General features: G+C 38.3%; 3 protein-coding genes across 14 annotated transcripts in view; 1 reads left to right on the top strand and 2 right to left on the bottom strand.

The window, feature by feature from the left end:
* The window catches only part of LOC143879791 (coatomer subunit zeta-1-like), a 7,554-nt gene extending 294 nt beyond the window's left edge, over positions 1–7,260 (bottom strand). Inside the window, exons 1-7 of one of the 5 annotated variants that reach the window (XM_077382373.1) lie at positions 7,139–7,260; positions 7,004–7,024; positions 5,358–5,517; positions 4,825–4,972; positions 4,634–4,711; positions 166–250; positions 1–77 (exon numbers count right to left, since the gene is read on the bottom strand). The exon at positions 1–77 is cut by the window's left edge and continues 294 nt beyond it. In XM_077382373.1, coding sequence (XP_077238488.1) covers positions 18–77; positions 166–250; positions 4,634–4,711; positions 4,825–4,972; positions 5,358–5,517; positions 7,004–7,006 — 534 coding nt within the window. In that variant the 5' untranslated portion in view covers positions 7,007–7,024; positions 7,139–7,260 and the 3' untranslated portion in view covers positions 1–17. Of the gene's footprint in view, positions 78–165; positions 251–4,633; positions 4,712–4,824; positions 4,973–5,357; positions 5,557–7,003; positions 7,051–7,128 lie in introns of those variants that run through there. The other 4 variants (XM_077382376.1, XM_077382374.1, XM_077382377.1 and 1 more) reach the window with 4 other exon arrangements.
* Positions 7,261–8,497: 1,237 nt separating this feature from the next.
* PRHA (pathogenesis related homeodomain protein A) lies at positions 8,498–22,374 on the top strand. 2 transcript variants are annotated; one of them, XM_077382370.1, is made up of 12 exons: positions 8,498–8,654; positions 10,103–10,742; positions 13,599–13,764; positions 14,050–14,173; positions 14,427–14,539; positions 14,690–15,019; positions 15,783–16,001; positions 19,688–19,777; positions 20,241–20,291; positions 21,107–21,343; positions 21,719–21,808; positions 21,929–22,374. In XM_077382370.1, exons 2-12 carry the CDS (start codon positions 10,222–10,224, stop codon positions 22,229–22,231), a joined length of 2,244 nt encoding a protein of 747 aa, XP_077238485.1. In that variant the 5' UTR covers positions 8,498–8,654; positions 10,103–10,221; the 3' UTR covers positions 22,232–22,374. The 2 variants fall into 2 exon arrangements, with proteins under 2 accessions (XP_077238485.1, XP_077238486.1); XM_077382371.1 differs by lacking the exon at positions 15,783–16,001.
* A 3,068-nt stretch (positions 22,375–25,442) lies between these two features.
* LOC143879789 (RING/FYVE/PHD zinc finger superfamily protein) lies at positions 25,443–55,471 on the bottom strand. 7 transcript variants are annotated; one of them, XM_077382368.1, is made up of 10 exons: positions 55,267–55,471; positions 51,289–51,394; positions 44,947–45,098; positions 43,650–44,777; positions 38,519–38,579; positions 38,296–38,405; positions 34,158–34,248; positions 27,254–27,301; positions 25,955–26,083; positions 25,443–25,774 (listed from the first exon to the last, which is right to left on the bottom strand). In XM_077382368.1, exons 3-9 carry the CDS (start codon positions 45,015–45,017, stop codon positions 26,003–26,005), a joined length of 1,590 nt encoding a protein of 529 aa, XP_077238483.1. In that variant the 5' UTR covers positions 45,018–45,098; positions 51,289–51,394; positions 55,267–55,471; the 3' UTR covers positions 25,443–25,774; positions 25,955–26,002. The 7 variants fall into 7 exon arrangements, with proteins under 7 accessions (XP_077238483.1, XP_077238482.1, XP_077238479.1 ...); XM_077382367.1 differs by lacking the exon at positions 51,289–51,394 and having other exon boundaries at positions 55,227–55,471; XM_077382364.1 differs by having other exon boundaries at positions 43,650–45,098.
* Positions 55,472–57,787: the final 2,316 nt, after the last annotated feature.

Below are 57,787 nucleotides of genomic sequence, written 5' to 3'. Positions count from 1 at the left end.
CACCTTCACTTGATACATCATTTGAGAAGAGATCTTGCTAAATGATCTCGTGCCATTGCTAGCGCCTGAGTAAGCGTCTGCAATCATGGAAGCATATAAATATGTTTTCTTGATTTATCAAATTAAAAGAAGGCTACAAATCTGGTCAGAAAAAGGATATATCACCTGCTCAGACAAGGGTGCTGCACCATCTACCCCATGGGCTGCAACTTTTCTGGTGATAACACTTGCATCAGTTTCAAGAATAATCCTGTGGAACGCAGAAAGCATGAATTCCAATTAATTTCTTCTGAATGAAACTAAAAAGGTACCATTATATTATTCATCTCTCTTTTTGTTTTGAATGATAGTATATTATTCATCTTTTTTTTGAAAGGTAACTGATAACTTTATTGGATAATCGAAAAAGGGAACAAGATGTCCCACTACATACAACCCGTATTAGTTGGCCCATGGCCCCAATAAGCAAAATTTAAAAAAAAAAAAAAAATCATTCAGACACCAGAGGGGTATGGAGAATAACTCAGGGCTCTACTAGTTGGCCGCCCTCTTTAGCGAAAGCATCTGCGGTTGAATTAGCAGATCTGCATCTATGAAATAACTGGAGATGCAATAATCGAATGGGGTCTCTAATCGCATCAATTATCTGATATAGGCGCCACAGAACCCCACAACGGTTCAACGCCCACGCTACCACGTTAGTAGACCCACCCTCGACCATGAGTCGACCAAAGTTATTATTCTCGTGCCATTCAATCCAAACAGAAGGCCTTTCGCTTCAGCCTCATTTGCATCGCAAATACCCGCTGGGCCCGCATAAGACATTTTGATTTGACCCTCCGAATCACGAATGATTCCGCCGAAGCCTGCAATCCAGGGTTTCCACAAGCGCTTCCATCGAAATTTAACTTCAGCCATCCCGAAGGTGGTGGACACCATTGCGGGGTGATTTTAGCCGACGCTTTCCGTTCCGAAATCACGATATTCCAGTTTCTCAAGATAGATCCCATTGAATAGGGAAGACCCTTTTTAGCCTGTATCCACACAATGAGAGGAATTTTAACATCCAAGACAATGTGTTGCCAAGGCTTCAAACGATTCTGGAAAATCCAATTGTTCCGTTCCAACCATATATGCCACATAATTGCGAAGGGTGTCGCCGTCCACAAGTGTTGACCAAGACATCCGGAGTAAGCGCCTATCCAATTCAGTAAAATGCTGGATATTCTTCTTTGGAAAGCCCATCCCATACCGAATGCTCTAATGATGGACATCCAGATGTTATATGCAAATGGGCATTGAATGAGAAGGTGGTCAATACTTTCCTCATCCTTGTGACAAAATACGCACCAGCTTGCCATTTGAAAGCCCCTTCTCTTCATTCTCTAAAAGTATGGATGCACCGTAGTGCCACAATCCAGGCAAAGGCAGCTATTCTAGGGGGAACTACAGACTTCCATCCATGCGCCCTCTTTGATTTACGACCCGTCCCTTCGTTCTTTTTTTTTTTTTGAAAAAAGAGCAGACGGAGAATTCCCCTTCGGGATCGAAAGTCCAAATCCATTCGTCCTCATGGTTTGAAGTTAAGTAGCACCCAGCAAGCCTAGCCATCAGCCTTTCAAAATTCACAATCTCTTCATCCTTTAAGTCCCGGCGCATTCTAACGTCCCAGAAAACATTTGCAAAACCATTTCCGCGAAGCATACAATTTCGGTGTATATTATTGATCTTTAAACTACTGCTTTATGATATAGAAAGCATTCTCTTTATGAGCATCGGAGTGTAGTAGTATGATAGGTTTTTTTTGTTAAAAACCAATTTGTGATCAAGAGGAAATTATGGCATAAGCACCAAAATAATCATGATTGAGAAGCATATAGTGGTTAGCATAAACTCCCTAGTTGGTTTGGAAGCGCTCATTGGAAGTTAAATTCTTCTTGCTTCCTAAATTTAGGAGATGCGTACTACCGGCTAATTAAGAGTAAACTTCCTATTTTGGTGATTATTTTTTATTTTATTTTTAAATGAGGTGATTATTTTTTATTAAAAGAGTATTTTCTTCTTTTGGTAATGCCCATGAGTATATTTAAAATTAGAGCGTATTTAAAGCTTAATAAACTCATCTTAAGTTTCAAAAATAACTTGTGATTTTTTTTTTAAACTTAAGCATTAAATCTAAATGAATAAAAACATCAATCTTGCAGAACTATATATCCCTAAAACTTGTAATTTTAATAAGCTGTAAAGTCCTCTTTAACTACTTATAACCTTAATCTACATTAACCCTACCTCCCTAACATGCTGTAACCCTATCTCTTTCTATACGCTTCACATTTGCTTCCAATGAAGCTTATTACATGCTTAATTTTTACTTCCTGCTTCCCAAAGGCTTCTTCTTTACTTTCTCCTCTGCTTATTTTATGCTTCCCACATTTTCTTTCTTTGTTTTTTTTAGACCCATTGCTTCCCACATCATTTCTTGCTTTCGTTTCCCACTCTGGTCACTATGTTTAAAAGATTAACTTGGGCGAATGTTGACAACTGAGTTTGATCATTTGCAATGCAGATGTTAATCAAGTTTTCCTAGATATTTCATCTTATGCCCTTTTTTTATTCGGGTGGTAACAAATATACTCCCAAGAAACAAAGAATATCCAACAAACAAATATTGTCGACAACCCCATCAGAATTGGGCTTTGATGGAGCTGACTACTCACTAGGACGTAGAGGCGTATTCAGAGATTGTATTGTGGAGGTGATTCGGGCATTTTGGGTCCAATTGCTTCTTCTTTTTTGAATGGTCCAATTGCTAGTATGGTATCAACTGAAGCTGAGGAGAGGGCTCCTCTTATCTGGTCTCCGTTCGCTCATTAATATAGAAGAGGGGAAGGGAGAGGAGGAGGTAGAGAAGGGTTGTTCTTTTTGGAGGGTCAATCGCTGCAGCAGTTCTAATGCGTACTTTTTTTCTCATTTGAATATTAATGTGTACTTTTATTTGTATGTTCTATTTCTGAATAAAGATTTCATTATCTTTCAAAAAAGAATCTCCTCACCAGGAGGTCAAGTACTCAGCTCCTCAAGTCAAACAAGGAACTCCCATTTGAGGTTTATAGAATCCAGGTTTATGGCCACCTTAATCAAGTGGCATTTGTTTCATTTTCCATAATCTTCATATAGATGAATAGAACTGAAACTTTGCACGGCCTTCACTATTTGATGAACACCATATTAACCAAATATTTAGAAGAATCATTAAAAAAAATAAAATCTAGAAGGTGTTTAACCACACCTTGTAAGGGAAAGAACCATGAAGTAATATATGGTTAGAGGTCCCTGTTATATCCCCATGATTCACAAAAGAGTCAAAAGTACTCGAGGCACTGCCTCAAATGCTCCCAGTACTGCTCCAACATGAAAACTGAGAGAACATTACTATTTTAAAAGGCTGAGGCCAGCCCTGGGTCTAGGTGACAACATCTGTCATGACATGGGTAAACCTTAATGTCCCAAAAAAGATCTGATTGACAATTCCGTTAAGCCTCCAACAAGCAGATCAATCACTGATGTCCATCTCAAAAATATAAATCTCACACACCCCTCCAGACAAATGTGTAAACAGATTTGTTGTTATATCCCATGATCCATGCTAGTTCTTTTCCACCTCTTTTCTCAGTTTTGAAACACAAACACCTGCATTTTTTTTATTGCTTACAATACTCCCCCCCCCCCCCCCACCCAAGAAGCTCATTTTCCCAGGAATACCTATTTTCTCAGTTTTATAGACATCTCAACTTCTTCTTCTTTTTTTGCTTAGAATGACAAAAAAGTGCCACTCCTTGTCATCAAGAGGGAGAAAGCTTTGCCCCTTCTAGGGACCCTCAGAAAGATTTAACCAAGAAAAATCTCAGAATGCTCACCAAGCCAAGCCGAAACCTAGACCTCTCAAAGGCCTCTTCTATTGACAAGAACACTCTAAATTCTCTTAACAAAGTCATGACCTTGTTGCAGCTTGTCATCCAACAAAAAATTGCACTCCCTCCCCTTCACTAATCTTCTTTCCTGCCAACCTAAAATGACTTATGAAACTGTTGCCCATCCCCACAACAAGTGTCAACCCAACTATGCGCACTCACCACAAACCCATCTCCTTGTCCACCATAACAATAAAAACTAATCAGTGTGCTACAGAGTAGAGAGCTCCCTCCTCCCAAGCCTAACAATTTACCCATCATGTATTTCTCTATCAGATTAGTGACCCCAGGCTGTTGTTTCCTGCTAATCAACATCCAACATAATTCTCATAACTCTCTCTCTCTCTCTCTCTCTCTCTCTCTCTCTCTCTCTCTCTCTCTCTCTCTCTCTCTCTCTCTCTCTCTCTCTCACACACACACACACACACACAATGGTAAAGTAGTTTTTGTAACAAGTTCTGTGAATAGTTCTTCAATTTTTATCCATATATCTCTGTATACTTTAAGACCAATGCTGCTTAAATTCCAGATACTTGCCTAATTCTTTTTCTAACCAAAAAACAAAAAATTAGGTGTTCGTGAATCTATTCTCGCAACCAAAGAACTGCAAGTAAAGAGTTTGTGAAACACTATATGCATGTGAAAAAGTATCTTGTACATACCCTCCATCAACAATCTCATCAATGCATAAAAGGATCAGATCCAAATTCTCGAGTGCTGTCCTTTTGTCTACATTGTTCCTGGGCAAGGGTATGCAGGTTAGGAGTAAATTAGCAAAATAACTATACTAATCAAGAGAATCAAGATTTAAATTAAGAAAAAATGGTAAAAGAAGTAAGACAGCCAACAGTACCTGAGAAGAAGACCAATTGCATCGAAAAATCCCTGAAGAACTGTCGCTAAGATGAGTTCATTTTCATCATCACCACCAGAAACAAAAAAATGCAGGTCCTGGATGAACTTATAAACTACAATGTAACCGTCAAACATCACTATCTCCGCTGTAAATGATGACAGGACATCATGTTAACAAGGCTGTTGTGAAACTATAAACCCTCAATGCTTCCAACACGTGCCATTAATTATCTTTCAAAGCTTTTAGTTAAAATCTCTACACCATAAGCAAAGCATTAAATGACACAAAATAGGCTAGAATTGCCGTTCCAATGCTTCTGGAAACAGGAAATTTTCATTTATACAAAGACAGTTCTTTTATGAACTATGTAGCACAATTCATGTCCAGATCTAATTTGTGACTGTCAATAATAGCATTCCTCAATAAGAAAAAAATTGTTTTTTAAGAATGTTAACAGCTTACAAACTCCAAATAGAGAAAGGAAAATAAACACAGATGAAATTAAAATATGAATATTGTATATATGTCACCTTCTGTCCTTGCATTTGTCTTTTGAGTTTTAGTAAACACAGATTTTTCAAAAGCTAACTTTGCACTAAGTGTTGGCCAGTCATCGGAAAAGTACTTGACAGCAATTCGTTTTCCTTCAGAATCCAGCAGAAGAATGTTTTTTATCGAAGGACAAGATTCCTGTATAACACAATAACATTGCATAAAATAAGATATCTAACTTCAAAAAGAAAGAAGGGTGGTCCCTAAATAAGAAGCAGAAAAAATTCTGATAATTTATGACTCATATTATTCAACAATGTGTGCATAACTTTCAATCATAATTAGTTGAGAGAATCGTGTTCCTCCCTGAAAAATCAGGATTCCCATTACAGATATATTGCTTTTGATCCTAAATTTTGAAAAAGTTATGAAACAAACCACTTTCAACAATTTTACGCTGATTAAATGAAAAAAAAACTATATTCATGCATGTAATAAAGGTATTGTGAAAACCAAAACGAGAGCTGTAAAGGCTCCACGTACAGCCAGAGGCAACTTATTTTAACATGAAGCAATAAACATGCATGATTTTCAGCAGAGGAAAACCTCATATTCCCTTTGAATAACAGTCTCCATTCTTAGGTCCAGAATTCAACTGTCATTTGAGAATTTTGTCTATTGGGGATTATGGATATATTTGTCTTCTACAAGTAGTTAAGCAAATAATTTACCATCAACACAAAAGTACAAAAATTGGAAAAGAATTGTAGAAATACACAAATAAACTCAGGGCCCGTTTGAATGCCGAGAAGATTTTGATTTGGATTTCTCACATTTGCAGCCCTTTTTGCATTGTAATTTGGATCGGTCAAATTCTTGGACTTCTAATTCAGCAGCTGACAGTGAAAAAAATCAGATTTCTAAATTTGCTGTGGAAATAAGAAATTGGAAATCCACAGATGTGGCAGTTTCCTTCACCCTCTTTGCTCCTCAACCTCTCCCCTCCACTAGGAAGTACCCCCTTCCCTCTCTGTCTCCCTCTACATGAGCTGGCAGCTCTATTAAATTTGTACTCAAAACTCAATTCCAAATCCAAATACAAAATCTGAGGTATCCAAACGGGCCCTCATTGGATTGTGCAAATAAATAGATAGATAAGAGAACCATGAAATCCAATAGATCAATATCAAACAACAAAAAAGCTCCAAGAGTCACAAATACAATTGTAACTCTTCATTAACGTTTACGAATTCATCTGATCAGGCAAATTAGGATTTTGTTCATGAAATTCTCACTGAGCTCTTCGTAATATGATTTTCACCCTACCATAATCGAGCGACATCATTGCTGGCAAAGAAATTAAAGGCTTCTCAAGAAAAAAACACTCCTAAACTTTTTTTTTTAAAAAAGGAGATTATTTTACAAATTCTCGCCCAACAACACATCCACATCCAATTCTAACTACTCACGAAATTCATAACTAAAATTGAATTAAACAGAATACCCCAAAGTCTCTATCCCAAGAGAAATCACTCTCTAAAAGGCTTCTGAAAAAAAACTTCATAATGATTTTCAATTCTAATAAACCGTCGATCGAATCTATCTCGTGATTTAAAGAAAAAACTATAAAAGAATGATAAAAATAAAAAATCAACCAGATTCCAAAGGAGAGAAGAAGAATTACCATAGACGCTCTCTTTTTTTTCTGGAGAAAAACAGATCAGATCGCACCTCCAAGCGCCAATAAAAGCTATTAGATATAAAGCTTCGGCAAAAATGAAAAACCACAAAAGATTGTGTTGAACGTACAGAAGAATACCTCTAGGGTTAGGGTTTGGTTTCGGAGTTCTTCCTTTCTTAAAACCCCGAAAGAAAACAATGGAAACGGAGAGTGACAGACTTAAAATATTGCAGTAGGGGAAAATGTTTTCAATTACCAAAATACCCCTGCAGGACGAGAACTTCACAGCTTGTCCCGAGACAATAGAGTGGACCCAGACGGTCCCATGGACCATCCGAATCCGAACTTAAAAGCTCAGGATGTATAGAGTATAGACATATTAGATGGATCCATGGACATATTTGGGACCCTATCATAGGATCCGAAATTATTACTGGTCACGAACAAAAGCCTGCAGGGCAGTTTTAAATCCAAATTTATTATACTATTTTATGAAAATACTCTCTGTTTTTTATAACTTTAATTGCTATTTTAGTAAAGTAAGTCATTTTCAATTTCTTGAGCAACTCCTATTTTTAGTAGAGCATGACCAGAAAAATTGTGTGAAATAAGTGAATTTATCCGGGCATGATTGATTGAAAAAACAATGAATCCCTCTAGATAGCAAGCAACGATTGAAAGTTGCTGTAATTAAAGAAGCAGTATCCAATATGCCTCTCGAAAGATCAGAAGTGATCAGAACTGTAATTGTATGAGCATGTAAAGAACTCAAACGTGACAACGGTATGCTCATCGATACTAAAAATCATATCAAATGCCAACCCCCTAAACGCCCTATCTAGGGAAGTGGGATTTCATTTTGAGAGAAAAATTACGGGCATCATCGATACTAAAAATCATATCAAATGCCAACCCCCTAAACGCCCTATCTAGGGAAGTGGGATTTCATTTTGAGAACAAAATTACGGGCATCGACCAGTTGAGCCACCTCCGGTGAAAGACAAATGGATGGAGCTCAAAATCCCCTGAAAACAATAAATACATATTGAAAAGGGCCAAATCAAAGGTCATTTCAGTCCCCTTTTTATTTTCCAAACGGAATCCTGTTTTCAAAGTGTTTTCCTTTTTAGTATTCATCCATCTCTCTAAGTCTCCTGCCACCCTCTTCTCTTCCATAACTATTGACCCTAACCCACAATTCCTATTTTTACACCTGCCTTCTTTTGTGAATTTTAACGTCGTAAAATGCAAGCAGGACATACTATGTCTCTCCGATGGACGGTCCAATTTGAAATGGATAATGACCGAGACATAGGAACTAAGATCCGAAGAGCACTCCAATTGATGGATAAGAAATTTGAATGGATCGTTACTGAGACATAAGTGGATCCGATGGACACTCAATCCCATCAAGGGTAATTTTGACAATTCATTCACCGTAAAATTTAGTCTCTGCACACCGTTTCGGTGAATCCTAGCAAATAAAAAGCTCAAAAAAGTGCCTGCTTCTATTTGGCAGAAAAGTGGGCAAAACAGCTGACCGTTGCCTGAATCAGGCCACATGAATGACACCCACTTAGCAAAACCCAAATTGAAAGTTGAGTCTTAGGATTTTGTAAATAAGAAAATCAGAACTGGGAAGAAACTTCTCAAGGTTAGATCTCTTTTCAGGTCACAGTAATCCATTCATATTCTTCTGGTTTTTTATATGATTGAAAACATGCAATTTTTAGATTAACTTGATTGAAATCAGGCCTTTTTCTGTGTTGATTTTAGTTTCTTTCTGAAATGTAGCAGTTATTTATTTATTTGGGTACTCTATCTGTCTCTATTTTATTGGTTGGGTGATCAGATATTTTGTTTTGAAGAATTTCTGATCTTGGGTCTTTTTGGTTTTCATGATAGGACTGCTTATTTTCAATTGGATTGTTGTAAAAAAACCAAGAGGTTTTGAATTTCCCTGTGGAATTGGAGAATAGCATGTTTGAGTGGATGTGCATAAATGGTTGTTATTTGGATGATTTGAATGGGGGTATTAGGGTTTCTTGTGTTCTATTACTTAAATTCTTGTTACAAGGAAAGTGGATTGGGTATATCAAACACGTGTTAATTGATTTATACAACTGAAAACGTTTCATTCTTAGTGTTTTTTTTTCTAGTTTCTTGAGAAAATTAATATTGGTTCTCTGTTCTTTTTTGGGTGATTATAGCTATTTTATTTTTATATATGTTCTTAATGCCAGTTTAGTGTCTTGATAGGGTTTGCTTATTTTCAGTTTTAATCCATGATATTTGGAAATAGTGGGTTTTTAAGAAGGTTGATTTGAGGTGTAGTATATTTGTGTTATTTGGAAGAATTGGGTTGACATTATTTAGGGTTCATTGGTCAGTAAGCCTAGTTTTTCTGAGAATACAAGGAGTCTTTAACTCTTGGACATTGCTAGTTTTCAATTTTGGTTGGCTTGTTCTTGGAATCCATGATTTTTAGAATTAGATAATGGGTTTTTGAAGAGCATGGTATTTTATTGGAGTTATAGAAAATGTATGTTATTGGAAAAAGTGGATTCTTTTCTAGTAAGGTTTTTAGTTTTCTATGAAATCAGGCAGTTTTTGTTGGAGCCATCACTGTTTTTTTTCAGGTATTGTGCATATTTGTTATCTATTAGTATTCTTGGGTCTTGTTTTTTTTTAAATGGTTTCTTGGGTCTTGTTGTTTTTAGCATTGTATAGTTTATTCTTTAAAATCCATGATCTTTGGAATTTGATGGTGGTTTTGGTGAGCACAGTTTCTGATTGGTTATAGGATAAAGATTGAAACTCTTTAAGCTTCTTTTTTTTTTCTTTTTTTTTTGTGTGTGATTAGATATTCAGAAATTGGAATATTAATTGTTGAATTATTGAAACTCTTATGTTTTGGTCATCGATATTTTGGCGGATTGCCGGCATCAATTCAGTAGTTGCTTGTTCTTTCTGTAACCTTTTTCTAACTGGGTTATTTTTCAATGGAAATTTAGGATATGGTCAAGAATTCATCTAATATTTTTTATTTATGTCTTTAACTTTCCATATCTGATAAACTGATTGGGTCAAAATAATATTCAGGGATCCATATCATCGTATTACATGGTTCTGAACTTCTGAAAGGATACCTATTTGTAGTGGCAATCGGTATTTTGGTCATCTGGGGTTATCTGATAGTGAACCATTTAGGTGAAGACGAAATGCGGAATCCTGGAAAGAGATTCCTCTGTCAGACATCCAGGAATTCTTTTTCCAAGAGAGAAATTGGGTCTACGCTAAATTCCTGGTTACAAAACAAAAGTAATTGCAGAATTTCCAACACTAAGAGATGCAAATTGAAACCGAGATCCCATATAAAGACAATTGGTTCGCATTCGTTCCTTTCCAAGAGAAAGGCATGTGAAGTCCCCAGTAGTGGAAGTAGGAATAATTCTATGAATGGGAAACGGATGAGAAGAAAAATTAATTCTTCTAAGAAGCAGTCATCCTTGAAGTTTCTAGATGGGAAATCTTCACCTTTGAGCCGCAAAGGAAATGTGAGAAATGGAAATGATGAAGGCAGAATTCAAATGGAGCAGAGAAAACGGAAACAGAAGAAGGAAACAATTGAGAAAGATGAAGCTTCTCGCTTGCAAAGAAGAACAAGGTACCTGCTGATCAAGATGAAGTTGGAGCAAAATCTTATTGACGCATACTCTGGGGAGGGCTGGAAAGGGCAGAGGTATGTTAACATTTGTCTAATAACCTTAGTTCCATCTTAGAAATCAGAGAAAACAAGAAATTACTACCATTACTTATTTCTGTGAAAAATTTATCAAACATCTGGCATGGCTCCTAAAGTTGAGCTAGAGGTAGAAGAATTTTAAGGAGGATGTTGGTGAAGAATTTCTGCTTTTTTATTTTCAGTTTATTTCTGTTTCCAGTTATTTTACTGTAGCATTTACAGTGCTTGTTTGTCTTATTCTTACATAAAAAGGTTGTTCCTGTTTTATCTTAATTTCACTTTACAATTTATTTTGCAGCTCGAAATTTAAATTCAGTCTATCTACTTCAGTTTTTGAATGGTAGCATTTTTTCCATTAAAACCAAGGTAAGACCGATATGGTCAAACCGAGAAGCATACATAGAGAATCCAAAAGTCAAAAGCATATCAGAAAACAAAAAACAAGAAGGAAAAAACAATTCAAGGGGGGAGGAAATCAAACATCTCCAACCCCAGCTTAGATACACCTTCCCTCGCTAGTCTATCCGCCACACTATTGGACGACCTTCTAATGTGCTTGAAAATGATCGACGACCCTTTCACATACAAGTGAGGTGGTGCCTCCTCCCTTGGGCCTTTTAAAGCTTAGTTTTGATGGGCCCAGTTTGGGGAATCCTGGCCCTGCCGGTATTGGGGTGTCCTAACTCCTAAGAAATGAGTCAGGGGAGGTTCTTTGGGCATTTGCGGGTCCTATAGGTATAACAGATGCTAGTGAGGAGGTGCGTCCGGTGCATCAAGGAATTACGTTGTTAGATAAGGAGTGCCTGAATAAAATTTTGGTAGAAGGGAATTCTCTTAATCTATTTCGATGGCTTAGAGGTTCTCATCATAATCCGTGGAGATTTGATCGCTTCTTCGACGAGATTCATGATTGGACGGGTTCCTCATCTATTGCTTTCCATCATGTTAGAATATCTACGAATGATGTCGCTGATAGTCTTGCCAGAGTCAGGGTGGCAAAGGAATCATTAGAAACATTTGATTCCTTGTCTCTTTGAGATTTTTATTCCCGTTAAAGTATAAAAGATAAATAACACATTTCTCCAACAACTTAAGCTTTTGGAGAAGTTGGTAAGTTAACATGGTATCAAAGCCAAAGGTCTCAAGTTCAAACCTCCCAGATAGCAAAAATCCACATGCAATGGTCGGCCCAAAGTGGAACCACATGTGCCACGTGTTTGGCCACACGTGCTAGGGAGTGTTAAAGTATAAAAGATAAATAACACCTTTCACCAATAGCTTAAACTTTTGGAGAAGTTGGTAAGTTAACAATTCCCTTGTTGTATTCTCTTTTTTTTGCGTCTTTTGGTGCTTTTCCATTTCTGTTTTAACCATCTCGGTCTCCCTTTCTATCAATAAATTTGCTATCATTCAGAAAAAAATGATCGACGACCCTTTCACTAGGTCCTGGATCTTGTCAAATAGGTAAAGCAAATCTCCATGCGGGAACATGAGTACCTCGAAGCCACCGGATGACATTAAGGGATTCTCCCTCCACTACCACCCTTTCCAAGAAATCTTTTTCCAAGCATTTAATCCCCCGATGGACTGCTCGGGCCTCCGCCTCACTTATGGGATCCAAATAGGCCTTGCAAAAGCCCAAAGGACGTTTCCCCTGGAATCCCTTAGAACACCTCCAATTGTTGTTGGTCCTGGGTTACCCAAACAAGATCCACACTTGCACTATCACAGGATGATGCTCTACTCTATAACAAATCTCTTTCCATTCCTCCCATGGGTCATGAAAGCTGAAACAAACCTAAAGCAAGGGAGAATCCTCACGCATGATATAGTAAAAGTCTATCTACTTCAGTTTGCTCTTATTTTTCTGCTGACTTGACCTTAGAACAATGTAGGTACTGTTCAACCCTGTTTTCTCTTTATTTTTGCAAACTTATTTATGGTGATAATTTGCAAATTGCCTTTGCAGCTACATTAGTTGTTTACAAAATAAAAAACATGAAAATGCATATGTAAAATGTTTGGATATACTGGGCAGTCCTTATGGTTTGAATTTTTTAGTTTATTTGCGGCATCTGAGTCTGTATGGCGTAATACTACTTTTAAAGATCCGTTATTTTTATTTCATTTTTCGGTGATATGATAACAACTAGTAAGTGGAACAAAGAAGAGGGGACTACGGAACAAAAAAGAATATAAGTGATATGATCATGAATAGTAAGAAGAACAAAGAAGAGGGGACTAGTTGAATACAATACTATGGAACAAGAAGGAACACACAAAAACAACCTGCCAAATGGACTAACGAGCCACCTTGATTACAAGCTTTGCAACTCCCATCAAAGTTTAACCTAGTCCATCCGGCATATGGGGGATCCCACACATTAGGAGGTCTAGCAAGAGTATCCACTACATAATCTTTAGCATTCCTTGTAATATGATGAAAAGAAGGCTGAGCACTCTTCTAATAACCCAGACTTTCAACGTAACATTTGTAAGTTGCTAAGGACCCAGGCTAGATCTGGAGACCCAAAAAATCTTGTTAGAATAATTGCTCTTAACCCATAATGACCACATACGTCTAATTTTTTATAATCCCTTGTTCATTAGGCAATGGTAACATGGTTTAGCACCTTCATTTTGACATATTGGATCACATACCAAAAGCAAGTAACTGTTGTTGGATGTGGTTTTCTTGATTGCTATCTGCTTTGTTATTATTTTTGCTCTTTTCTCATATTTGTTCAATAACGATTATGAATAAACATCGGTAACCATTTTGTTATAGCATCACAAGAAACTTTACAGATATAATGATAAAGATTAATTTCTTTTGAAACTTTTGTTTTACAGTCGGGAAAAGATTAAGCCAGAAAAGGAGTTACAAAGAGCTGAGAAGCAGATATTGAAATGTAAACTCGGTATCCGTGATGCAATTTGCCAGCTGGATTTGCTGAGTTCTGAAGGGCGCATTGAAGACTCTGTGATTGATCCAGATGGACGTGTTTTCCATGAGCATGTATGGATAGATCACTCCTTATGATCTCCAGTTATTTTATTAAAATTTCTTTTAATAAAATGAGAAATACACCCTACTTTCATACACTTGCACTATTAACAGGGATGTTTGGGACGAGTTTTACACAAGCGTGTCTTAAATGTACTTGACTTCATATGGCTTCTTAAACAGAAAATAACTTCATCCAAATAATTGAAAGGAATTGCAAAGATTAGTGTATTACTAAATTCTGTCCCCAGTTATTTAGAAGACTTGTTTATTCACAAATCTGTGTTTTACTGTTAGATTTTCTGTGCAAAATGCAAATTGAGAGATGCCTTTCCAGACAATGACATTATACTATGTGATGGGACTTGCAATTGCGCTTTCCACCAGAAATGTTTGGAGCCTCCATTAGCTACTGAAAATAGTAAGCCATTCTTCTCTATGCTTTGCTTCTGAATCTATCACTACTCTCTTATATTTCAAATGATCGCATGTAAGAAAAAAGCTGATTTATTTTACTTGGGTATTGTTCGCAATATCTGTGGTCCATCCTGGATGTTTATCTGAAAGGTAACTATTGTAACAAAGCTAGTTATACTGAAAAGTAACCAGTTTAATGAAACTAAAGACATACTGAAAGGAAAGTTTAACGAAACTAACTTTACTTTATTTCCCAGTTCCTCCTGGTGATCAAGGATGGTTTTGCAAATTTTGCGATTGTAAGATGGAAATTCTAGAATCTATTAATGCACATCTAAGCACTCGATTCACCGTGAATACTAACTGGCAGGTTAGTAACAATAATCATCTCCCCCGTACCTCTTAAATGTGAATTTGTCTCATACTAACTTGGATGCAACTAGACTGACAAAGCTTGCCCATTTTATGTGTTTTTGTTGCTCTACTAATTACTAGAGTTACTCTTTTGAAATCATAACAGGATATTTTTAAGGAAGCAGCTATGGCTGCTGATGGCGAGAATACATCTCTTGATCCCGCAGAAGAGTGGCCTTCTGAGGATTCTGAAGATGACGATTATGACCCAGAAAGAACCGACAATGGATGCAACACAATTGACATTGAAGAGAATATGTCTGACGATGCTAGTAGTTGTAGTGGCTTGTTTTGGTCATGTGCTGAAGTTAGCTCACTATCTGGAAGATCATTAAACAATGTTATGAAGGGAGAATCTTCTGACAACTCTAATGACGGTGAAATTACTAGCAGTCGTAGGCAACGAAGGGATGTTGATTATAAGAAAATGTATGATGTGAGTATCATGAAACTATCAAATGCTCAACTAGGAAAGGAATCTGTTAGCTTCATAAGAAAGATCTTTAGTTGTCATGGTGAATTTCTATTTTATTTTTCTTGGAATTATTTGTTGCTTTGTTCCTCTTTCTTTTGAAGACAAGGTTTTAACCTCTTCTGTTTTTTAATATCCCTTTTTGACTCTTTCAATCATGTAAGGAAGAGTAAGGCATGCATTTGGACGTTTCACGGTTTCCTATTACAGCTTTTTTTGAATAGCAATATACAGTGTTTCCTATTTCACTTTGTATTACATTTTCATTGGTGTGAGACTTGAGAGACCCTCAACAATCCTGCAAGCATAAAGTAAGAATAGGACATCAATTAACGGGTTGAATTGACAAATGGTAGCACCAAGAGAAGCTGGAATGATCTTTTCAGTGGCCGTTATGCTTGTCAAACAAGGAATAAGTGTTTCTAATTTTCTATCTTGTACAAGCTGTAGTTATTAGTCAACCATAGGATAGTTATCCATTTATAAATGAGATGGATAACACTGGACATCTCCTAGTGGAATCTACCCATATAGAGGCTAGTGGTTACCAGACTACGACTAAGGAAGAAATTATGAGACAGGCCCTGAGTAGAATAGAGTACAAATATCATTATTTTATTTATGTGACTTGTAAAAACATTTTGTGGGGTAACCCTTAGCTATTTATTCCCACTTGGATTTTAATCCAGAGGTCTCATCTTTATGTCTGCTATTCTCCTTTTTCTAGGAAATGTTTGGCAAGGACATGGCTGAAAATGACCAACTTAGTGAAGATGAAGACTGGGGACCTGGTAGAAGAAAGCGTAGACCAAAAGAGTCAGATGTAGGCACCGATCTCACTAATTGTGATGATGAAGATCCCGTAATTATAAAATTTAAAAAGAATTTGCCTTCAACTTCAGAGGATAAGAAGCCACTTTTCAGAATTCCATCCAATGCAGTTGAGGTAATTAATATTCCTACTCTTCATGGTACCCATTTTAATCAGTATTTCTGTCTATTTAGTCTTGGATTTAAAATCATCTACAAAAAGAACAGAAAAAGAAAATGAAAAAGCAAAGTAAAGAAACTTTATATAACATGACAATATCTACATGCTACAACATGTGGCTAGACAATGCTTTAGGTGCTTGAGCCCGTTAAAAAAAATAATAATAAATAAATAAATAAATAAAAATTAAAAATTAAAAATTAAAAAATAAAATAAAATATATATATATATATATATATATATATATATATATATATATATATATATATGAGGAAAGTGTTGGTGAGCTTAAGCGCCCCAATCACATGGGTCCCACATTTTCTGTGGTGATCCAAACCATTCATTTGCAAGGCCCTATCATAGATAGGGTGTGTACCAAAAATCAGCTCCATAGGATCATCCTAACCCCTCCATTTGTGGAGGACAAAAATGGGCAGATTTGCGGACAAATAATGTTTGTCCATTTTGACCTCCACAAATGGATGGGTTAGGATGATCCTATGGAGCTGATTTTTGGTACACACCCCATCTATGTAAGGGCCTTTCAAATGAATGCTTTGGATCATCCTAACAAAGTAGGCCCCAATGTGATTGGGCGCTTAAGCTCACCATAAGTTTGGTGAGCTTAAGCTCACCAACACTTTCCTGATATGAGCTTAAGCTCACCAACACTTTCCTCTCTCTATATATATATATAGTTATTTGAAGTGTTATTTTATGATTGTGTTTTATTGTTCACATTGCCTCTCATCAACTGGTGAATTGATATGCATCCACAAGCATTTGCATTTAAAGTCACAGCAAACAAGATGCATGATGTCAAACTTAAGATTGAAAGGAAAAATTATAATATTGATTGAAAGGAAAAATTATAATATTGATCGTGTCCAAATCGCGTAATCCTGGGCCCGTTGGATAGATAATCGAAAAACCCATCCAATAAGCCCGAAATCAAGTCAAACGGACAAGATTTGATGCCCTAAAATCAAGCTATAAATAAAATGACGGGAATACACTGTGAGCCGTCGATTTCCCAAAAGTTCTTGATCTCTTGATGTTCAAGGGAGGATTGATACTCAAATGACGTGATATGTCATCTATTCAAGCTTGATTGACGGTCTGAGGGATCTGGTAATCGATCCAACAGTTCGAAAGGCTCTAATCGAATATCTAAACCGTTGATCTTTGATCGGGGATCTACGGCCAAGATTTACGTTAAAATTGTTAATTTTCCCCACCATTGGTGGGGCCGGGTCATTACATTCAACACCAAGCATGTGTCTCCTTGCTATTGCTAAAATGAATTTTTGAACTCAAGGTCGAGTTCTTTTGAAGTAGGGGTGACTAATGTAGAACAAGTTTAAGAGGATTTTATGAAACCTCTTAGCCATTTGAAGATTTCTAACATATCTCAGAGATTGAAGGAGCTAAACTAAAATTTGATGTTTGGCCTGGACTGCAACCTGATCAATAGGCCAGATCACCAATCGAAAGCCTAAAGCCTTGATCTGTAGACTCGATCATTGATCGAAAGATCCAGTTGCCGATCAATGGGCAACAAGGAGCAGCAGTGGGCGGTGGATAATCAGGGCCGACCGATAGCCTCATCGATCGATTTAACAGACCATCGACGGGAAGCGTAGAGCTGTTGTGGCAGAACTATTTTTACCAAGTTTTATTTTCATTTCACTTATTTTTTCTTGGATATTTCCTTACGAATTTAGGAGTCTATTTTCATGCAATTACCTTTGAATAGTAGTTGTTTTAGGGTTTCTTGAGAGTGTTTGTAAGCCTATATATATGGGCAACGAAGGATCAAAGAGGACCTTTGACCAATTTTTGAATAGAGAAGTTTGAGATTTATAGCAAATGAATTTGAATTATATTGTGGCTTTCTAGGGTTTCACATGAACCTTCGTATCTTTTTTCTCTTACTTGTCAAGTGCAAGAACTGATTTTAGCTTTCGTCTGATTTGTTTCTTCCCTTAGAAACCACGAAAAATATTGGGGTGCAACTCGAGTCCTAATCCGAACCCGACCTCCTACTCAAGGGGAGGGATAGAGTTTTTGGAGGTTTTAAAAACTGGAAGGGTAATAGGTAGACACACCAAGGGGAGGGAGAGAGAGAGAGAGAGAGCTAAAAAGAATTAAAAAAGGGGAGAAAAGATAGACATGATGGGGGTCAATTATCAAAGTTTAAATAGTAACTTTGGAGTGACAGCTGTCATTGTCAAGGATAGAAGTAAAAAGAATTAAAAAAGAAGGGAAAAAAGATAGACCTTGTGCTGACGAGGGAACAAGGCCAAGGCATAAAATGCCAATTGTCCAACATGTCTGACAAATGACGAGGGAACACACATGAGACTCCGAACCTGTCCAAGATGCGGCACCATACGTCTTTGGCTTACATGCAGTGGAGGAATAAGTGATCTACTGACTCTCCAGCCCCTACACAAAGAGCCCATTGATCGATGATCAGCATCTTAAGGCTGCGGAAATGATCAACCATCGGATCTTGTCTTAGAATGCAGTCCACCCAAAAGCACAAACTCTTGAAAGGGCAGGGATTTTTCATGCTGTAAGTAGATGAGAGGAAAGCAAACTAGAGACAATATAGAGGTAAAAGGATTTAACTGTAGACATCCTGATGTGTCCCATATCCAAACCCTTTTGTCGCTTCCGTGCTTTAGCAGCTGAGTTATTCAATCTTCCTCTCTATCATAGAGTCCAAAATATGTAACAGCTGAGTTATTCTATCTTCCTCTCTATCAGAGAAAATGACATATATTCAGTACTTTAGCAGCCAAGTCAATGCTTAAATTAGTAAACAGAGCAAATGACATATATTAAGTACTTTATCTTACGAAGACGTTTTATCAACTGTTAAAGAGCTTCGATGAAATTGAATCTCATCTGAAATTTGAATTATAATTGCTGTAATCTGATCTATTTTATCTCGCTGAAAGCATATTTAATGACTTATTTTCTTTTTCTCCTCTCTATTTTTTATCACAAATATTAAGACAAATTATGGGGAGTTTAGGAAAACCAAAACCCAAAATTATGAAGATGGTTCTCGAACGTACAAATACTCCTTAATCTCATCATCATTGTAGCATGTCAGCATCCAAGCTAGTTTCCTATGAACAAGAAAAATATTGAAAAACCTATGTGTTGGAATTTTACAAAAGCTTATTCAAATGCCAAGGTTGGCGGCACATTAGTTGAGAAAAGGATGTGATTGAGTGAGTTGCTTACAATCTGCAAGTGATCCTGGATCTCCAATTGGCAAACACATGAAGATCAGATCCTATTTTTTCCCATGAATTGGATTGTAATTGAGCTCTGGGCTCCCTGAAGGAGGGAATCCCCATACCCAATTGACCAGGATGCACTGTTCCTGTCAAAACTAAGCTCCAAAATGTCCAACATATGGGGGATAAGTGGTCTTGCCCAAGTCAATTGCAACAGTTCATGAATAAAAAAGTACTCATTTTTTTAAAAGAAATTTTACATTTTATGTTGGTTTCTTAGTTTCTGCACGTTAATTTTCCTTGGTTACCATCTGAATTCAAATTTCTTTTGTATCATGAAATTATTACTTCTTTTCACATCAGTGAACTTTATTTGCTATTGTTCAGAAGCTTCGTCGGGTATTTGCTGAAAATGAGCTTCCCTCAAGGGCTGTCAAGGAGAATCTCTCAAAGCAGTTGGGTATTGCATCCGAGAAGGTATGCATGGAGTTTCCTGAATGATGATGGTTTCTGATTCCACATTTATAATGAGAATTAAGAGAAAAATATCATTCCATGATTATTTTTATGCTTTTAGTCAATGATGTTCCTGATTCCACATTTATAATGAGAATTAAGAGAAAAAGATCATTCCATAATTATTTTATGCTTTTAGTCAATCATCTTATGAACTTCAAAAACGCACCAATCAGGTTTCATTTTCTTGTTTTGATTTTATATCATATTATGGATTTTCAATAATATTGCTATGATACTGAACTTCTAAAGTTAAATAATATTCCTCTACCATGTTAGTTTGAGACCTTAGAATCTGATGTTACATTGGTTCTTAAAGCATGCTTTCATTTTCTCAATGTTGTACTATTTTATTTATTTTACTTCATTTTTCCAATGTTAGACCCTGTACTATGATATAATTTTTTTTTGTTGGTATTGGCAGATCAGTAAGTGGTTCAAGAATGCTCGATACACAGCACTTAAAATCAGAAAGGTGAAATAGTATTTCTGCAATTTCAACTACGCCTTAATGATATTTTGAAATCTTGGTGTTAATATTCTTACCATGAGGATTGCTCCAGTATGGAATGACCGGACTTAATTAAATTGAGGTTCCGTTTCAGCTATTCATCTTGGTTTGACGGCTAGGATCAAAACACCCCAAGATAGAGCTTAGCAGCTGTCAATGCAGCAGCTAGGAAACTGTTCAACTGTCCACCCCACCAACCCAAAAATCCCTTAACTTGGCTGTCTCTTCCTCCTTTCACTCTCATCCCTATCATTTTTTCTATTGTGCAAGTCATTCCCACCCAGCCAAAAGATTAAAACAAAAAAAGAAAAATAAAGCTAATGCTGTTAAAGTATAAAAGATTAAATAACGCCATCTCCATCAGCTTAAGCTTTTGGAGTAATTGGTAGTTTCACATGGTATCAGAGCAAAGGTCCTGAGTTCAAACCTCCTTGATAGGAAAAATCCACATGCAATGGCCAAACCAAAGACGGGCCACGTGCCACGTGTAGGCCAACCCTAGAAAGAGGGGCCACACGTGAGGGGAAGTGTTAAAGTATAAAAGATTATTAACGCCTTTCTCCAACAGCATAAGCTTTTGGAGTAACTGGTTGTTTCACAAATGGTATTGAAGCGCAAATAGACGATTTCTGTTCTATGCCTTACATTTATACCTTTATCATATATCATCTGTTGATCTGCATAAAATTTGTCAAAGCATGAAATTACAGTTTTTTGGAGCTGAGGCTATTTTCTTATCCTATTATAATATTGAAGTTGTACATTTTTTCCCATCACAGGAAAAACTTTGTTGTAATAGCATCAATGAAGTGTCAAACAAGGAAACTGGAAAGAACCAAACTGCTGATCGAGCCACATCAAAGCCCAACTCTTATTTGGTCTCCTCACTAGTTGGTGTCCATATACCCAAAAAATTGAGAAGAATCCGTTGGAGAAAGAGCCCAAAGTCCATCACCATTCCCTTGAAAAAGCAGCATAAAAAAGCAGCAGCCGCGCTGCCTACAAATGCACTTGAGGTACTGAATAATGCATTTGAGTCCACTGCTCAAGCCTTTTATTCTTGGTTGTGCATTGTTGAATATGATATAAAATGATGTGGATTATCTGGTAGATATTTTATTGCTTGACTAGACATGAATAGAAGGCTTGATATTGTTTTCAAGGGAATGGTGAGCTGGGATCAACCACACCATTACCTTACCACTGCTCAAGCCTTGATATTGTTTTCTTTTTCCCTCTTATTTGGTGGGTGAGTTGGGATCAACCCCCAATCTCAATTTTTTTTGCGAGAAAGAAATCATTGCCACAATGTTGGCCCAATCTCGATGTTATCTAATTTCAACATAATATGGTAAGGTAATGGCCTAATGGGTGCTTGGTTGATTCTACAGAAACTTAGAGCGGCTTTTGCTGAAAATCAGTTCCCTTCCATATCTGCCAAACGAAACTTAGCGAAGCAATTTGGTATTCCTTATATTCAGGTACAAAATGTTTTCACTTAACAATGGAGACTAACAATAAGATATGATTTACGAGTTACAAGTTCTTGATTTTCTCATCTGTCTTCTGAACTGTGTCTGTTTAAAATTTTTACATTTCAGGTGAACATGTGGTTTAGTAATGCAGGGCACTTTAAGAAGCAAATGAACAGTTTAAAAAGAAAAACTACTTCTGGGAAGACAATTAACTCCAAAAAAAGTGCTGCTTTTGTGAGAGAGACAAATGAGATTGAAGGGCAATACTTAATTGAGATGGAGAGATTATTTAACATAGAGGATAGACTTGAAAAGTTGAAGAAGGTATTGAGAACATGCAGAGATGAAAAACATGTATCAAATGAAATCCATTCTAGTGAACAGCTTGTAATCTATGTTCCAGTTGCAGAAGTAAAGGAGAAGGTGTGATCTCATATAATTTGTTGATCATTTTTTTTTTGAATGGTATAATTTGTTGATCATTAAGAAGCTCTTTGTACCATCCTTTTCAAATTATTGAAGGAAGAAAAAGAACTTTTTCTTAATTTAATGCCATAGCCTTTGATGAATCATTCTTTTTCATGAGGTTCTGAGTTTCTTTTCTGGGATAAGATTTTGTGATTTTCTTTTGTCTTTATTTTTCCCTCAGCAATCCCAAGCTTTATTTTAATGGAAATCGATATCACCACTACCGTATTTTGATGATCCAGTCCTCTCATTATTTAAAAGTAGAGCATGGCCTACACCATAGGATGATCCAAACTGTCCATTAGATGGGTCACAGCCTAAATAGGTTGTGCCTCAAAAATCATTTCCGTAGGTTGATCCTGACCCTCCGATCTATAGAGGGCTGATCTGTAGATCGGAGGGTTAGTGTCAACCTATGAAAATGATTTTTGGGGCACAACCTATTTAGGCTGTGGCCCATCTAATGGACGGTTTGGATCATCCTATGGTGCGGGCCAGACCGTACTGGTTAATAATGTGAGGAGTGCGATCATCAAAATACGGTAGTGGTGATATCATTTCCGTTGAGAAATATCTGATCCGATTTTGTTTTTTTTTTTCCTCCAATTAGATTGCTAGTTGGAAAACCTTTTCTTTATACCTCATGTTTCTTCCTTCGTCATTCGTATTCTTTTGAAGAAATATTTTTTTGGGAAAACCTATTCTTTATACCTCATGTTTTGTTTTGATACAGTGGGGATAACATTTTATACCCAAGCATAACATGAGTAGGGCCTCCATTTTACACTTGACCTTGTGGGCCCAACAATTCTACCCAAACTCATGCACATGGTAGGTCCCACTATTTTACACCTCATGCTGTGATGGGGACCATGGGGTGGGGCCAAACATTTTACTCCTCATGTTATTGATAGGATGGGGCCACAACTTTACCGTCTTTACACCTCGTTTTTTTATGGGGTAAGGCCTACCATTTTACACCTCAGGTTTTGATGAGGTGGGGCCACCATCTCTACTCACACCAATGCATTAGGTGGGGCCTACCAATTTCCGCTAATGTTATTGATGGGTGGGGCCCACCATTTTACTCCCCATTTTTATGGGGTGGAGCCCACTATTTTACACCCATTAATAGCTAAGGGGCAGAATACTAATATATATTTCTTAGAAAAATCTTTTAAGACGGTTTTTTACCTATTTCCCTTGGTCAACGGAGGATTTTAAAATTTGGAAAAATTGCCAAGGTGGGACACCAAAATACAAGAATTGTGAATTGGGGACACCCTTTTCAAAAATTGTTAAATAGGGTTGATAGCCCCCTTCTGAGAGTTTGATAACCCCATTTAGAGGGTTGGTAACCCCCTTTTAGAGACTTGATAACCCCCATTTCGTCCCTCTCTAACAATTTCTCAAAAGTGTGTCTCCCGTTCACAATTCTTGTATTTTGGTGTCACCCATTGGCAATTTTTCCTTAAATTTTTTCATCCTTGATCCCTAGAAAGATGCTGCATTGTCCTCTTTAATTCTCAAAGAAATTATCCCTTAAAATGATAAGCGATTTTGAAATGAGTTGGGGTTCAATTTTTTTTTTCATTCTTTTGCTTCTTTCTCTTTTATTTTTAATTTGGGAAAATTACATTTACACCCCCTCTAGTTTCCGACACATTCAACTCTAATCCTGACTTTCAAAACGTGAGGATTAGGGTTACGCAATTTCCCACCTCCACCATCGCACCTCCGGCCACCGCCGCCGTCCCCATCTCAGACAATAAAACCCCACCCAATAGCTACAAGAAACCCACATTTCAAGAAAAAAATATTGATAAAAACAAAAAAGCCCTAAAATATTAGGGTTTATGTGCAAATCATGATAATGGAGTGAATGTAGACAAATAAAACTCCTAAATTGAGGGTTTATGTTGATAAATAAACAAGCGTTTGAATCAAACTCTAATTTTCAGTTTTCAAGTCTGAAAACCCTAATTTTCAATTGGGGAAGATGAGAGTCATGTTAAAAAAACTTCAGGGGGTGTACTTGTCAAGTTTTGAAAGTCAGGGCTAGAGTTGTATGTGTCAGAAACTAGAGTGCGTGTAAATGTATTTTTCCCTTTTAATTTTCTCTATTTCTCTTTTTCTTCAAAAAAACAATAAAAATGAATATTAGCAAACTATGTGGTCAAGTTTTTTTTTTTTTTTAATGAATGATTAAATGAGCTTCGAAAGAAAAGAAAAATTGAAAAAAAAATCCAAAAGAAAGTACAAAATAAGAACAAAACACATCTTAAAAATAAGAAATAAAATTGCCATGGAAAATTTTTCCCATAATTTTTTTAAAGAGGAATGATAGATGCAAGGGCCCTCTTTATGCAAGGGCTAAATAAGGGCCCTTGAATAGATCTATGTCATTAAGAGCAACCGAATTCAGTTTCTCAACTGACTTTAAAAATGACGTGGATCTATTCAAGGGCCCTTCTCTTGCCCTTAGAGGGCTACATTTTTCTCTGTTCAAATCAAAGAAAAAAATCAGCAACTCAGCTGAGTTTGGTCCACTCACAACTCAATTGAGTCACCAGTTCACACCTATTTTTTTAAATTCAAACATGATTTGGTTCGAGAGTAAAAAGAATACAAATATTCTCACTTGAAAAATTCAAACACGCATCTGTGCTGATACTCAATAAGCTAGTAAAGTGTAAGCTTTTAGCTAGCTTCCTTACAGTTTAAATAAAAGAAAATGAAGGTAAATGTTATGATGAACCCTGTGTTTTGAATTTTAAGAAACAGCTGGGAGTTTAAAACCTATTATTGGACTCAAACTTAAGGCCCTGATTGTTTTGGATTTTGTGAACTGATTGTGAGCGCAAAACTGATTATTGGACCCAAATTTATGTTTAGGCTCTGCTTTGGATTTTGAGAACCGATTGTGAATCCTAAACAAGGGGTTAGGAGTCTGGCCTGATCTGATCACATGGTAAATTTTGGTCCCCTTACCTTTTTTTAAGGCACCAGCTTTGACACTCACGTAACACAGGCAGAAAGGTGTGCCGGACAAATGAATAGAACTCTGTTAATCTGGAGTACTCAATTTCTCAATTAAAAATGAAATAATTAGTCTAGCTTTGCTTGATAATTAGCAGTAAATGTAGTACTTGGTTCACATGGCACCTTAATGGAATCCAGAAAAACCCAACTCACAATAATGAATATAAACAGTATCTGATTCTTGTACCAACTCACAATAATGAATATAAACAGTATCTGATTCTTGTAATACTGGCAGAATTTCTGTTTCAGTTCATGTAAGATATGGGTAATTCATTGCTTTTCCTACACAACCAAGGTACACCATATTAGAAAATACAGCTCAAGCTTTTCTGATTGAATATTGCCAAAAAACTGTAAAGATAAATTGTTTTCTCATGATATGAAAAGAAAATAAAAAGAACTTTTAAGTACAGATCCATTCCCCCTTCTGAGCAGATTCCTTACTCTTTCTAACTGTTCCTGTACAAATTTGTGCATAATGATATAAATATTATACATTTGCTCATATATATTTTCAAGAATGGCTTCAAAACAAGGTAAATTCATGTAGTACAAATATCTGGGTGTTTATATTGGGAATCAAAAGAGACTCGTGATATACACAGCCTTCGAGAAATATGATAAGAAGGTACAACATACCTGACAAGCCAAGATGTGTATGTGTACTTTACACGACCATGCTTTATGTTACAATTTTTCTTGAATTACACAACCATCACTCTTGGTGGGAGTTGGATCGCGCTTTTTACCAGCAAGTCGAGGCCTCAACTACACATCAATTAAAATATTATAAGGAACAACATTTAGTGAATCAATAGAAATAAACTGAACAGTGGAATAGAATAATTCCCAGGCCATTGTGGATTAGGTGCATCCAATCATTGGGAATAATTAGTATGAGCATACAATGATATTAGTATACAATCCCTCCAGTCCAGGTCCAACATAGGTGTTCTTACTTCCGACCTCGAGATATTTTGACAGCATAAAATTGTAAAAAGTCAATCTACAATGACTGAATGCTCCACCATGCCCCAATATCATGATGTCCACAAAACCCAATTTGCCACCTAACCGGGGCAGTGTGGCATAAGACAAGCATACTCAGCCATCTGAGAGGTTAAAAAAAATCTAACTCTCAGCACCTCATTGTCGAATTACATCTAATGCTAAAAGGTAGTTCTCCTCATACACGAAGAGATGAAAAATTAGTCCCCAGTTCCCCACCAACCACACATTTGAGCCCAAGGAAAGCACAGGGACCATATTATAATCCTGTTTTTTGTGAACAAACCATCGGGCTTCAGCTCCCACAGTAATGCCAAGACAAAAAGGTGAAAAATCAAAGGCAACCACAGGCCAAATTGGCTAAAGTTCAACATTAGTTGAACCGTGCAACTTAAACATGGATGGACATCAGTTGAGACATGGAGAGAAGGGGTGAAACCCAACAACAAAGGCAAACCTGATATGTGGGCACATCCAGATTGGTACATGATTATGTAAAAAAAATTAACATCACTATGAGAATATAAGTATAAATACAAACCTAAATAGGAACATATTAAAATATAAGTATAAAAACATATCATAAGGAGAGGAGAAAAATTAAGCACTTGGCCTAGTGTGTCAATAATAATGTTGCCGAAAAAGCATGCAAATTTTGAAAAACCAAGTGTCTTGTTATTTAGGTCCATAAGATTTATTTATTACGCATACCTAAAGCCAACTTGAGATGAGACCCTCACGTGAAAAAGGGTGACTTATCATTGAAGTCATTGATACCAATCCAATTCATTAACAAAAGTACAGCAAGATATGACTGGACATGCTCCACAGTAAAATTTCAAATGAAAAAGCATTTCAGATTGCCTCCTTTTAGAGACCCGTCATGTGGTAGGTATAAGTTTAATTTAGATACAGTTATTTTTGACATACCAACTGTATGTATTTTAGATGCATCAGAACTTCATCCGTTCCCAGCTCCTACAGACAAAAAAAGTTGCATCAAGATAAGAATATTAAGAACAAAGCACAACGTTGAAAGAAGAACACTTACAATATATAGAAAAGCATGGGTTCATAATGAGTAGGAGGGAGAAAGCAAGTGCAGAATATTTAGAAAAGAAATTAATTGCTATTGCATCCCATGCTTTTCAGTGACGACCAATGAGGCCCAGTGAAAAAAATAGGAAATAAGATCTCGTGATGGGAACCATCCTAAGGTTCAAATTTTAATTTTTAGGTGCCTTTTAAGTCCCCTTAAGTTATAGGAGGCATACTACGGTTTTTCCGACCAATATCACTTGGTTTCTTTAAGTTATAAGTGTTTAAAAAGTGGACCACGGGTGTATTACGAAAATCATAAGTGATAAGAGGCAATTAAGTCATTTGGAATTAATCAATTACGTTGGTAACTGGCCGCAAGGGCCCACCTTGCAACTATCCAAGTAGTCTATTTGTGGAAGGAAATGTCCATGTAATGTGAGTCTTAAGTCGAGTCTCAACTCTCAAGTAATTAGGAGTTTGCATGGAATTAAGAGTTTTATTTATTTATTTATTTTTGAATCGTAGAATTAACAGTTTTATTTGAAAAAGAAAAGTTGTATATTTGTAGCAAGAATAGATAAGAGTCCATGTAAAGAGAGAATATGAGTCACAATTAGACTGGGAGTAGTTTTACAACAAGAATTAAGAGTTTTTTTTTTTCCTGCCCTAGAAGGGAGGGAAGCGAATGGCAATCTCACAAATCAAGAAAAGATTGTTAAGCTGGGTCTATTGGAAGAGCATGAGGAAATCCTCAGGAGGGAAGAGATAAGATGGAGGCAGAAGTCGAGAGCTGTATGGGTGAAGGAATATGACAAAACTCAAAGTTTTTTCATCGGATGGCAAATATTAGAAGGAGAATCGATACAATCAATTGCATTAAGGATGGCGACCAATTGGTGGAAAATGTGGAAGACATTAAAGATAGGATAATACAATACTATTCTACTATGTATACAAAGGGCGTGGTTTGGCACCCGAAGACTGAAGGTTTACATTTTCAAACCATTAGTTATGTACAGAGAAGCTTGTTGGACAGGGACTTTTCGGAAGAGGTGGAAAACGCGATATTCTCGATGCAAAAAGACAAAGCACTAGAACCGGATGGCTTTCCTATGGAGTTCTTCCAGAAATATTGGAGTATTATGAAAGAAGACATTATGGCTTTTGTTCTGGAGTTTCAGGATAGGGGCATCATTAGCGAAGCGGCGAAAGCAACCTTTATAGCCCTCATTCCAAAGAAAGAAGGCGTCATCGGAATTAAAGATTTTCGGCCGATAAACCTAATCCAGAGTCTTTCGAAAATTGTATCGAAGACCTTGGCTAGAAGATTAAAAAACGTAATGGGTGGTATCATATCGCAATTCCAAGGGGCTTTCGTTGACTCAAGACAGATTCTGGACGGAGTGTTGATTGCTAACGAGGTTGTGGATTCTGTCAAACGAGACAGACAAGCTGGTCTGGTACTCATAATCGATGTCGAGAAGGCTTATGATCATATCGACTGGGAAGTATTACAAGAAATACAACAGCGTATGGGTTTTGGGTATCGATGGAGGAAATGGACAAAAGCTGTGGTATCATCGAATAACTTCCCCATCCTAATTAATGGGTTGGCGGAAGGGTACTTCAGAAGCTCGAGAGGCTTGCGCCAGGGTGACCCTTTAGTCCCATACTTATTCATAATGGTGGTGGAAGCTTTGAGCTAGATGATATCCAAGGCAAAGAATCTGGGTCTCATCCAAGGGCTGAGAGCGGGCTCCAATGGCAAAGAAATTACACATCTACAATTTGCTGATGATACCATGGTCTTCATTGAGAACGAAGAATCTGCAGTGTCTAATGTGAGACGCATCTTCAGATGGTTTGAGCTGATCTCAAGTCTGAAAATTAACTTCGGCAAAAGCAAGTTGGTAGGAATCAATGTGCATCAGGACGTGGTTCAAAAGTATGCGATGTCTATAGGATGTGAAGCAAGCCTCCTACCTATCACGTACCTTGGATTACCCCTGGGTTTTGGGATTCCTTCGGCGGCACAATGGGACCCAGTTATAGAAAGAATTGATCGGAAATTAGCAACATGGAAGAAAAGATACATTTCGATGGGTGGTCGGATCACGCTGATTAAAGCAGCCCTATCTAATATTCCGGTCTACTTCATGTCGCTCTTTAAAATTCCAATGAAGGTGGCTCTAAGAATTGAAAAATTATAGCGTGATTTTCTATGGGAAGGGGATGGCAAAGCTAAGAAGCTTAAAAATTTGTTGAATTGGAAAAGGGTATCTAAACTGAAAAAGAATGGAGGGCTAGGCATTGGCAAGATCGAAAGTCGTCACACATCCCTCTCGGGAAAATGGTATGGGAACGAAAAGTCGGCACTATGGCACAAAGTTGTGGGGAGAAAATATGGAATGGAATTCGTAAAATGGCAAGCCAAAGCACCGAGATGAGGTAAGGGATCAGGGACATGGAAATCAATCTGCTCTGTAAAGGAGGAATTTGAACCGTTAGTCCGTTACAAAGTAGGTAAAGGTACTCAGGTCAGGTTTTGGTTGGATGTATGGAGTGGTGATAAACTGCTCAGCGAAGCATACCCGAGACTGTTTAGGGTGGCATTGAATCCTGAGGCAACGATGGCTGACTACCTGATAAGACACAACGCCATGGGGCTGGGTTTATGGGATCTAAGATTAAGAAGGGACCTAAAAGAGGAGGAAATCTCGGACCTACAGGAGCTCCTAGGTCAGTTAAACTCTATGTATTGCTCGAATTTTAAAGAAGACGAGAGAGTGTGGATCCCATAGCCGGATGGTGAATTCTCAGCGAAGTCATTTTTTGCTGCAATTAACAAAGGTCGAGGCTCCTCAATAAGCAAATTTGGAACTCCCTGCCTCGGTGGCCTATGCATGGAGGAGAATCAACACTTGTGACCATCTCCAAAAAAGAAAGTTCCAATTGGTTAGTAGATGTGTCCTGTGCTTGGAAGCAGAAGAGACATTAAACCACTTAATGTTGCACTACCCCTTCTCCTCCCACTTATGGACCAAGGCGATGCGAGCCTTTGGAATTTCATGGGTTTACCCAATATCTATCAGAAGTGTATCACTACACTGGAGCAATGTCCCTTTGGGGAGTTTGGCAGATTGTTATGGAAAGCAACACCCTATGCCATTGTCTGGAATATTTGGAAAGAAAGGAGCAGAAGCATTCGAGGAGCAAAATAAGAGCGTTAGTCGGGTGGCATCGGACATTAGAGTGGAAATCATCTCCTGGGCAAAATAAAAAAAGAGAATTCCTTTTGGCAATGGCGACATCCTGCAAAATTGGTGGGCAATTATATGGGATAGAACTATCAGGAGTAAGCCACATCCCAAATGGAAGCCGCCGCCGCCTCCGGCGGGTTGGGTTAAGCTGAACTTCGATGGGAGTTCGCTAGGCAATCCAGGCAAGGCTAGGATTGATGGGCTCATCAGGGACGATAAAGAAACAACAATCATGTCTTACTCGGGACCTGCAGGAGAATGTGATGTGAATGAAGCTGAAGTTAAAGCCCCCCCTTTTGGCCTTTGATGGGCCCAAGAGCATGATCTGAGCCAGCTAATAGTGGAAGGTGACTTAGCAAATGTAGTAAGTCGGGCATCAAACAAATATAAGGGTCCCTGCAGGTTTCAAGGGCTAATTGCAGAAATCTTAGACCTTTACTCTATTGGAGCCCAAGATTGAGCACCGAAGGAGGTCTGCAAACGAGGCGGCAGACTCTTCAGCTAAGGAGGGGGTCTTGCGGGAATCTACTCTAGTTGTACCACTGACTAACAACCCCCTCCCCCCCCCACCTTTAAAATCTTCTTGTAATCGGTTTTCGGATCGTTCTTTCTGACATTGTAAGTCGTGGGACATCTTGTCCTCGGCTAAACCTATTGAATTTAATGAATTGTCATTTTTCTACAGTGACATTTTTACAACTCATGCATGGATGGGGCCATCATTTTGCAAATGTTTTGATAGGGTAAGGCCCATCATTTTGAACCCATGCATTAGCGTGGTGGGGCCCACCATCATATACCTAATGTTTTGATAAAATGCATGGCCCACCATCTATACCCAAACCTATTCATATGGCGGGGCCAACCATTTTACACTAATGAGTGGGCCCACCATCTCCATACATAGGGTGGGCCCCACCATTTTACACCATGTTTTGATAGGGTGGGGGGTCCACCATCTTACCTCATGATTTGATGGGGTGGGCCCCACGTTCTCAACCCAAGCACATGCACAGAGCGTGGAGCCCATTATTTTATACTCATGCGTAGCATGAGCCAAGAATGCTACTAGCCTATAAATATGAAAGGTCTATTGGCTATGAAAACCATTGAATAAAAAAATGGCGGCCCAAGGCACGAGGCTCTCCCCATTGCAGGGTCTAGGAGGGCTAAATGTAAGCAGCCTTACCCCTGCTTTGCAGAGAGGCTGTTTCTGTGACTCGAACCCGTGACCACCAGGTCACAATGGAGCAACCTTACCGTTGCGCCAAGGCTCGCCCTCTCTTCTGAAAACCATTGAATCAAATTATCTCATAATCTAATGAATGGATTGAGGTATAATTTTGAGATTCTTTTAGGATTTATGATCGAAGTATTGTACTAAAATCTCAACCCGATCTGACTGACGGACTTGGGTCTACGGTTGGATCAAGTCCTGAGATTGATCAAATTCTAATTTGTCCCATTTTTTATAATGCATATTGTCATTCAACAAATGATCCCCTACCATACACAACCAAATTTTGAAGAGATCCAACAGTTGGATTGCCATCGATCATCTGGACCGGTTCTTAAAATTAGTAACTTTTCTCTAACCCAAAAATTAGTTTTGTGATCCACTTATCAGCTTTGCTTTCTTATCACTAATCTTGGTTTAAAATCCTTAAAAAACCCTCAATAGCCCTAAATCAACTATAAACCCATAGATCAGTCTCATCTCCTTCAATCATTCCTACATCAAATTGGTGCCAAAGTTATACATCCAGTTACCTTCCCTTTGAATATCGGTTGGCATACCATTAGCGCCATATTCTGGAGATTTTAGTACCTAAAGCATATGCCATGACCTGTTGTCAAGAAATCTAAGTCAATGAGTAATGCGTCATTGTTTTGCTAAACCCCACATATTGTTGTTATTGTTGAAGATGACGATCCTAGCCCAACCAGGGGTTAGGATTTTGGTTAGGATAGGAAAGGAGACGATAGAATTAGTGTTTTTTTCCTTGATTGGAATGGTGCTTTTCACGAGTGTACAGGTGAATTTATGTGGAGAGCTATTCCATTTGCCATTTTCTGGTAATTCTGGGGTGAAAGAAACAATCGTATTTTAATGATAAGAACAAGACTCCTCGTCATTTGGCACTCGAAATAAAGTTGTCCATTCTGCAATGGGCTCTGGGGAAATGCATTGTCTCTTATTCAATCGGTACCATTCTTCGAAACTGGATGACAGTAGTCGGGGAAAAAAGATACATTCCCGTCCGAATCTGCGGTGGAAACCACCTCCCGAGGGGTGGCTGAAACTCAACTTTGATGGGAGCTCTTTTGGAAACCCCGGCAGGGCAGGGTTTGGAGGCATTATTCGTGATCACAACGGCGCCACTGTGATGTCCTACTCCGGCTCGGCGGAGTTTTGCGATGCAAACGAGGCTGAGGTGTCGGCGTTGCTATACGGTCGGAGATGGAACGCCAAGCACAATCTGGGACCGTTGATGATTGGGGGTGACTCGGCCAATGTTATCACTTAGGCTAGGAACAAATGCCCCGGGTCCCTGGAGACTCGAGGGTAAAATTGATGAAATTCGTGATCTGGATTAATTCACCCTCAATTGTCTCATATGTGGAGGTCGGCAAATTCAAAGGCGGATGAACGAGCGAGAGCGGGGGTCGATAGAGATGTTTCTATTGGGGGCAATGCGACTCTGATAAGATTTGATTCTTGATATTTGTAACTCTTTCGGGGAAATTTTGCCGTCCACTATCTTGGTTTTGGCATTATCAGGGACATCTTGTCCCTTTGTAATATGATTGCTATGGAATAAAAGTTATCATTTATAAAAAAAAATTAGTGTTTTCTTCCTGTTTATGCTAAGGGCATGGTTATTATTAAACTTAATGGAATTCTTTTTAATTGTTGTTGCAAATGATTAAAACCTTATAAATTATATTTATGCCACTAAATAAGGGTATATTAGGTCCAATAAAAATTTGTGAAACTGCTAACCATAGCTGGACATATTGTAAGTTAGTTTCTATATATTTTGTAACCTTATACATAATTCATATAAATGTTGTAAACTTATATACACACATTTTTTTTGGTAGGCAAGCTGGAGTTAGGCGGACCCCTACCAGCTCATTAATGTAGAAAAAATTTTATGCCTATAACTTATACACACATGATAGAGAGAATGAGAGAGAGAATCTACGTACCTTCCCATTGTAATTTGCATGCGATAAGCCACAAATTGTAAGGAATTATTTTTTCCGACCTAAATTTGGCAATGTGAAGCTTTCCAATGACAACTTCAAAACATTGATGATGATTATTCGTCTTATAATCGGGAAAAGGACATGAAACAAAAGCCTAGATTGATAATATTGCATTAAGTGAATCTGCGTTAAATTTCACATTAACAAGTTCCCTTCAATCATGAATAACAAACTGCACCAGTTCCTCATAGCGTAATCAACGAAACGTATAACTAATATATTATATCGCATAACCAAAATGATTAATGAAGGAATTTCACCTGAGGAACAGCACAATCAGAATGGATTGGATCCCAAAGCACAGAACAGAAGCAATCCCAATTATCAGTTTGAACTTCAAAAAGAGGTGCCCTGTGAGAATCAAAGATGAATTCTCATTTCTTGAGCAGAAGTTGTAATAGTAGTATATAAAACAAACAAGAACATTTTAGGGATCAAGCATTTGGTAATTTTCAAAGATTGACTTATTATCATGCGAGGAATATGCTAAGATAACAAATCAAAAAAATACTACAAAAAGCAAGTATTGTGATCTGTGAACAATAATTAATGTCTAAGCATGTTTAAGAGCACGCATTTGATCAAGAACTCGCCCGAAGGCCAAACTGGTTATAATCGACCTCACATGTTTTTCATTGACACGGGGGAGTCAGGCAGGTTTTTTATTAACTTGGTAGAGTGAAACCCAGTCAACTCTGTGAGCCAATGATTGATCCATTGAATTTTTAAACATTCTTTACTGGCATTGAATTTTTATTTTTATTTTTTTGAAATATGACAAATTTTATTAATATTAGGATTGCAATCGGGACCAGGAGTCCCTACCTGCTTTACAAGATACTAATAAGCAACGACTCGGGCACACCGGAGCCAATTAGCCAATTCAAAATACAGAAATTGAAATAACCCAACCTATTACTCTCTTTCTTTCCACCCCTTATTGTCTTGACAACTCCCATAACAATCTAGTACCATTACATCTGTATCTTTTCAAACTTACGTGTACTACAACTTTTCTATCAGGAATAGAAGTTGCAGCCTAAACTTCTAAACGTCTCTTTCTCGTGCGACCCTCCAAGAGAGGGTAGCAAAATTAGGGTATCAAGACAAGAAAGTCTAAGTGAAAGACGGAATCTCTCAAGCCATGACCAATGAATAGTATTCTGGTAATAAACAGATAATTTTAAAAAAATATTAGACATATTAGCTATCTTGGGTGACCCTTAACAGGATTTACCATCTGCAAGTTTTGTCAATGACCTTCCATGCTTGGGGTCTCTCGACAAATTTTACCCGCTCCCATATTTTCCTTGTTTAAAATCTCACTTCATCAGAACATTAATCCTCCCTCTAAACCTGAACCCTCCTCATACGAGAACTACTACTCATGAATCTTCCCTGGTTTTCTTCCCCGCTTCTTTTCTCTAATCTCCTTTTCTTCTTTATCTCTAGTCACCATTGCAAAGAACATGTCTTTGGTTGCTTCCAAGTTCTCCTTGTATTTAATCCCAAAGGCATCTCCCATTGATAAGAAATCAGCAAACTCATTTGGGACAGGTACTTCACTGAGTAATTCTCCTGGGTTATCCTCAACCAGCTTTTCCTTACCTTTGGGGACCCTACCAAGCCCTTGAGGTTCCTCCGAAAGATAAACTTCTTCCTGCCCTACCAAGTCCGGGACAGGATCCACCTTAGACCGGGTATTCTCCAGGTCCCTGATCACGGAGCTTCTTCCCTCCTCCCATAGGCGCGTCTCTCCTTTTCTAATACTTTGCTAAACATGGGGAGCTCAAGGAGGAGTAGGTTCAATTCCATGTCACTTGTTGATTCAGAGTGATTAAGGTCAATTCCGACAGAACTGGAAGATGTTCTCCTTAACTTAGCCCAACGCTTCTTTAGCGGACTAAGTGAAACCTCACAGGGGGTGGGAGATTCCTTCCTAGCTAACTTTTCGTTATAGCGTAGATCCTTCAAAAGTTCGATATCTCCGGCTTCAAAAGAGAATTCCTGGGCACTAGGGGTGTCTCCACCCCGACTCGGTCCCTTTGTTGACATGGCAGGCGAAGATATGTTATCAAAGTTTCGAAGAATCTTCTGGGAGTCTTCGACAAGTCTCCTCTTTCTGAGTTCCTCTTTCCTAACAATACCTTTCAATTTTCTTGTGATAACAGATAGGCCCCCTCGAGTGGCCAACACCCGCGCTTCCAAACTAGTATTTCTACGTGATAGGTTACTTTTTCTACACGCGAACATTGTTCCTTAAAATTTTTACCTCCGACATTAAATCTGTTTTTTTGTTTTTAAGGCTTTTTCCTCCTTAGCCGAATTTAGAATACAGCTGTCAGCAATATCTTTCCGAAGGGCCTTTCCTTTGGCGCCTCGAGCTGCAAGATTTAATGATTTCAAAGCTAATTTACCTTCAGACTGATCCCGCCCTCCAGACGAACAACCAGTCTGCTTTCTGACATTCGAGGCGACTTGCAGGATGCAGAACCAGGCAAGGGTTTTTCAAAATTCAAACCTAGGCCCACCAACGGCTCCCCGACCGAATCACCACTCTTGGGATTAGCGTTCTTTTCCGGTGGAGTCACCCTCGCAGGCGATCGAATTTCGGAACTTTGCTCAGGGCCCCACAAACAGCCAAATTATCCTTCCTGCTGGATTCCCCCATTACCGACATCGCCTGACTATTAATGCTATCTTCCGTAATCACCTTAACTCCCACAGAGTAAATGCTGGATTCAACTCTTTTATTAATGGACGAGGGGATAGATTTCCAAAGTGGAGTTAAGATCAGAGCTGAGGCAAAGATCATACAATGATCATGATTACCCAAAAGTTGAGATTGGATCACCTGGCCCAAGTGCTGTCCAAGGGTCTCCACAGTTGTCAAAAACCATGCGTGAAGAGGTATATCATAAAATCTGACCCTAATGGTTCTAGCACCCATGTTATATGCTGAAAACTAGGGTTGAAGGGCTGAGAGATACCCCCCAAAGCATTCCCTCCCCGCCTCAAAATGGTGGTCACCTGCAACTCTGACTCGAAGCAAAAAAGAATATCCACTGAGTTGATGGAGTAAGCCTTTTGGAGATCCTGAATGCCCCAACCTCTTTTAGCCCACTCCCATACGTCTTCTAATAACCATGATCCACATTTCAAGCTCCCAATAAGACATCTTTTAAGACTGTTCTTTCTCTCCTCCACCAAGGTAATCGGGACCTCAAGTACTAAAGGTTCTGCGTGAATATCTGCTTGAGAGGGACCAATTTTAGGCTTCCAAAGTCCAAACCATGGCCGGAGCCCGTTTTGTCATAGGCTCCAAGCATTTTCTGCAGACATCCCGCGAACCAAAGTTTTTATATTGACATTTCTGGCATATTCAGTCGTTGCCATTGGAGTGCAGCGTCTGTTATACACAATGGGGCGACGACCGAGGAATCGTCTGGCCCCGAATTCCAATCGTCTTGTTCTAGTGTCCCTATCCTTGATACTTCCCAAGAACCCCGAGTGGAATCTGGGGAAGCCCATTGGGGCCAACCCAAGTTATCTCCTTGCCCAACCAAACTTAAGGTCCTTACAGCAAATGTTGAGGATCCCCAGGGATTCAAAAGCTTCTAAAGCGGGGTATCCTGACTCTATGAAGTTAAAAAAAATGAACTACTGTATGATCAAGGTTGGAGCCACAAGAGCATATAATAGGATCCCTCAAAAAGCCAGAGCCAACAGTCACCGGAGGAAGAATCTGACGGCCTCTAAAAATATCTCTAATAGTCATTTTTCTTCAAAAATAGAGGTTAATTCTGAAAAACGTGAAGAAACTTCATCCCCCGCTTCTGCGTGGCTTGAACCAAGGATTGAACATCGAAGGCGATCGGCGAATGAGGTGGCTGATACTGGCATTGAATTTTTAAACATTGGATTAGACACACTCTTATATTCCTGTTTTGAGATGCTAGGACCATTGTCATATCCAAAAAATTTATGGACAACAGCCATCATCAAGGAATAAGTATCAGTTGAAAGTTCTAAAAATTGCAGTCAAAGCAATTTCGTTCATTGAAATCCCCTTCCTTTTATGGTTGAAGTTCCCCTCCACTTTATTGTAGTCTTTTCTTTTTCTATAATTCTTTCCTCAATACCACACGAAAAAGGGAAAAGGTCATTTCATTAAATACCTTAGAGAGATTGTCCACTTAGAATATAGGTGCTCATGGCCCTTATGCATTCATTGTTGATGAACTTAGGGACTGAAAATAAATGTCCAGTCAAAAATTTAACATCATAATCATAAGCTTCATAAAAAGTTCCTGTTGATTCTCCCAAAATAGAGAGAGCGAGAGCAACCACAAACAATTCCTAGAGAATATTTTCAACATGATCCGGAAAATATTGTACCTGCGCCACTTTCCACAAACAATTTCTTGACCGCCCTCTCCTATGTCCTCCCGACATTGAAGCCAACTTCCTATAGAGCTGTGTGTAGATGATTGGTTTGCATTCCAGCCCTAGGAATCAAAGCCAAGAGTAATTATTTTCTAGAAAAGAAGTGCCTACTAGATAGATACCATATAAAGGCAGCACGACAATAAAAATTTGACTCAATACAAAGAAACCTTACATTCAAACTAACATGTTCCTTAAGATCCATCTCCAAGGGTTCACCAAAAGTATCAGGGTCACTACAACCAAAAGATAGAATTGTCAAATAGCAAGAAACAAACCAGGAGTAACATACCCAAGAATGTACAATAGAAACTAATCAAGGGAAGCCAGACATAAACTTGAGAACATGTTCATTATCGAATACAAATAGAAACCCTTCCAAAAAGAGGTAATCAAGCCTCATGTCAAAAGTGAGATGTCACATCCATCATGGCATGACAATAAGCAGGAAGTTTTGAAGAAAGAAGATTGACTGTAACAATCCTTTTTCTTAAAAAATAACAGTATATAAATATCAGAAACAAGGTTTGTCGGCCAAGATAGCCCCAAATTAAACTACACCAAAATAAAACAAACAGAGATAATCAATAATGAAAAGGGAACGAGTCACCAACACACAGGGTTGACTGATCTACGTCCTTTCCCAACTGTTCCATCTTAGCTATGATCCTATCCTTCCGGGTGATATTAGATGTGATAGATTTCCAATTTCGAAATATTTTCCCAACAAGAATCACCAAACTACTACCATTCAAAAAAAATAAAAAAATCACCAAACTACTTACCATTTCGGATATACTATAACATGTACTAAGTATTGGGAAATGACTCCTTTGTTTTCATAATGGTACTCCTCACCTTATTAAACACTATAATTGATTGGTGGTTGATAGCTATTGGGAATTGTAACAGCCTTTAACAGCTAAGTAGGAAACTGTAAAATAAAGAGTGGTGCCATTATTGAAACAAGAGAGTGCAAATATCATTTCCCTAAATATCTAAATGTCAAGAATGAAGCAACTTTTTTCCTTTCTTCTGCCTTCCAACAAACTAATGTACCCACTTTTATAAAATCCTCCTTTTTGCAATTGCTCTAGGTGGACAAGTTCTCACCCAATTGACTTGCTTCAGTCATGATTTTAATGGTCAAGTTCTCACCCAACTTTTTTTCCTTTCTTCTGCCTTCCAACAAACTAATGTACCCACTTTTATAAATCTTCCTTTTGGCAATTGCTGTAGGTGGACAAGTTCTCACCCAATTGACTTGCTTGAGTCATGATTTTAATGGTCAAGTGCGTGAGTCCATAAATGATTTTCTGAAAAATTAACTAACCCCTTAAACTAGAAAGACCCACTTGAAAATTCATTAAATTATAGAAAAAGAATATGTGAAAAAACTAGAAAACTTATAGAAGATCTTGAGCAATGCCTAATTAGAAAGCAGGTTATACCCCTCATACATATATTTGTGTGTGTGTGTGTAGAGAGAGAGAGGAGTTTCTACACCCTGGGTGTAGATAACTTATCTACACACAAGCTTAAAATACAGTGGGGGCCACATTGTTTGGGTGATCCAAAGCATTCATTTGATGGGCCCTCGCATAGATGGGGTGTGCCCAAAAAATCAGCTTCATAGGATCACCCTAACCCTTCAAACAATGGAGGCAAAAAATGGACAGATTTGTGAAGGTTCATATACGTCCATTTTTACCTCCACAAATCGTAGGGTTGGGATGATCCTATGGAGCTGATTTTTTGGGCACACCCTATCTATGTGAGGGCCCATCAAATGAATGCTTTGGATCACCTAAACAATGTGGCCCCACTATATTTTAAGCTAGTGCGTAGATAAGTTATCTACACCAGGGTGTAGAAACTCTTTTCTCATATGATTAAATGACTCTGTCAAGAGGCAATTTTTGGAGGATATGGTTGAAGTAGTCAAAGGAATACCACATAGAGAGAAGTTATTTATAGGAGGAGATTTAAACGGGCATGTGGGAAGAACTAGTGGAGGTTTTGAGATGGTTCAAGGAGGACTGGGTTTTTGAAATAGGAATGAGGTAGGAGAAAATATTTTAGAGTCTGCAGTGGCATATGATTTAATGTTAACAAATACTTTTTTTAGGAAAAGAGATTCACACTTGATAACCTTTAGCAGTGGCACCAACTGTAGCCAGATAGAATTTATCCTCACTAAGAGAGAGGACAGAGGTGCGTGTAAAGATTGTAAAGTCATACCCGGGGAGTGTTTAGTCACACAACATAAGCTGGTGGTTTTGGATATATGCATTAAACGTTGGAAGAGACAAGATGGAGATGTTAGACATCCGAGGACTAGGTGGTGGGATCTCAAAGGGGAAAAACTAAATATGGTTAAGGATAGACTGCTTAAAGAAGGACCTTGGAGTCGTGATGAAGGGACTAATATTAAATGGAATGAGATGTCTAGTTATATCAAGAAAATGGCTAGAGAGGTACTTGGAGAATCTAGAGGAAGTGGACCGCCGTCTAAAGATACGTGGTAGTGGAATGAAGAGGTCTAAAAGGCGATTAGGTCTAAAAGGAAGTGTTATAAATGTTTGCATAAGTGTAGAAATGAGGAGAACATTGAGAAATATGAATTGGCTAAAAAAGAAGCTAAGGAGGCAATAAGGGAAGCTAGAGGTAAGGGCTATGAGGATTTGTACCACGGGTTAGGGACGAAAGAGGGTGAAAAAAATGTTTACAAGCTTGTTAAGATAAGAGAAAGAAAGAGCAGGGACTTGAATCATATAAAATGCATCATAGATGAGAATCAAAGATTGTTAGTAAAGAAAACGAGGTTAAGAGAGGTGCAAAAGTTACTTCAATAAGTTGTTTAATGGAGAACCCGTAGCGAATTTGGGAGAATTTGATAACGCTTTTGAAGTTACAAATTGGAGGTTTGTTCGTAGAAACCGAGCATCAGAGGTAAGAGTATCTATGAAAAATATGAAATTAGGTAAGGCTAAGGGGCCTGATGATATTTCTATTGAGACTTAGAGATGTTTGGGTGATGTGGGGTTTGGTTTGGTTAACTAGATTATTTAACAATATTTTGAAGACTAACAAGATGCCTGATGAGTAGAGGAATACATTAGTACATGTTTATAAGAATAAAGGAGATATTCAAAGTTGCACCAATTACCGGGGAATTAAGCTAATGATTCACACCATGAAGCTTTGTGAGAGGGTAATTGAGCATAAACTAAGAAAATAGGCTAAGGTGTCAGAGAATCAGTTTGGCTTCATGCCCGGATAATCGACTATGGAAGCTATCTTCTTGATTAGGCGGTTAATGGAGAGATTTAAAGAGAATAAAAGACATTCATATGGTTTTCATTGATTTGGAGAAAGCGTATGATAGGGTTCCCAAGAGTGTTATGTGGTGCGTCCTTGGAAGGAAAAAAGTGCCTACTAAATATGTTGATGTGATCAACGATATGTGCGATGGTACAATAACTAGTGTCACAACTACAGATGACACGTTTAATGAGTTTCCAATTACAATAGGACTGCACCAAGGATCAGCTCTAAGCACTTATTTTTTTACGCTAGTTATGGATGAACTCACAGAGGCTATCCAGGATGAGGTGTCGTGATGTATGTTATTTGCAGATGACATAGTATTAATCATGGTTTAAAATTTCGGTTTCGGTACTGGTTTCGGACCTTGAAATTTCAAAATTTCAGTCGAAATCCAGTACAACAAAGAAAATAATATTTTATTCAATATTAAATTTTGGTGGAAATTTCCGTGGAATATTAAATTAATTTAAAAACAAGTTATTTGGGTGAAATTTCGACCGAAATTCCGAAATTTCGGCCGAAATAAAATATCGTTTCGGTTTTTGGTGATTTCGGTGTCGGTCTCCACCGAATTTCGGATTTCGGTCGAAATTTAAAACCATGGTATTAATTGATGAAACCAAAGCAGGAGTTAATGTTAAGTTAGAATTACAGGAACTACTTTGGAATCCAAAGGTTTTAGACTGAGTAGGACTAAGACAGCGCATATGGAGTGCAACTTTAGTAATGTAAGGAGGCGGGGCGAGGATGTACTAAAGATAACTGGACAGGAGTTACCTAAAAAGATATCTTTCGCTATCTTGGTTCAATCCTAAATAAGAAAGGAGAGATTGAAGAGGATGTTAACCACAGAATAAGAGTAGGTTGGTTGAAGTGGAAGCATGCTTTAGGAGTTCTGTGCGACCGTAAAATACCTATAAAGTTGAAGGAAAAATTTTATAAGATAGTTGGGAGGCCAGCCATGCTGTACGGCTCATAATGTTTAGGCCACCAAGAAGAAGCATGTGCATAAGATGAGCGTAGCGGAGAGGCAATGCTTAGAGGGATGTGCGGCCACACAAGGTTAGATAGAATTATAAATGAAGACATCCGTAAAAAGGTCCCCCACCACTTGAGGAAAAGATGAGAGAGCACCGCTTAAGATGGTTTGGGCATATCCAACGTAGGCCTTTGGATGCTCTAGTGAGAAGAAGTGATTTCGTGCCAAGTTGATGGAGTAAAAAGAGGTAGGGGCAGATCGAAAACAACTTGGATAGAAACAGTGAGGAAAGACTTGATGGCTAGGAACATAACAGAGAACATGACCTTGGATAGGAGAGAATGGAAATGATCCATGTAGACGAACCTAACTAGTGTCAGCATTAGACAGTCAATTTGAGCGGCATAGATTCTTTCACCTTCTTCATGAAAATTTTCTAAAGGATTCATTAGCCGACCCCATCTAGTTTGGGACAAAGGCTTAGCTGAGTTGAGTTGAGTGTGTGTGTGTGTGTGTGGGTGTGTGTGGGTGTGTCTATATATATATAGTAAAATGAGCCGTCTACTCCGTCACGCTAAAAAAACTTCAGGGGGTGTACTTGTCACGTTTTGAAAGTCAGGGCTAGAGTTGTATGTGTCATAAACTAGAGGAGGTGTAAATGTATTTTTCCCTTCTTTTTTGAAACTGAAGAAAAGGTGAGAATAATGTACCACCAAAACTTTAAGACTAATTTTTTGTGAGAATTTCAAACAAAATTCTGTGATTACATAAAAACATAATGTAACTTACATGGTTTGATAACAGAAAAAAATCCATAATCAAAACTATTATGGATAACACTGAATTGGCAGATTTTCAATATTAAATTTCCATGGTTTTAATCTGCAGGCAGATTCTCGTGAAATATTTTTCTAACCAAAAGTAGTCCACATGTCTATGCCCACAAAGCAAGCTCAGAATATTAAGGCAGAAAAGAAGTAAGATTGATAGAACATACTTGGAGATTGGGCCAGACCAGTCCGGAACTTCTGCTTGAAAAGCGTTACCTATCCGAACCCCAGATGTATATGGCTCTTGGTCTTTCAACATGAATGATATTGGGCCAGATTCTCCTCGCAGTGCTTTTTTCCTATATTGAGACATTTCACTCATGATATTTGATGATTTTCCAATGATCTCCAGTAAAGGTTTTGGCTTCTTTTTCATACAAGGTTGACAATACCATTCATCAACTTGAGTCTTTTTTACTCGGGGATTGCAACAAGACAAATGAAATGCTTCTTCGCAAAGGTCACATATTAACATCTTCAATGGATTTTCTGAAAGACCACATATTTTGCATGATTGCAGGGCATCGCCATTAATGGCCTGGATTTCTACAGGAGCACAAGCTCTAGAGGAGACACAAAGTTCCTTAAGACGTTTTCCAAACAGCTCTCTTCTCACAATATATTCACAAAGTTCCTTTTCAGAAAGATGTTTTCCAAACACCTCTTCTGTCACAATATCAGAAGAGGAACACTCGGCAGCTTCATCTGCCTCAGTCTTAATGAAAACTGAACCATGTTCCATATTAGAAATCGAAGAAGATGAGTTATCATTTGCACTGGAGCAAGACTCTAAAGTTGATTTTCGAACATTACTAATAGATGCCACAGCAGACTCTTGTTCTCCAGCAAAACATTCATTAATATTGTCTGATTTTGAAACATCTTCCAAACTCCTAGGAACATTTTTTTGAGTACTGAGAGCATTGTCAAAATGTTTAGGACAGTTCTGTACATAAATGGGTGTGTTTTCATTATCTAGAAGATCTGGGGTACATACTTCAACAGACATAAAGGGAGCTCTAATGACGGGAAGAAAATCATTGCTTATATTCCCATCGCCTGTTGGTTTCTGTGACGGGAAAAGAGCAACAGAATTCCTATGCAGCTTTCGTCGCCGGTAGACAGAATTATTCCTTTTAGATTCAGAATGCACCTTCTGTCGCTTATAATCATTACTTTTAGGTTCAGAACTCGCGCTGATAGCCTCAACAGTCGATAAATCCAAACAGGCACGGGGATGACTTATGGGACCCGTATAAGTAGCATTGTCTTTTTCCTCAGTTGGAATGGATTTTCTGCAGCCACCCCAAGGACATTCATCACATTTAGGACCCATATTCAATGTTTCACCATAGTGAGTGCAATCACAAACCAGTTCTGAATTTTGTTGTTTCCCACAGTTATATAGAAAAGATAGAGGTGCTCTGACAGAACTAGGAAGAAAACCCTGGATCAACATTTCACCTGGAATAATACTTGGAGGATGTATCTTGCACCATTTCGAGATCAAAGCACATGTTGATTTCACCAAACATATTTCAAAAGAAATGCTTTAAATAGGGCATAGAAGAACGTTGAGGGAGCTTCTTCATGCCCCATGAACTGCATAAAGTAACCTGAACCATGAAAACGAATGTCACGGAATTAGGGTGGGTAAAGGAAAACAAGCAAAATAAAAGTAAAAGAGACAATATATCCCCACACGGCTGAAATTTGATCCTTCCTCAAGTGTACACTTTCTATAGGTAGACTTTACAACATACTTAGAAAACCAGGAAATGAATACCTCTGTTTAAACAAGCATCTCACAGCATTAGGTTAACTGGAGGAGACTGCACACACCAAACAATGGTATATGAACATACAGCGCAACTACCGTGTATGTTGCGTCAGTACAGGTATGACTGTCAGAATCCAAACGGGAATCAAGTGTTGGATTGAGAAACCCTTACAAGGAGATTTATGGGATTCGCCAAAATACTTAATGAATTCTAAAATATATTAAAAATTCAATAGAATAAGTAAACATAATGTTTTATTTCCATATAAATACTTACTATTGGGATGGATAAAGCTCAAAACACACAGTAATTGTAAAACTTTTGGGGTAAAAACAAGCTACGTTCCACTTACTTCCCACCATACGTCAAGCAACAAGGATTTTCTGCGGTCAGCCCACTCTTCAAATTAGGGGTGCAACCCGAGGAACCCATTTTTTCAACCCGAACCCAATTTCCAACCCAACAAGGTTCAACCCGACCTGAACCCGAGGAATCCTTTTTTCCAACCCGAACCCGTCCCGAGTTCAACCCGAATCAACCCAAGTTTTTAAGCTTACAAAAAAAAAAAAAAAAAACATGAAAAAATGTTGGGTTTCACTTGGGACGGGTTGCCCAAACCTGAACTTGACCCGACTTTTTTTCGGGTTGAACCAGACCCGAGTTGCACCCCTACTTCAAATTCATCAAAAGGGGATCCCAACTTAGGTTTGCAAAGGCGGACTAAATCGCCAAGATTAATGCTAATCGGATCGAGGGAGACATTAACATTTTGAACGAATCCAAGAAGATGATGTTGATCTTCCTATTAACTCCACTCGTTCGAGTTAACCACCCTTCTTGCATATAAATCATCCCTGACCATCGAGCCACAAGTCTCCCCAAATGTCGCCGACAAATGCCTGGAGAGAATCCAGACAGAGAATACCAAAGGGCCTTCCACATGGACCAAGTGGGCAAGACCAGACTCTTTTATCCAACCTAATGGGTCAAAATTGACCAACGTAGCCAGAGAATGAAGAGGTTCTGAAAGCATTGAGGCTTGTGGGCCGTGCAAAGCTCTAGAAGGTTCTGATCCTGGCAGGACCAAAACTTCCTACAAGGCCAACATGCTTGTGTCTTTTGAAGTTGGTGTACCAACACTTATGGGATCTCCAGTTCCCTAGATTTCAGTTTCGACATTCCATTTCTGCCTTTGCAAAGCAGTTTGCGTCTTTGCTTTGGACCAGATCCCATTGACCCTTGAGGAACTGTCCTCCAGTATTCACATCCTCTATAAAGGGGTTACTCTTCCAATCCTTAGTCTGCATAGCTTTTCTTCACCTGCAGACCACCAACCTGAATATTATCATTTATGATCTCTCTGTACTCCTTCCCTTTGCTCGCCAACTCGCCAAAAATCATCTAACTTCGATGATAACAATCTTTGTACAAACCTAAAGCATCCAATGCCTCTATTGCAAAATATCCAACCTGGATCAATTGAGATACAAACCTCACCAGCTACCAACATTCCTACCACAATTTTACTTATACTCGGCTTCCATCTTCAACAAGCAACCTCTGATTCTTTATGTCTTGAAAGATGACGAGTCGATCACCTTTTCTGCCCTTCAACCTCCCTTCTACCCCATTTCCCTTACTAACCAAACCCTAAAACCCATCTCCTCGAATTCGATCCCAACTCGTCTCACAGGGAATGCAAATTTATCTGAAAGGCCAAGCACTAGACCTGCTTAAACGGCCAATACTCGAGCAAGAGGGTAGGGTTTGCAAATGCATCCAAAAGGCCAAGCATGGCCACTGTTATTGAAAAAGTCTTTTTTCATTTGCGGCTCTCCCTCGAATCTAAACATTCTGTCGATCCCTGTCGATCTTTGATTCCCCATTGAACAACCATCAAATATGAGCTTAATTGAGAAAGAAGAGTCCATCAAGAATTTTTCTTCTCCCTCAATCTCTTCCTCTCAATGATCACTTTCCAACTGAAAATCCTTCCTAGCAAGAGCCCAATCAAGTGAATCAACTAGAAATCAATCATTTTTTTTTCGAATGATAGCAGATTTATTAAGGAAAGGGGGGACCGAGATGGTCAATACAGACAAAGAAAAGCTCAGAGAAAAAACTAAAAGAACAAACAAAGAAACAGAAACTCAAGGAGGCAAGGAATCAAACAATTCAAGAAATTCCTTATCCACTCCAACCCTGGCTAGACTATCGATGAGACATTTGCTGATATCCTGACATGGTTATAAATAATAGATGAGGACCCCGTCCAATCTTGAATTTCATCGAAGTATCGGTCAAATCTCCAAGGATGATGGGGCGAACCACTGAGCCACTGAATTACGTTAAGTGAATCCCCTTCTACCACAACTTTATCCATGCATTTCTTATCTAAAGGCTTAATACCATGGTGCACCACACGCACCTCCACCTCACTTGCATCTGCTATTCCTATAGGACCAGCGAATGCCCAAAGAACCTCCCCTACCTCATTTCTTAGGACCCCCGCAATGCCAGCTGGGCAGGATTCCCCAAGTTAGATCCATCAAAATTGAGCTTTAAGAGGCCTTGATTGGGCGGCTCCCAACTTTGCACCGGCTTCTTTTTTTTATCTACACTAAGCCAAATCTCCTTCCATCCATTCAATAGGTCAAAAGCCGATACAAATTTGAAGCAAGGAATGAATTTAACCCAAGAAATAGTCAAAGGCACCACCTTAAAGTATAGATAGGATGAACTCTTTGCATGGTTTTTAAAGACTCTAGCATTTCATGAGGACCCATACAACAGCTAAGAAAGATACTTTCCAAGGTACCTTACCTTTCTTTTTTCCATAGTGTACCAAAGGCCACTGCAAGGAGAGGTCAATAACCTTGGCAGGGAATGCTCATTCAATCTCGAATCTACATAACAATTTACTACGTACCTCCCTAGCTAAACGGCAATTCATAAATAGATGGTCCACGGACTCCCCCGCCTCAATACAAAGCGCGCAATGATCAAGAATCAGAATCTCCCTTCGACGCAAGATGTCAATAGTTTAGATCCTTTGAAGAAGAGTAGCCCAACCAAAAACATACACCCTGGAAGGAGCTAGGATCGACCAAACCCTTGCAACCTTGGAAGAGGTAGGGCTAGCAACAAGGTAGAGGTAATAAGATTTAATAGAGAAATCCCCAGATGAATTCCATATCCAAACCCTTTTATCCTCCCTATGCCAATTGATATAAACTTCTTCAATCACCTGAAAAAGTCTAGCAAGTAGCAATTGATTCAATCTCTCTTTCAAAGAAATTTCTCCTAAACACCGGCTCAACCAACTGCAATACAGAACAAGTCTAGAGAGAGCTCTTTAGGAGGACGGCTAGTGCACCACTTGTCAAACCAAAAGTGAATCCTCTCCCCTAAGTAAACTCTGTACCTTGTACCTTAAGCAAAGATGTGACTGAAACTCATGATATATCTCCATATAGTAAGGCCATGAAGCAATCCATTGACTCCCAATGACCTGGAAAAGCACCATATTTGCTTACGATAACTTTGACCCAAAGTTGAGATCCCACTTGCCCAAACCTCCAAGGCCACTTTCCCAATAGGGCTATATTCAAATAATCCTGTTAAATCACTCCTTTTTATCCTACAAAACCATTGATTCCTTTTAAGCCAAATGCTCCACATAATTGCGAAAGACACCATGTAGGATGCCCACATCTCCACTCTTCTAAGAGGTTCCCAATTGACATTAGCAATCAATGATGCTTCAAATGATTTTAGCACCACACACCAAATCCTGGTTATTTTTGGCAAGTGCATTACAATGGTTCTAAATTTCCACCAAAACCACTGACACGAAACAACCGAAATGTTTAGGTTTCCATCCCCACCGAAACACATACCGAAACCAAAACTAAAACCTTGTGCATTAGTGGTACAATATAATTGTATATGTTACATAATTATGCTTATAAGAATTTCATGTGAAATGTGGTGTATGCATTATGTATAGATATTTATAGGAATTTCATGTGAAATGTGATTTGTACTGAATTATCATACATGTGTGACGGCGCATGACACTAGGTGTCTGATGTTGTTATACCATTATGGATGGTTGTCTTATGTGATTGTTTCAAAGTACGTATTTGTACTTATTCTAGCATTTCCTAAAGTTTCATCTAAAATTCTATCATTTGCATATGTTTCCGTGATTTTATAGGAATTCCACCAAAATTTCCAACTGAAACCAAAATGTTTCCATCTTGTGTCAACCGAAATAGAAATCAAAACCGAAATTTAAAACCTTGTGCATTATAACATGGTGCCCTTTCCTACCAATTGAGCGTTTCAAAAACAAATGGCTCTAGGCCATGAACCCAACCAATCTTGCAAATTCGATTGCCTGGATGGGCAGAGTACTGACAGATGCATAGCTCTTAGGCCTTCTGTCAGTAATGAGAAGGAAAAATCCTTACGGAAATTCTACCTAACCTCAACAATTAGTCGTTTGACGACTCCAACATGTGTGGAAATGAGTCAACATTTCTCCATTCCACACCTTTCAAGTAAATATTGTTGAGTTTCACAACTTCTTTACTCCTGACTATTAAATTACCTAAGAAACATATATGTGATCAAAGGTCATGACCCAGCCTTTCATACTTGAGGAGGCACGTTATAAAGAGGCATATGCTAGATAATTGCAAATTCATAACAAATTAAAACAAAATCATATATATATATATATATATAGAGAGAGAGAGAGAGAGAGACTGGTCCGAAAGTAGCATAAGAACCCATGGACAAGCTTCTAAAACTTCGTAGAGATAAAGCTCAAGACTTCGACATAAAACAGATGTTAAAATCCCCAACAACAAGGCAGCAAATGGAAGACCCAAAGACAGATAAATAAAAAAGGCCTGAGTAGAAGATCAGCCAATGGTGAAGTTGATTCCCTTGCGAGATCGGGTGTCCATAAAGAGGGTTTGGAATGGTTTGATCATCTCCCTCCGTGAAATGTATTTTTAGTCTTTTCTTGATGTAATTTTTCTTTTCTTTGTATTTCTGTGGACCATCTCAGTTCCATTCTTTCAATATATTGCCATTTCAAAAAAAAAAAAAAGATAAATCAAAAAGGCAAATAGAATCAATCCTTACAACGAGATCCACTCTCTCAACACCTTCTCATGCTATTGAGCCAACCTCAGCTCTCCAAGGCAACTTGAGAACATGCATAAGGTATGCGCCCCCCCCCCCCCCTCGCCACTCACCCCCACAAACACCTCCTTCAATGGGAATAATCCTTACAACGAGATCCACTCTCTCAAGTCTCAACACCTCCTTGGGCTAGCGAGTCAATCCTGAGGAAAGCTCTCCAAGGTAGCTTGAGAAAAAGCTTCCCCCCCCCCCCCCCCGCTGCGCCAAACACTCCACATCTCCAAAGACTAGTTTGCTAGGCGCCATGAACTTGTAGCCAGTTGGGATGCCTATGCAATGATGTCCAAATATTCCTTAATCCAAAGCAAACTCAAGAAATGGTTTTTGAACATAGGAGGAGCTGTTAAAATAGCCAAAGATTCCAATTCGATGAAATACTTTTTATCCCAATGGGGCCGGAAAATTTTTTTACCACATCTCCCATAAACTTCAGTATAACGAATCCAATCTCCGTTAGGCTAGGATTACCACAAGAACGTTCGTTGAAGTTGATTTTAAAAACAATGGGAAGAGAGAGAGAGAGAGAGAGAGAGAGAGAGAGAGAGAGAGAGATAGGGAAGTGGTTTCCAATTCCAAATGATGTCTCCCACTAATGCACCACAAAACCTTTTCCTTCAATGGGAATAATTATCTATAGAGTATTTGATATCAATCAGTGATTTTAGCGACAGAATAACACATACTCATGTATCTTCTTTGCTTCTTTCATTTCAAATACCCAAAAAGATCATGTATGAGGCCATCCTCAATAAGATATTCCCTTTATTACCAAAAAAAAAAGGATCCAACAGGCAAAGAGCTGGGTCACCTTGGCTCGAACCTATTGGATATTGCATGTCGATTCAATTGCAGATAGCCGCTCACCCCAACACTAAACACTTGATAACTATCAAAGTAATCTATACGACAAGGAGCTGAAACACGTCAAGTAGAAACAATCATATAAATTTCCAGCAAGTAAACTAACAAAAGCAATCTAAAAATTGTAACAAATCAACAGAAATATTAGAATATTGAATGAACAGCATTATACGATCAGATTATGTAACATTGCACCATGAAAACATTGTAGCATGCTGGCAACACACCACAAGGAGATTTTTTATCACAGCCATAGAAGAACTTAATTCTAATTATAAAAGCCAAGAACTCCATACATTCCAGTAGAAAGAATTATATCTCGTTACTCTTTGCAACCTTAATTCAATAAAAATCATTAATATGCTGGCAACACACCACTTTGGGTGCGCAGCCCAATTGCAAAGAAAGTGGTTTATGGAAAAAGGCAAAAAAAGGATGAGAGAAGATTAGTAGAAACAACAAAAAAAGGCTTACTGGGTATCAGAGGATAAATACAGTGCTTCTCCAGGTCACTGGGTAACAGAGGATAGATTTAGATGTTCAAGCATGACGCTTTGGAGGGGCATATTGAGCAGACATTTGTTTGAGGCTGGCATCAGGTTCATAGTCTATGAGGGAATAGAATTCGGTTTTGGTTAGACAAGTGGTGTTCAAATTAGACTCTAAAAGAAATGTTTCCAAAGTTGTATGTGATTTCAGTCAAGGTTGCCAGAGCGGGAAGCGAAGGCTCTCAAGAAGGTGGGAAGCAGGAAGCGTGAAGAGTCGGAAAAAAATTTAATAGTTATATATTCAAAAAAAATAAAAAATTTCTAAAAAAATATAAGAAATAATTATATTAACTGAATATTTTAAAAATTACTTTTTATTAAAAAAATCCAACATTTAATTAAAGGAAAATCACCATCAGTTGAAATGCTTGTGTTGACCAATGACTAGTGCGTTGACCAGTGCGTTGACCAGTGCCTGACAAGAAGAAAAAAATTTAGAAACCAAATTATGAGATTTTTTTTTACCGGAATTTTACGATTTAATAATGTTTGGACATGATAGAATTTATGAATTTTTACCCCACCATTTGGAAGTTAAGATTTTGACCCTACCCATTTTTTTGAATTTTGTACTAGAACCGGAGAGTTGACTTTTTATCCTTTTAGATTTGGGTCCTGAAACTACGTTTAATAGATACAAATGGGGGTTATTCCCTTATTTACATGTAAGTCTTAAGTACTTAAATGATTTTACATGTAAATACTAAGAAGAGGACAAGAAGAGGACTAGCAAGAGACAATGAGCGTAGATAGGAAAAGCGATTCCCATAGAGTGGGATACGTGTTTCCCATAGAGTGGGAATCGTGTCTCCCACGTTTCTGAAACGTGATTCCCAGAAATCAGGGAATCGAGAAGATTCCCCCTTCGGAATCGATTTTCAGGGAATCGAGATTTCCCCATTCTAAAGGATTCATTAGCTGACCCCAACTAGTTTGGGACAAAGGCTTAGTTGAGTTGAGGTGAGTTGAGTTGAGTTCGAGATTCCCCATTCTGAGTAGAGATTCCTGCTTCCTTGATTGCAGTGCTCAAGAATGGGTTTGTAAAGGATCACATGGAGAAAAGGGAAGAAAAGGTGGTATGGAAACCATTATTCAGAAGGAATTTCTTCGATTGGGAGCTCGCATCCATCGCAAGGCTTTTGAAGGTTCTTGAAGAGGGGTACATAAAGCAAGATAGGGAAGATAAAAGGGTTTGGATCAGGGATTTATCCGGAGACTTTTCTGTCAAGTCATTCTATCAACAGCTAGTGGCATGCCCTGTGTCTTCCAAGATAGCTAGAGTGTGGACAATCCAAGCTCCTCCTACAGTTTGCACCCCATACATAGAGGTCCCCCCACTTAGGATCGTAACACATGTGCCACCCAACATCCTACTACTTGAAAGCATAATCAAAATATTTCGACCGAAATATTTCAATTTTCATTTCGGCCGAAATCGAAAGATTTTCGATTTCAGCTTCTGCCGAAACGAAATCCACTTAGATTTGGAAGAATGCCAGATTTTGTCTGAAATTTAAGAATTTCGGAATTTCGCTCAAAATTTCAAGATTTCAATAACATTTCAGTCGAAATATGCGAAACATGCAACTTTTCAGATAAAAAAAGTAAAGTTCCTATCGAAATGTCAATAATTCGACAAAAAACCCTAATAAAACTAATAGCAGAAATAAGAACAAAGAGATTCCTTTAAGATATTTTAAAAATCGTAAAAAAAATAGAAAGAAAAACCAGTGATGAAGAATCTTACATGGATTTCATCCGTGATTTCATAACAAAATAATTTCATGACTTTAAAAGATTTAGGCGGAATTTCGTACCAAACCGAAATGACTCCATTTTTCCAATGATCGAAACCAAAACCAAAACCTTGCTTGAAAGACAATAACCAAACTTATAGAAGACAAAATCCAAAACCCTAAGCATGACAGCCAAAGCTGTCACGCCCCGACCCCACTGTAAATATTGTCCGGTTCTGGGTCTCAACCCGCTCCGGTTTTGTTTTCCAGCAGCGCTAACTGTGCCCGACCCACCCCGCAGGGATGCTGAAAACGTGTCTACAGACTCTACATGGGAAGAAGGAGAGTTCACGTATATAGCTGGATAACTTTCCATCCCTTCCCAATATGGGATCCTACGTCACACCCCGACCCCACTGTGTAAATATTGTCTGGTACTAGGTCTCAACCCGTCCCAGTTTTGTTTTCCAGCTCTGGTTTTGTTTTCCAGCAGCACTAATCATGCCCGACCCACCCAAGAGGATGCTGAAAACGAGTCTACAGACTCTTCACGGGAAGGAGAGTTCACGTATATGACCGGATAACTTTCCATCCCTTCCTGATGTGGGATCCTAGGTCACACCCCGACCCCACTGTGTAAATATTGTCTGGTTTTGGGTCTAAACCCGCTCTGGTTTTGTTTTCCAGCACTAACCGTGCCCGACCCACCACGCGGGATGCTGAAAAGGCGTCTACACAGGGAGAAGGTGAGTTCGCATATATAGCCGGGTAAATTTTCCTCCCTTTCCGATGTGGGATCCTAGGTGACGCCCCGACCTCACTGTGTAAATATTGTCCAATTATGGGTCTCAACCCACCCCGGTTTTGTTTTCCAGCATCACCAACCGTGCCCGACCCACGCCGCATGGATGTTGAAAACACGTCTACAAAGGGATAAGGAGATTAGGAGAGTTCAAATATATAGCCCGTGAACTTTCTCTCCCTTTCCGATATGGGATCTTACAAAAACCCTATGAGACAATACAAGAACAAAATAATTCTAGCCATTACAAATAAGCATGATCAAAAAACAACACAACATACAAATCAAGGAACTCAAAATATGAATATTAGGATATCCCTTTCCGATGTGGGATCTTACAAAAACCCTAGGAGACAATACAAGGAGAAAATAATTCTAGCCATTACAAATAAGCATGATCCAAAAACATTAAAACAACACACGACATACAAATAAAGGAACTCAAAATATGAATAATAGGATCTCCCTTTCCGATGTGGGATCTTACAAAAACCCTATGAGACAATACAAGAACAAAATAATTCCAGCCATTACAAATAATCATGATCCAAAAACAACACACAACATACAAATCAAGGAACTCAACATATGAATATTAGGAACTCCCAAACCCCACCAACAAATTAATCAAATGACAAATAATCCATGTTGTAAGAAGAAGTGAAATCAAGCAAACAAACAAATGATAACCCATGAAAGATGCATGCAAACCTAACGAAAGCAATACACAATAAACAACAAATGGAATGTAAATATCATATAAAACTACAAATATCATCGAAAGAAAGAAGAATCTGACTTAGAAATTGCAGATCTATCGAGAATCGTGTGAGATTTACCCAAGTTTCGCAACAGATAGTTGCAACAGTAACTTGGGGAACCCTAGGCGAGAGCCTTTGGGTGGGACAAAAAAAACCCTGAATCTCAATAACTATGTAATGTATTTTATAATTTTTTGAATGGTTGCATCTTAAGAGAGATATTTAAAGGGGGGAAGGACCCTAAAATTGCTTGCACTTTCCCCCTTTTGTCGGCACGCGTATCGGTGAGTATTTTATTTTAAATACAATACGGAACAAGGGGGCGCACTTTGAAAAGATGACCGGTTTATTAGGGATTTAAAATCTGGTGAAGTCCGGATTTAAAGTCCGGCACTAATAAACCCACCAAAATTGAATTTCCAATCCTCACCAAACTGAAACAAGTCTTTTATTCTTAAACTCCTATTTTGGTCATCTTATTTACCTGCCCGCCGTTTTATGTATCAAATCTTACTGGTATCATTAGAAAGGTTTTTTTTATTACCTCCAACACATGATTTGGACATTATTTTAGAAAGTTATAGCCTATTAATGGACGCGTTTCATCTACGGATTTCTATTTTAGGGTTACTTTAGTCAAGATTTTAGCTTTTATATGAGTTACCATACCCGATGATAATTGTTTAATCTTGAGTTAGCATTTAGGTTTTTTTTTCCTTATAAATAGATATCGCATTATAAGGAACTTCTTTGAATTGTTGAGTAAACATTTGCCTTTGTAGGTGCAGAAATCCGCTATGGTCGAATCTGCCTCGATAGAGTCTGGTTTGTGCTCGTCTTGCGCTCAAAGAACACACGTTAGGGGGGCGGGAGTTTGGACTTTAGGAGACCACTCTGACACTCAAGACATAAATCGGCAACAAGAAGGAAATCCAAGTAGTAATGAAGCAGGGTAGTGGTGCTTAGATGGGAGAGCATACCCGGGTTTGAACGTGGGGTCTTTTTATGGAAGAGGAGTATTGGGCAATTTAGGATACTTGCCTGTGTGGGAGTCTTTCCTTAATGGTCGACTTCCTTATGGAATCAGTTTCCATGTTTATATTGGATAACTCAAGTCTCCTCATGGGACTTGATTTCCATTTAAACCTCAAAGTCTTTAGGAAAGTCGTTGTGCTGGTTCGGTCCTTCCCCTAAGGCACTTTCGTGTTTACTTAGGGTTGCTATTAATGGAGATAAAGAGACCTTTTAACCCTTTCCACTGAAGAGGCAAGTTTAGCCCTTGTAGGTTCACCGTGACGTCCACATGTCGTGCGCTTATTCGTGGGATGGATTCTATTCTTAACAGCCTTTGGGTTTTGTAATTAATTCTCTGAGAACTTTTGGATTCCTAGGATTAGTAGGTATAGTGGTATTTTCCAGTTATACTTTAAGAAACTCGACTTAGATGGGATCAGAACAAATATCATCCTCTTCGACATTGCTCGGAGTATTATATTCCTTACGACGATGATCGAAGAGCCTATTATATTCTTTATTTTATCTATTTTTGCCTTTATTGCCAGGAAACTGGGAACCTCCAGGATTTTTCGACCCCACACCCCATTCCAAGTATTCCCACCCACCTTGATTGTCATTTCCTAAAATGGACATTTCAATAAACTAAAAGGGTGAAAATGATGAGAGAGGGCGTGGAAATATCATTTCTCAACTTCAATGCCTCTTTCGTGGTACTATATGATGGCGGTCGAAAAAATCGAACTAAGGACCGTCATCCAATCACTAGCCCGCAAAATAGATTGTTAAGCAAGTGTCTATTTCTACCACATTTCTGGTATTCCCACCATGATTTTAAATTTCTACCTAAACTCTCATGAGATGATTGAAATATTTTTGTTTCCATCTTTGCTGAAATGTATGCAGAAACCAAAATCATAAATATATCAGTGGTATACCATAGCATGCAGAATTATATGGTGTATGCACGTAGCTGCGCATAATGGGGAACATACTCTTATAAAGTCAGCTATTCTTCGATCAAATATCAAGGGTGGCACACCGATTATGCGAAAGTACATGTAGATGCCATGTAAAAACTCATTATAGCATTATGTCTTACATAATTATACTTATACGAATTGTATGTGAAATGTGGTATGTACTAAATTTTCAAATCACATGTCACTGTGTTCTCGATGCTGTTAAACCATCAAGAGTGTTTTATTTTATCGTGTGATGGTTTTTAAATATGTAATTGAGCTTAGTCTAGCACTTCCTGAGATTTCATCTCAAATGTCCCGTCATTTGCATATGTTCTTGTACATGTCTGTAATTTTATAGGATTCCAACCGAAAATCTCATCTAAAACTGATATATTTTAATTTTTGCCGTGATCGAAACATATACCGAAACCCAAACTTAAACCCTGATTCCTACCCACCTCAGTTATCATTTCCCAGAAAATGGCTGCATTTCAACACTAAAGGGCTGGAGATATCATTCTCCAAATTCAACAAGTAGTCTTTTTATTGTGATATTGCGTCGTGGTGGGTCATATTCCAAAAATCAAACTAATAACAATCCTAGTCATCCAGCTCCCAAA

This window comes from Tasmannia lanceolata, unplaced genomic scaffold (genome assembly GCF_043159265.1).
Source record: "Tasmannia lanceolata isolate RefF3 unplaced genomic scaffold, GAP_Taslan_0.1 ptg000006l, whole genome shotgun sequence".
Taxonomy (NCBI): Eukaryota; Viridiplantae; Streptophyta; class Magnoliopsida; order Canellales; family Winteraceae; genus Tasmannia; species Tasmannia lanceolata.
This window is presented reverse-complemented; position numbering and strand designations above follow the sequence as displayed.

Coding starts and splice junctions, on each gene's coding strand:
- PRHA (XM_077382370.1), top strand. CDS start 10,222: ATGCGGAATCCTGGAAAGAGATTCCTCTGTCAGACATCCAGGAATTCT. Junction 10,743..13,598: donor GAGGGCTGGAAAGGGCAGAG/GTATGTTAACAT, acceptor TTTGTTTTACAG/TCGGGAAAAGATTAAGCCAG. Junction 13,765..14,049: donor GACGTGTTTTCCATGAGCAT/GTATGGATAGAT, acceptor TTTTACTGTTAG/ATTTTCTGTGCAAAATGCAA.
- LOC143879789 (XM_077382363.1), bottom strand. CDS start 44,941: ATGTTGATCCAGGGTTTTCTTCCTAGTTCTGTCAGAGCACCTCTATCT. Junction 38,406..38,518: donor AGGAACATGTTAGTTTGAAT/GTAAGGTTTCTT, acceptor TTTGATTCCTAG/GGCTGGAATGCAAACCAATC. Junction 34,249..38,295: donor GTTTGTGGAAAGTGGCGCAG/GTACAATATTTT, acceptor TGATTCTCACAG/GGCACCTCTTTTTGAAGTTC.